This window comes from Ruditapes philippinarum, unplaced genomic scaffold, assembly GCF_026571515.1.
Source record: "Ruditapes philippinarum isolate M1 unplaced genomic scaffold, ASM2657151v2 ctg3332_1_1_1_1, whole genome shotgun sequence".
NCBI lineage: Eukaryota > Metazoa > Mollusca > Bivalvia > Venerida > Veneridae > Ruditapes > Ruditapes philippinarum.
This window is the reverse complement of record NW_026855933.1, coordinates 7026-79114: the sequence shown is the minus strand read 5'-3', so window position 1 is coordinate 79114 and position 72089 is coordinate 7026. Positions and strand designations below refer to the sequence as shown.

At 30.6% G+C, this 72089-nt stretch overlaps 1 protein-coding gene across 1 annotated transcript; it reads right to left on the bottom strand.

Moving 5' to 3' along the window:
- Positions 1-28368: 28368 nt before the first annotated feature.
- LOC132744902 (cardioacceleratory peptide receptor-like) lies at positions 28369-40400 on the bottom strand. The gene is made up of 9 exons (XM_060733695.1): positions 39752-40400; positions 37868-38006; positions 37289-37392; positions 35822-35915; positions 35231-35376; positions 34691-34829; positions 32355-32444; positions 31048-31228; positions 28369-29230 (listed from the first exon to the last, which is right to left on the bottom strand). Exons 1-9 carry the CDS (start codon positions 39875-39877, stop codon positions 28666-28668), a joined length of 1584 nt encoding a protein of 527 aa, XP_060589678.1. The 5' UTR covers positions 39878-40400; the 3' UTR covers positions 28369-28665.
- Positions 40401-72089: the final 31689 nt, after the last annotated feature.

The following is a 72089-nucleotide window of genomic DNA, read 5'->3' as shown; positions in this document are numbered from 1 at the left end:
GAAAAAAATATCTGATTAAACTTTGAACACGTTTTTTTAAGATTTAAATTTGGGGATTGGGATTTTGGCTTTTTTTTGGGGGACTTCTATTTACAAAATACCAAAAATTAACATTACTGTACTTTAAGTTCGAAAAAGCAAATATAATTTAGGTAAAATGCCGATGGGAATAATTTTCCGGAACTTTTAGAAAAATGTAACAAGAAAAAAAAACTTTGGTAAAATAAATATTTAAAAGCATTTTGGGGAATAAAAGCCCCCCTCTAAAGCATTAATCTCCGTAAAGCAATTTTTAACACAAAAAACCTATACTAAATATATCACATTTATGGGAAAACCTAACATTTACATAGCCAGGGGAACATATTCTCATTGCCATAAAAAACCATTTAAACCATGACATTGCTTTGTTATACTTACAAATGAAAATAAAGTCGCTAGACAATTGCCTACTTCCAGACGAGTTTATTTTAATATTAAAGAAACATACTTACATAATAAATCGGTTAAATTATCTGAAAAATCGTTTCTGCAGGATTCTACAATTATATTGATGCTTTTCTTTTCTCAGCAATAATTATATATCAGCTTCCATAATAAAGAAATTTTATGACTTATTCTCCATGACCATTTATTACTATACTCATAATTGAAGATCGTTTACATATTTTGTATTATTATTAGGTGATCTATGATTATAAATGTAAGCATATTGGCTAAATCAAAAGATTAAATAAACAAGCAAACGGAAAGCTGCTCATTGCTCAATCGTCCTTGGAATAATGGTTTCGGAAACGATAATAAAATAGTTTAACACTTTTTTAATGAATACAAAACAAACAAAATGGCCGAGGACATTTTTTTAATGAAGACACAAGATTTAATACTAAATACTGATTATCTTGAAATATAGTCGAATATGACGGAAGTGAACAAATCATTTGAAGAAGCGACTAAGAAGAATATACAAACATAAAAATATAATAACAAATACTAGCATACATAGAACGTAACCATTTTTGTATTACAATTTTATCAAACTACATTGTGATACCATCTCATCTTCTCGGGTTTTCAATGGTTGACGCGTCTTGCTCGTAATCTAAAGATTGCTTGTCACGTGAGTTGAAGTTTTACTATCATTTCTCTGTACTTGTTGGTTCTAGGAATGGTTTTGAGCGAGTATATACTTGTTTATCACTTCCTGGTTAATCAAATTTAAAAATTAAAAACAAAACCGCAAATTGCACGCCTATGTCAGTTAGAATTGCATACATTTAATTTTTGGCAACATAGTCAAAACTGTTATAAAATTTGTATGGTATCACAATTGAAAACTTAAAGAACGTGACTTGAAGGCGGTAGTAAATGCAATCTACCGTTCGAGCACAACTTAAGGAATAACCATCCTAACCAGCACTATAAGGAATTGAAAAATGGACTAGATAGGTCAGTCAAAAGCCTTAGAGGACACCTGTATGCAAATTTAAACAAACTTTCAATCAATTTATGGGCACTTTTCTGAATTTCATGTTGCATGCTAAAAAAGGCCCCTTTTTCAGAAAAAGGGACTTTAAATAATCTTCAAATATTTCATCGTGACGACAAATGCTTTCCCATTACTTTTGGTAAGAAACAAAATATGACATTCAGCTAACAATCCACAAAAGCAAAATGTTTCTATTGTAAATTTACGAAAGTTTTCCTTGAATTTCCTTGACGAACAATGCTTATGAGTCGTCTTGGGTAATAATTTTTTTAATTATTTACTTTGTTACATGTATCGACATTTCTTTAACTATTTTATCAGATTATTTTACTTTATTAGCATTGTAGTAACATTTTGCAGTTTAACATACCTCTTGAATTATATGGATTATGATATTTCTAGTTTAAAGCTGTTTTTTTTTTTAAATAAAAATGTAAATTAAGATGTCAAAATAAAATCTCATTGCACAAGCAGACACTTAAGAATGTCTGAAAACAATCAAGCAAAATATGCAAATAATATACAGAAATCATCTTTGAATATATCTGTCTTCAATTGAGCTGATACGTAAGAATAACTATTTTCTGATAATCAAATGCCGAGTAAAAAAATGATCGCGCATGTCACAAAATATATGCAAACAAGGAGAGGTAGTAAAATGAACTATGATTTCCGTTTGATATTTTTGTAGGGAAAAATAACCATTTAACGCTCTGTCTTATCAACAGTCGATAAAACAACATAATGCGTTTTTTTCTGAGGTTATTCATGTCTATTTCTTTTTTCTTTGATATATATATCGTTTTATGTGAGGTAAACTGACATGTAATGACTGAAAACAAAAGTTTGAAAAAAAAAACAAAAAACTTTTTTTTTCAAATCCATGATGACAAAATGCTCAACTTTGATGTTTATGGCAGAGTCCACATAAAATGTGTTGGCATTAAGAACATTGGCTCTTAGGACAGTTTGTTACTGAATATTTACGTCTTGCAGACCATTCAAAACAAAATTATTCAGCAATGGGGAAACAAATGACATTTCGAGCCGTACGTATCTCATCAACAGCATGAATAATCAAAATTATAATAACGTAATTATATTTGAGCTATAAATTTAATTTAGCATTACCTTACATATAAACGTCAAGAGACAATCTCATTCGAATACTATCAAAGTATATCAAAGAAAAATGTATTTTCACAACACAACATGTTATATTATTTATATGTCCTCAAAACTTTAGTAACGGAAATCTATTCCATCATTTCCCCTAAATCATGTCATGGCTATGTGGATTTGATAACTAATACCATGATACATGTAATATATAAACAGTAATATTTAGACAAAAGAAAAGTTAAGCTAACTTCTCAACAAACTAAAATTTGCTTTGAATAGAGAAAAAAAACTTACTTTTGTAGTTTTACTATAAAATCGGATATGAAAGCGTTATTTGTTTTGTTTTTATTTCATTGAACTTATATTTTGTGCTGACAAGCGTAATAAATCATTTTAGCGATAATAAATGATTCGCAATATTGGCAAATATTAAGTTGGGGGTTTTAGAGAGACAAAATTTGTCAAGTCGAACTAGTAAATTAATACATGTAATTGGATGTCTTTAAAGAAAAACGTATATGAATAAAATTGCATGGTTGTGCTCTCTTATATTCCTAGATATTACCTTAAACGATAACAGAGTGGGATGGACGTTGATAAATTATCAAAAATGCCACTAAATAAGGGAACAAAATGATACCCTAGAATTTCTGTGCCACATAGTGCTGTAAGAACACGCTTCAGTGTTGAAGCCTTTGAGTATTGTTTTTCCCCTTTAAGTAATCGATCTCTTAATAAATTGCCTAAAACGGTGCTAAATACACAATTATTGCTCAACTTGGCGATATAACACGGTAGTATCTAAATTATATTTAATAAAAAAGGAACTAGTTTAAGATATCATGGACAATACAGTTCGAATTACCTTTACAAAAACAAATAATATATAATACTATATAGTATCATACTGTTATACAACAAACTTTCATTCAATGATTTTAAGGATTGAATCATAGCTATGATACTATTAGGATAAATGTATTATTTGATTATATGCTCGAATCATTATTATATTTGCGCGAAGAACGTTATATCATAAGGGTCATCTTACAGTTAGTCGCTTCTGTTTATGGATAATAATCTATTTTCGACGAGCGTCCATTCTCAAATTTATTGCTTAAGTGATTAACATTTGTTCAATAATTGGAACATAGCCCAGTTTCATAGCACACATTTTTCTATAAATCATCATTTTCAAGACGTTGCTGTCTCCTCATGATGTACCAGGATTATAATGTAAATGGACATATTAATATTTGATGGTGCCTATTAGTCTGTACAAAATCGGACGGAAGATAAAAACAATTATTGTTTCAAACAATAAATTGTTGACTTTAAAGCATGTTTATATGATACCTACAATACACGATCTAACTAATGAATTTATTTCCTGCAATAGGATGTTATCATCGGGAATTTAGAAATGTTGGTTTCATTAAATCAGCATTTGTCTCAACAATCGAAATACTTCTAACATAATGGGATAGGAAATTTGACGCAAGATTGAATAGTAATAAATTAGGTTCTTTTCACACAGACAAAACTTGTCATGTTAAACGGATAAGTTTATAATAAGATTTATTTAGGAGAAAACATTATATGGTTAGCATTGCATAATTGTGCGCTCGTATTTCATGTCAAAATACTCTCGGAACAACATTAAACTGGCATGAATAAGGACAGATTGTCAAAAGTGTTACCATATCGAAAATGTTGTCGTACCTAAGAACCTTTGTGCCACCTACTTGAAAGTTTTTTATTTAAATATTAATCATAGGATGAAATCCGATGAATACATGTTTGTGATCATGTCATATTAAAGTACGATAATCATGATAAATCATAGGGTTTATTGACGCTTCTAACAGAAAGAATAGGTTTAAGATATTTTTTGTCTGATTTACTTGGCGAAATAATTTTTTGTTTATACAGAATTTATTATAGTTTGATTGTGGAAGTTGATCACTTTGTTTCTAGTTTTTATAGACACCTTTCGATTCCGTTCCTGGAACAAACTAGTACTGAGCAATAAGTGTAAAAATTCGTGCTGAAGGAAACAACGATCTATTAAACAGACCCTGCAACATTTTCAATTTTGTTGTTTTGGGCGTTCGTTAGGAATTCTTATTGTCTCTATCTATTTTATCGCCATATCAGCGTTGTTTGTGCCGTATAGAGGCTGTAAAAAGTCGCCCCGGACATTCAATCAGGGATGTTATATATCCGATCCTTAAAGATCGTTCAACACGACAATTTTGTTGCACTTGTGGTATTTTTAGTTTTAACTTCGGCATTTTCTAGTTGGGTGGTTCCAATATTCCTACTTGAATAATGTTGAATCACCCTTAGGATATCGTGCTTGCTTTTTAGCTCACCTGAGCTAGCTCAGGGTGGGCTTTTATGATCGTTGAATGTCCGTCGTCCGTCGTCTGTAGTCCGTCGTCAGTCCACACTTGTTCGTTAATACTCTAGCGGTCACATGTTTGCCTCAATCATAGGTAATAGCTCAAACGAGTTCGAACATGAGTAATCTCGGATGAATAACTAAGTCACAGGAGTTAAAAATAGAAAAACCTTGTTAACACTCTACTGGCTACTATTTTGATCCAAATATCCTGGAAACTGGTCAGAAAGTTTGTTTTGATGATTTCTAAGTCAAGTTTGAATATGGGTCACCTGGGCTCAAAAACTGGGTCACACTGATCAAATATGAATAATCCTTGTTAACACACTAGTGGTCACATTTGTGACTCACCTGTCATGAAACTTGGTCAGAATGCTTGTCTAGGTAATTGTTGGGATAAGTTCGATTGGTCAGGTTGAGCGATCTAGGGCCAACTTTGCCCTCTTGTTAACTTTGTCTTTTGACGTCTTATCTGTGATATGTAGGCTTCATAACCCCTGATCCCCTTTCAACATTCCATTTAATTTCGTTCCGCCCATTGTTTTTCATGTTTAGGGCAAACGCTTTCTATTGGGAACCATATGCCGCTTTTCATGGAATGACATGGAAGTGCACATTGATAGTTCAATGATAATCGCCGTATGAACACATCTGCGGATGTTTTTAAATTCAAAATTTTACCATTTTATATTTAAACGTTGAATTCTGCTTAAGCCTGTGCTAGGGGTCGTGGACGGCAGTTTACACTTTACAGTACCGTCCATGAACAGGTTTAATCAAACCGAGCCTGCAACAGTTTCAATTTTATCATTTTAGGTTTTCTTAAGGGATTCTTATTTTCTCTATTATGCCACAGATGGGGTTTGAACCCATGCGATTAATGATCATAAGATAACTAGCCCGAAGCGTTAACCACTCGGACATGCCGCCACTTCGAATAAAATTAATACAATATTGCCAACAACTTCCATCTTAATGTATTTCGTGATTTGCTGTTTAATTTACGGAGCCCTTAAGGTGACATTTTCCACACCTTTTCCCCCGGAACTTAATTCGTTTAAACGGATTAATAATAAGTAATTACGAAATATTAATTCGTTTCTACGAAATATTAATTCGTTTTTACGAAATATTAATTCGTAATTACAAATATTAACTCGTTTTTACGAAATATTATTTCTTAATTACGAAATTTTATTTCGTAATAACGAAATATTTATTCGTTTTTACGAAATATTAATTCGTAATTACGAAATATGTATTCGCAGTGACGAAATATCAATTCGTTTTTACGAAAAATTAATTCGTTATAACGAAATTTTAATTCGTTTTTTAATATTTCGTAAAAAGTTTTGGTAAGTTCCTGACCTATAAGGCATGTAAATGCAATATAAATAGTGATTTTTTTTCTCTCCAAGTTTAATAACTCAACACTTATGTATATAAATTAAAAATAATCGCCTGTCAATAGCATTGTCACCACAGACGTGGTAGTACAGCGCTAGGAAATCTTTGTTACATTGGGGGTCCTGTGCTTCAAATCCATCGTTTTGTCGCTGATATTGAGTTTTGAAATAAAATATTATGTTTTTTATGATCGCACGGTGCACATACATAAATTATAAGGAAATATACTTTTTTAAAAATTGATTAGATTAGTGAAAATCTGGAGCCCCCTTTTAGTTTTTCTAATGTATATGATAAAAGAAAGTAATAATATAGCATGTTTCTTTTTTAAAGAAACATGTCAAAAAAGATTAACAGCCTCAAAATTAAAACATTGTTGATAGGAACATGTATTTAAAATTGGGGAAAAAAGAGAATATTTTTGATTGAGAATGTCTTCTCACTCAAAAACCCTTTTCACTTAAATGTAATAACTTGAGAATCATTCGGCTGATAATCACAAGGTTAACCCAGGCTTGTAAATAAAAACGAATTTATATTTCGTAAAAACGAACTACTATTTCGTAATGACGAAATAATATTTCGTTTCTGGAATTATTATTTCGTAAAAACGAATAAATATTTCGTAAAAACGAATTAATATTTCATAATTATGAATTAATATTACGTAATTACGAAATAATATTCCGTAATGATCACGAAATAATATTGCGTAATTACGAATTAAATGCCGGAAAAAAGTGTCGAAAATGTCACCTTAGGGGCTCCGTATTAATTTGATACAAGTTACTTTCAGCTTAAGTATTTCTTGTTTTTCAGGCCTTCTATCGTTAAATGATGTTCCTGAATTATGTTCTTTATACGGACATAAACTGTACATCCTTGTTGGTTTCTGTACACTATACACACATTCACCATTGAACGTGTTCCACGATTGTTGTTAGAATGGGAACAACTCTGAGATAATTTGTAAACGAATATCTTTTACACCGTCATCGGTACATCACGGACACGCTTACCATGAATGCTTGTCTAACTGTTCAATCAGCCCATCAACATTAAAGTCTGGTTAATGCAAAAAAGATGCTGTTGTTCTGTTTGTCCTGTCTTTTACATTTAACTTTAATTTACAAAAAAAAATATACACAGTTTTTCCTTAAATTTTGAGTCCTATTCTACCAGATGACACCATATAACGATGAGTGCGTTTATATTTTAAGTTATTGATACGAATTTTAAAATATATTCGAAACAATCATTATCGTGTTTGCATGATACATGCAATTTCACGAGGGAATATTAAAGCCAGTCGTTCCTTTATAAATTTCCCCTTTCAATCGTCATTGATTCTCAGACGCATTGTGAAAGTAATAAATAGTTATGATTAATTGAAATATCTGTTCTTTTTCAGTGACAATGCGATCTTAAAGGATAAGTTATGTCATTTGCATTCATGCTTCTGTTCAATTGCTAATATTTATTGGCCAAAAATTGAAGGCTTTCCTAAGCCTTATCAAATTGAATACATAGTGGAATATGTGAATAATGTTGAGACAAATACATATCATTTTTAAATTAGCCAACGTTGTATTTGTGGATGCATGGTTAACTTAGAGTGAAGTTTAAAAACAACAACAGGCGAATACACTTACAAGTATGTTCTCAGCTCCTACTACCTTCCATCACGAGCTTTGAACTACACTTTTTACTGATATATCATAATCAAGAGCGCTGGCGTATATATTTTGTGTTTTTCGAACATTTGTGACACAATTATAGCCGTTTTATTGCTTCACATAATATATCAATTGTAGAAAGTATGTTGACATCTTTGATTTTAAACAATGCAGCTATTCATTGCTTATTAAAGAAATCAAAAGTCCATAATTTTCCAATAAATGCTCGGATGGAAAAGTGATGACAATATGCACAAGGACACATGGTTACAAAGCTTCTTTGAAACATGTGAGGAAAATCTTGGTTTCGTTGTATTGCGGGGTTTCGTTTTATTGAAAAAAAAATGTATTAGTTGAAAACGCATTGAGTATATTAAATTTATTAGATACCTCAAATAATTGATATCATTATTCGAGAGAGATCTGCCATCAGTGTATTATGTCAGGCTACTGATGTGTTACTAACGGAAGCAAAAATACTAACATGCAATTATTATACACATTATACAATCATTGATGATGCACTGAATATCCGAGTCTATGGACCTGGCTCATGTAACATTCGAAATTGTCGTAAAATTACTGTCATATTATTTGACTAAAATAAAATTGTTTTTAAAAGTAGTGTTGATTTTTCTTTAATTTCATGTTTTGATACAGTTTTTGGCTCGACTTTTATTCAAGCACAATTTTGTATCATTTTAAATATTCGTTAATTATAACGCTTAACACCACCATTTTGTTCATTTTCACCGTTGAATTTGACAGAATAAAAACTCTATATGAAGTCGCTGTTACATTATCTTGTTTATTATCTTTGTGCTGAAAATGTAACTATTTACGGATTTAATTTGAAAAGATTTCTCATCTAAGTACATGCGATACGTTATCTTCAGTAGATAGTCTGCATAACATGTTTTTCATTTTAGTTTACCATTTTATTTCGTGAAATATTCCAACATAATACTCATTTATTTTCTTTCTTGTCTTATCAAATGTCACATAAAAACATTAAGTACTGTTCAGCTGCGATTTAGCACCGCTCATCCTGTGATATACGTGTTTCCAATGAAGTGATTCCATCTATGGCGGATGAAAACCGATTGGCATAAACTGTATGGTGCTAATGTACAATGTAATGTACTTGTACTATTAAGATTAGAATTTAGCGAACATTTTGCAGATGCAATTTAAAAGCTTAGTTATGCAACAACAAAAACAAGTTAAGTTGGCACTTTTTTCATAAGTAGTTTAACTATTGTCAAAAACAGAACGAGTGTACAATTTGGATATTTTATGATCAATTTTAGCGTCATCAAATACTAGATCTTACACTATTTATGAAAGATAACTACGCTAATCGAAACAATCACTAGCAGTACAAGGTGTGCTCGCAATAATCCTGACGAGTCAGATAAAAATTAAGTACCTGTCATTCTAAATGATGTTTTGTCATTTAATGACAGTAGAGCTTTCTCTCTAACAAATAACTTAAATTTTATAGATAAACATCTGAGGCATCGCCGTTTTATTAACTGCATTATAATAGTAGTGTAAAAGTTGGGGGGGTGGAATCTTACCTTTTGGTAGGATTTGCCCTTTGGGTAACTGCGCATGCGTGGAATGGCACCAAAATTATTACTACTTATAATGCAAGGATTATATGTGGATAACGACTAAGTGATTAGTTGTAATTGTATGGCAGCTTTCCTAGGCTGTGTGACAATGCATTACATCATGCAAAAATGCGTTATTCAAACGTCAAACATCATGTTTTATGTATTGAACATACAGTTATTGTCTATCTGCATATTGCATTTACAATTGTTTCGTTATAATTGTAGACTTTAAGCCTGATCACATATTTCTAGCAAACATGCGGCTTCTATTATCTAAAAATATTTTAATTTTCTAAAATATTATGATTGATTTATACACTAATCAGTGCATAAGTGATTTGCATCTATCGAACGTCATTTTAATGATAGATGTGATATTTTATGAGGCGTACAGACATGTTAAATGAATTATATATTCAAGATGCGTTTGATCAAACTGATGTTTAAAACAAAATCAATGTTATGATAATTTTATTCGACGGATTCAGCATTTAATTTGATGTGCAAGATATCGTTTTGATATCTTATGCAATGCTTAGTTAAAACATTATTTTTGTATACATTTGTATGAAGATTACTTACGTATATTAGTTTCACAGATAGTGTACGCATTTTATAATTCCCTCCGGGAATACACTTCCGTTGACGTTGTACCAAAGATATCAATATACATTTGTGCACAAAATGACAATACCAGATATATTTTTATAGAAAAGTAACAATGCCGGTAATCAAAATCAGATTAGATGTAAAAATAATGTTGTAGAATAAATTAAGAATATGTGCGATGCATATTACCTGAAGAAATAGCTTTACATGTGCACTATTTTGTGATATTTAAAAAAGGTATTTTTACTTCCATTCAAAATACTTATTAACTTTATCAGTACTGATTGTCAATGTGCACAATACGCAAAATATGCCTCAGTTATATTGCCAATGTGTTGCTCTTTAGAAATTGCAATTCGATATCAAATAATGTTATTGGCTTAAAATTATAGAAATCATAGCATTCTTAGGCTTAATGGGCCTATAAAATTGTAGTTACAAATCCTAACGACTCAATCGCATCGGATGTAAAGTCGATAAAATTATTACGTATCGTGCTTAGAGTTCTATCAAGGGACAATTACTGTTGTAAAATATATAGTACCATCCTACTTCGACGTCCCTTGACATATCATTAGGTAAAGAAACTAATTTGTACATAACCTTTTTCTAGTATAAACGACAAGACAAACAGAACGTTCTTACATAAAATCCTAGTGAGACGCACTTGATGGATTCCTTGAGAAGATCAATCTAAAAAAGATTCCTCAATTGCAATAGCTTATAGAAATATATTCAATTATTTCAAAAGCAACTATCATCAATTTATCAATTTATCGTGCAAATCTAAAAAAAAAAAGCAACAACAACATCAACAACAAAAAACACAGTTAACATGTTGTTTTACACGAGAAATAATAAATGGTGTATTTTAATGCCTTTGCTTTGTTAAGAAAACCGTTCTAATTTAAATATGAAATGAATAACGAGGTAAAAAGTAAAACAAGCAGAAACTATCGAATAGAAAAAAAAGTGTGAAAAGGCAAGCTATTTACTGATATGTAATCTTTTAGGTCCAAGATCGATTCTTTTTAGAAAGTTGTTAACATTATGGTCTGAAAGTAATTGTGGTTTGATCCCGTACGCCTAGAAGAATATAACTTTTAAGACAGAGAATACTTTCCTAAAGACACAAACACACGCAATATACGTTTACATATATTATACACGATTGTTTTTTGGGAAAAAATAATATTATAACAATAAAATCATTTGGACAGTCCTGACAAATATAAACTAGATACAATTCTGAAATCCCTTAATACTGTTAGGAATTTTATTCAATCCATTGTTTGGAAAACAAATTTAGAGTTTTTCCTTTCCATGTATCATTGTGTGTGTTTTGTTCCATTTGCGTAAAAGCAGATGTAGATGTGTACATTCATATTCCAGAGTGGTTTTTCTTTATTCGTTTAAGTCCTCAAATTTCCGAAAAACTTTGGGTATGTCTAAATTGTTTTAAAGATAAATTTTATACAATCAATCAAATGAAGACTTCCGTAAATTGACATAGGAGAAGGACGTGTATATATGATCGCTGGTGAATAATAAATTTTACACTTTAGTCCTTATTAATGTTACGCGCTGTGTGACAAGATTCTCTATCTTTGACGAATCGATGCATTTAATTATCTAACAAATTAAAAACACTTTTTATATGTTTGCTTTTATTAATGCGTTGTTGCACGTTGTTTTAGTTAACCTTTTGAAACGGTAAAATCTGCTTTCGTAATGAACATACAAACGTCAACTTGCAAACAAGCACTTTAAATAAATTTGAGGTTCTTTTATTTATTTTACAAAGTCAATGATGATCTGGTGATTAAGATACAATATTTTTGTGATTTACATGAGGTTTACAAAATATTCACTTCACACTGTTTTGTATCAAAGTAAGGCCATGTTTATCTTATAGTATATAAATAACACATGGGTTTGTGGGTAACATTAAAAATATCATTCTGATGGAAATACTGTTACCCGAGTGATAGTATTTGTACTGTTACTCACAAAACCCATGCGTTTTTTTTATTTTAATACCCCGAACAAAAATACTGTGATGATCTGAAATTGTCAACTAAATCTAACTGTAACATCTAACAACAACTTAACTGTCGTTACCTTTTAAGTTTTAAGTGTACTTGAGAAGTTTTTCATTTCTTTTATTCTTTAAGCAAGTGATGACATCTACTTGTCATATGTGTCTTATTCATTAAACAAAACACTAACCCATTTATACGGTTATGATCTGTGAAATATGATCCTTCTGTTTTCAGAATATTCTTTTTTTATTATTTAAGTATATTTCTTTTTTGACAAAATAACGATGCTATCCTATGTCTGTCCACTATATCTGTAACGTTTAACTGATTAAAATTGTTATATAATCCTTTGTTGCATGCTTAAATCGTCTGTATGTTCCAGTTTGACACATAATTATTTACATTGCAATTACTTCCGTTGAAAACGGATGTTTACTTTTTGACTATTCAACAAAAAGATATTTTATATGCGAAAAGCACTCCAGGGTGCAAACAACTATTTTATGGGTGTCATGGTTACTCCAGAGAAGATGGTGAAGTCCTATCGTGGTGAACATTATTTATTCACTTTATCAGTATAATGGATTCGTAAAGGGAAAATATAATTTAACCTTTTTTAATGAATGCGAAACAAATAAAATGACCTAGAACTTTCTCTTTTTTAAAGAGGACACAAGCTTTAATACTAAATACTGATTATCTGGCAATCTAACGTTCAAGCTTCACATTTAATGTATGACCATCCAAACGGGCACTATAAGGAAGTAAACAATTGGCAACATAGGTCAGATAAATAGCTTAAAGGACACCTTCAAAATTGCAACATACTTTACAGTACAAAATCAAGTTATGGCCACTTTTTTAATTGAATTTTAATCTTGTATGTTAGAAGGGCCTTTTTCAGATGAAAGGGACCTTTAAATAATCTTTAATTATATCACCGTTATGTCAAATGTTTTCCAATTAATTTTGGAAAGAAACAAAATGTAACATTCATATAACAATCCACATATGCACAATGAGTGTTTCTACTCATTTTTTTTGAAAGTTTTCCTTTCATTTCCTTGACGACATTGTATCAACATTTCGTAAAGTATTTCATCAGTTTGTTTTACTTCAATAACATTTCAGTAAGTTAACATTTTTCAGTTCAACACACATCTTGAATTATATGGATTATGATATTCTAGTTTAAAACTGTTGATACTTTTAAATTAATGAAAATGTTAATTAAGATATCAAAAGAAAAGCTCATTGCACAAACACACACTAGCTTTAGAATGTCTGAAAACAATCAAGCAAAATATGCAAATAAAATACACAAACCATTTTTTAATATATTTGTATTATTATTTAAGAGTAACTACTTTCTAATAAAATGCCGGATAAACATTTATCGATCATAACACAAAAGTAAACACGTTTTTAGGAGGAGGTAGTAATGGGACTATGATTGTCTTTTGATTTAACCATTTGGTTTTAAAAACTAATCATAAAACTCTTCTATTTATTTTCTTATCTTAACGGTTGTCAACTTAAAGCATAACGCATTGATCTAAGGTCATTCATTTCTTTTTCGTTGATGTATTTATTTCTCTGATGTACACTGATATGTAATAACGGAAAACAAGAATTTGAAATAAGTATCATTATGACAATCCATGATGACAATGTCCTCAGTTTTGATGTTTATGGTAGAACGCACATAAAGGTTGTTGGCACAAAAAACATAAACTAGAATTGTACAGTTTAATACTGATTCAAAATTTAAGCGCCTTGCATAACATTCCAAACATAATAATGTCGTGACAATCCCATCTGTACCTATCTCCTCAACAACAAGCTATACTTTCGTCATGTAAAACTAAAATTCTGAATTAGACATTTTTTAGATGCTTTCTCGCGCATGATTATTTCATAGGCAATACGTGATGTCTTCACGTGTCTACTTGTTACACGATTGAAACCAAATATTATTTTTGTCTTATATTGGAATTACATATTTAGTAATACATTACCTTAAAAATAAACTTCGAGAAAAGAATAATCTCATAAAATGTATCAAAGATGTATTCACATCACCATTTTTATATAACTTATATGTGCAAAGGTACTCTCTCAAAACTATAGTAATGCAACTATATTCTTGCCCTAAATACTGTCATAACTTTTTGAATCTGATAAGTCATCATGAAACATGTAATTATTTAAACAGATGGAAAAGTTAAGCTACTTTCTCAACAAATTTGAATTTGCTTTTTAGAAAATAAATATATAAATGTCACAAATAATGAAATGCATGACATTTTCCCGTCTAAAATAATTTTACAAGACAAATGATACTGGTATCTGTGAGAATGATCAGTTCCCATCAGACCATTATTACTTGATATTGACATACATTGTCATCTTGAAAATGAATGGAGAGTTATTGATTTCGAAAGCTTTTCAAGAAACGCATTTTTGCATGCTGTATTCCGTTATCATACAGCCTAGGAAAGCAGCCATACAATTACAACTAATCACTCAGTCGTTATCCAAATATAATCATAAGTAGTAATAATCTTGGTGCCATTCCACGCATGCGCAGTTACCCAAAGGGCAAATCCTACCAAAATGTATGATCCCCCCCCCACACACACACTTTTATACTACTATTATAATTCAGTTAATAAAACTGCGATGCTCCAGATGTGTATGTATAAAATTTAAGTTATTTGTTAGAGAGAAAGCTCTACTGTCATTTATTTTGACACCATGTGCCTACATCAGAAATTTTAATCAAACGTCAAACATCATGTTATAAGTACTGTACATACAGTTATTGTCTACCTACATATTGCATTTAGAATTGTTTCGTTATAATTGTAGACTTTAAGTCTGATCACATATTTCTAGCAAACATGCGGCTTCTATGATCTAAAACTATTCTAATTTTCTAAAATATTATGATTGATTTATACACTTACCAGTGCATAAGTGTTGTGCAATACACAGATGTACATCTATTGAACGTCATTTTAAAGACAGATGTAATATTTTATGAGGCGTAACAGACATGTTAAATGAATTATATATTCAAGATGCGTTTGATCAAACTGATGTTTAAAACACAATCAATGTTATGATAATTTTCTTCGACAGATTCAGCATTTAATTTGTTGTGCAAGATATCGTTTTGATATCTTATTCAATGCTTAGTTAAAAATATTATTTTTGGATACATTTATATGAAAATTACTTACGTATATTAGTTTGACAGATAGTGTACGCATTTTATAATTTCCTCCGGGAATACACTTCCGTTGACGTTGTACACATAAATATCAATATACATTAGCGCACAAAATGACAAGACAGCGGTACAGCGGCTCATGGTAATAAAAAAAAACAATGCATGTAATCAATATCATATTAGATGTAAAAATATATATTGTATTCTTGTAGAATTGGTTTTGATGTTAAAGCTTCTCGAAGTTCTTTTCCACATTGTTTAACAACTGGTTGTGCATACATATGTGATAAAAGAAACAAGAACAAACTATGTGTTTCTCTTTGAGTCATGCGTACCACGTAATAATATTAATATAGTAACAAATATATTTATATAACATTACATTCAATAATGCTGTAGAATGGATTTAGAATATGTGAGATGCATTTTACCTGAAGAAATAGTTTTACATGTGCACTATTTTGTGATATTTAAATATATGTAGTTTTACTTCCATTCAAAATACTTATTCACTTTATCAGTACTGATTGTCAATGTGCAAAAGACGCAAAATATGCCTCAGCTATATGACCAACGTGTTACTTTTTAGAAATTGTAAGACGATATCAAATTATTTTATAAGCTTAAAATTATAGAAATCATAGCATTCGTAGGCTTAATGGCCCTATAAAATTGTAGATACAAATCCTTACGACTCAATAGCCTCGGATGTAAAGTCGACAAAATTATTACCTAGAGTGGTGCTTGGAATTCTATCAAGGGACAATTAATGTTGTAAAATATATAGTACCATCCTATTTCGACGTCCCTTGACATATCATTAGGTAAGGAAAATAATTTGTACATAACCCTTTCCTAGTATAAACTTCTCTGTATTTGAACGACAAGACAAATAGAACTTTCATACATAAAATCCTAGTGAGGCGCATTTGATGGATTCCTTGAGATCAATCTAAAAAAGGTTTCTTAATTGCAATAGCTTTTAGAAATATATTCAAACATTTCAAAAGCAAACTATCATAAATTTCTCGTGCAAGTCTAAAAGAAAGAAGAAAAAAACAATTAAAAATTAAATTAAATTAAAATTAACAAAAACGCAAAAGTAACCGAAACGAAAAGAATGTGAAAAGGCAAGCAATTTTATTAGGGTGTTTCATGCACTAGTCGCTGTTACGACTCGGTAAATTGACTTTGAACTTTGACATCACGTCATTTCCTATTATACAATTATTGCATTAAAGCGTGCTTAATGTTAGCTTTACAATATAGGCGTTTCAAGGCACAAGTCTCGGACCAGAAAAGAAAAAAAATATGACAGATTGATGACGATTCCAGTATTAATCTTAATTGTTTAAATAGTGACTATAATAACAGAACAGTTTTGTTTGAAACGCAATCCAATCCATATCCAATTCAAATATAATTTTGTTTTGTCAGGGATTCTTGTCATATTTTAAACTAAAAAAAATTCTTGAGGGTTTCTGTTTCACACTTCATGAGGAAAATACAAATATTCCAATAGTGCTAGCGTCGTTATGGTATGTGAGGTATATCATTTATTAACAGGTAACCAAAAACAACAATCAAAAACTGTATATTTTAGAACTATGGATTAAAAGTGCATTAAGGTTGCATTAAGGTTCGTATAACTATATAGGCTCTCAAGTTAAAACATTATTGCAAATCTATAATTTTGGTTTTGTTTCTAAAGAATAAAAATACTACAACATGTGGAAATATGTTTACAACTTCTGGCGGTCTTCAGCCATTTATGTGTCCTGAATAATGTTAAGGACGCACTGCATTTGACTAGGAGAACGACTGGTTTATTATATATAATTTCGTAACATATACAAAGATATTTCTCATTTGAATAATGCAAGACAGTTATCTGGTACATTTTGTAATACTGTTCGTGATTTTTTATTTTCTTCTTTATGTTATATCAAATGTACATATAACTCGATTGTTATAATTTGTTAAACAGCAACAAAAGCACAAGGTTACATCCAATGGAATTTGTCAAATTGTATTAAAGTAATTTGTCTGCCGAGAAAAGTGAAAAAAAGCCGTATTATCTCCAGGGAAAATCTGTCTATGTGCTGCTCATAATTATATCTTTATTCATTCAAGTATCGTGGGCCCTACTATTAATATATTTGAAGACCGAATGCAATAAACCATTGATACAGAAATGTCGTTAAAATGACAGTACTCTATTACATCCTTTATAAACTTACACACTTAAATTTCCTCTTGATATGAAAATCCTGTCATTAAACATTAAATAGCATAATATCATAATTATAAAAAAAAATAACAAAAAGGCAACGGATTATCCGTTAAATTTTCGTTATTTTTTTTTAATTTGCAGATTGGCAAAAATCAAAGCGCTGATTCCTTTCACAGTTACCCATAAAGCACCAATAATGATAATCATACGTCTGATTGTAAGTTGGTTTGTTCGTTCATTCTGCAATTTCTTTTTTCGTTTGTTCGTTTGTTCACAAAAAAATGTTTTTTGAAAACAATAGCCAGTCCTTCAATATTAGTATCACAAATGATATAAAATCGAAATATGTCGTGTCTTACGGAACATAAAATACGATATAATAATGACGTAATAATTTGCAATGAGAAATGGCTGTGTAACATACCAAATTAGTAGTGTTGCTGCGTTACATATTCATATCTTGAGACACCAAACAAATATGTACAATGTAGTTTAAATTACATGACAATATAATTATAAAATTTCATACGATTGAGAAGTTGAAACATATTGTTTATTCGTTGTTTATAATACCTCTTCCTTTTGATATATGTTTCTAACTGTTGGTCATTAGATAATGACATAAAATTTACATAAAATGTTTCGTTTTTAACTTACAATATTGATAAATCTTTATGTAATTATCATATTTATGATGTAAAACCAAAATATGAGTTACAGGATCTTTAAGCATATTGGCTAAATCAATACACGGAACAATGCTCATTGTTTAATCGTCCCTGGAATAATGGATTGGAAATGAAAAAAAAATGGTTTAACTTTTTTTTTGATGACTACGAAACAAATAAAATTGCCGAGTATTTTTTTGAAAGAGGACACAAGCTGTAATTATAAATACTGATTATCTGACAATACAGTCGTATATGACTAAAGTGAACAAATCATTTGAGAAGCGACCAAGACAAAAAAACTTAACATGAAAAAAGATAATACATAATACCATACATAGAACGTTACCATTTTTTGTAAAACTTGTAATGAAATTCATACGGTGACCTCAAGAACGTTAATGGACGGCGGTAGTAATTGCAATATATCGTTCGCTTCACACTTAAGGTATGACCATCCAAACGTGCAGTTTATGGAATTATAAAAATGACAACATAGATCAGATATATATCTTAAATGATACCTGTATGGAAAATTAAAAAAAAACCGAACGGGAATCAAGTTAAGACCACTTTTCTTAATTTAATCTTGTATGTTAGTAGAGCTCTTTTTTCAAAAATAAGGAACCTTGTAATAGTCGGCAATGTTATCGTGATAACAAATGTTTTTTGGTAATTTTGGTAAGAAAGAAAATTAAACATTCAGCTAACAATCCACATAAGCACAATGATTGTTTCTACCCTAAACTTTTGAAATATGTACAAAAATGTTACCCTACCTCACCTATTTTGAAACAAAATAATGTTTAAACAATTTCCTTCTTAAAGAGCCTAATTTAAATAAATATTCCCTTGAAACAAGTAACATGAGTGCCTGTTGTGAAAAAAAAAAAATCCCTTTTTTTCAAAAGTATATTGATTGATCTTAATTGAATATATCTTCTTCAAATGGAGACGTTATTTGTTTATTTATTTCGTTGAACTAATATTTTGTGCTGATAAGCGTAATAAATTATTTAAGCGATAATTAATGATTCACAGGATTGGCAGATAATAAGTGTGAAATTTAACAGAGGTAAAACTTGTCAAGTAGAACAAATAAGTGTATAATAAGATGTCATGAAAGGAAAACGTATCTAGTTAAAACTGCATTGTTGTGCTCTCGTAAAATCCTAAAAAAAATGATTATACTATCAAACAACAAATTGTTGACTCTTAAAGCATGTTTATATGTGTCACTCACATTAAACGCGCGGATGGATGAATTTATTTTCTGCAGTTGGATGTTGTCATCGGGAATTGAGAAATGCTGATTTTATTAAATCAGCATTTGTCTCGAGATCGAAATACTTCTAACATAATGGGATAGAACATCTGACGCAAGATTGACAAGTAATAAATTGGGTTCTTTTCACACAGACAAACTTGTCATGTTGAACTGATAAGTTTATAATAACATTTATTTAGGAGAAAACATATATGGTTAAAATTGCATAATTGTGCGCTCATATTTCATTCAATATTATTACCGTATAGAAAATGTTGTCGTACCCAAATTCCTCTGTCCCACCTACTTGAAAGCTTTATATTTAAATATTAATCATAGCTTGAAAACATGTTTTTTGATCATGTCATATTACAATAAGATTATAATGATAAATCATAGGGTTTTATTGACGTTTCTAACAGAAGGATTAAGTTATAGGTTTTTTCCTGATTTTATTAGCGAAATAAAATATTGCAAACAACTTCCATATAAAATTATTTCGTGATGTGCAGTTTAATTTGATACTACATCTAGTTACTATCACCGTAGTTATTTCTTGTATTCCAGTCTTTCCATTATAGACCAATTCAGTTCTTCCTGTAAAACGCGCTCCATAAGTACATTCATCGCACACCGTTGTTGGTTTTTGTACAACTTGCACACATTCACCCTTCAATATGTTCTACAATTATTGTAAAAATGTAAACAACTCTTATATCATTTGTATACTTATATTTGTTACACCGTCATAGGTACATCACGCACACGCCTACTATGAATGCTAGTCTTACTGATCGATCAGCCCATCAACATTATAATCTTGGTAACTGAAGGAAAAAGATGTTGTTGGTCTGTTTGTTTGTTCTTTTACATTAATCTTAAATGTACCAATGTTTTTATTTACATTATTTCCTTTAAATTTTGAGGCATATCACACAAGATGATATCATATCACGATGTGTGTTTAAATTTAAAGTTATTGATACCAATTTGAAAATAAATTCGAAACAATCATTATCGTGTTTGCATGATAAATGCAATTTCCTAGAGAGAATATTAAACCTCAATCGTTCTTGATTCTCAGATGTATTGTGAACGTAATAAATATTAGTGATTAATTGCGACTTCAAATATTTGTCTGTCAGTGACAATGTCATCTTAAAGGATAAGTTATGTCATTTGCATTCATGCTTCTGTTCAATTGCTAATATTTTTGGGCTTAAAGTTGAAGGCTATGCTAATCCATGTCAAATTGAGGATAAAAATATAGTGGATTACATGAATCAATGTTGAGACAAATACATATTTTTTATTTAATTATCAAACGTTGTAACTTAGAGTTAAGTTAAAAAACGACAAATCGAGAAATCAAAAGTCTATAATTTTCCCATAATGCTCGTATGGCAAAATATGCATTGGTATACATGATGAAACATGATCTAGAAAAAAAACTTGGTTTCGTCGCATTGTGTGGGTTTCGTTTTATTGAAAATAATTGTATGAAATGAAAAAACATTGAGTATATTAAATTAAGTAGATAACTCAAATAATTATGGAATTTTATTCAGACTATGTAGCAAAAGAACGAGATATCATTATTCGAGAAGAGATCTGCCATCAGTTTATTATGTCTGTTACTAAACGGACGCAGAAAATGCTTTAAAATGCAATTATTATACAAATTATACAATCATTGATGATGCACTGAAATATCCGAGTCTATGGACCTCGTGGTCATGTAACATTCAAAAATTTTCGTTTAAAAATTTCTCTCTTATTATTTGACTAAAAATAAAATTGTTTTACAAAAGTAGTGTGTTGATTTTTCTTTATCATGTTTTGAGTTTTTACAGTTTTTTTGGCTCGACATTTATTCAAGCACACAAGTTTGTATCCACTTTTAAACAGTCGTTTTAATTATTAACGCTAAACTCCATATGTTTCTCATTTTCACACGTATCATTGAACGGTCGGCTTGTATCTCGATCTCCTGTAAACGATAATTTTAAGTTGAACGCAACAATTTATGGACGTTTTTTAATATGAGTCGAGGTCAATGTCACTAACATTGAGTGCTTTGTTTCCGTGACCAATTGCAAGAATGGGGCATTGTTAATTTGGTCATTCGTATGAGCAAATGTTTTGAATGACGGCAATATCCCAAACAGAACGATAACAATAAATACAAGCAGGCTCGTTCGAAGTTACGTAATCTTTTTTATCTTTGTGCTGAAAATGTAACTATTAACGATATAATTTGAAAATATTTCTCATCTAAGTACATGCGATACGTTATCTTCAGAAGATAGTCTGCATAACATGTTTTTCATTTTAGTTTACCATTTTATTTCGTGAAATATTCCAACATAATACTCATTTATTTTCTTTCTTGTCTTATCAAATGTCACATTAAAACATAAAGTACTGTTCAGCTGCGATTAAGCACCGCTCATCCTTTGATCAGTGTGTTTCCAATGAAGTGATTCAATCTATGGCGGATGAAAACAGATTGGCATAAACTGTATGGTGTTAATGTACAATGTAATGTACTTGTACAATTAAGATTAGAATTTAGCGGAAATTTTGCAGATGCAACTTAAAAGCTTAGTTATGCAACAACAAAAACAAGTTAAGTGGGCACTTTTTTCATAAGTGGTTTAACTATTGTCAAAAACAAAAAGAGTGTATAATTTGGATATTTTATGATCAATTTTAGCGTCATCAAATACTAGATCCTTACACTATTCATGACTGATAACTGCACTTACCGACTGTGCTCGCAATAATCCTGACGGGTCAGATAAAAATTGAGTACCTGTCATTCTAAATGATGTTTTGTCAAAGAGCCACGGAGGTTATCTCGAAAAGTGCAATGGTAAAATGTAATCAACACGAATGTGTCGTGCGGACAAATGCAACCAATTCATACCACGCTCCAAAGAAAAAGTTGATTCGTGTCATTTGTGTATTATTAAAAAACGAAACAAATAGCAACATTGATTTTTGTTTTAAACACATTTTGCAACCTTAATCAAAACATATAAAATGTTTTATCTTTTGATAGCAAATTGCAAAGAGCTCGATCTCAACAGTCTATGTTTGGTTTGCTTGGTTACCTCAGAATCGAGCCCTTAAAATTGCATAAGGGTTCCGAGGAATCACTTTGTTTCCAGATTTTTTTTACTTCAGAATTTAGCCCATACAACTCCATTAATATCCGTTTTATTTTTAATCGATCATGTCATATTGTTTGTTTTATTGTGTCCTGTTGATTATCATTTAAACTGAAAGTGCATTTATGGCTTGGTTATGAAAATACGATGTATATTTTACTAAAAAGCCCAATTAAATATACGCGTGACAAAAAGATGTTATATTTCATAGGCTGTTCATAGGCTTTTTTATATATACATGTCAACAAATCCATTAGTGGTTCATTGCATGTTTTCATTATATCCTTTAAAGACAATGTAATGGCGTTACTCCCTCCCTCCAACCCTTAGCAATTAATTAAAATATTAATTAAAAATGACAATAAATAAAGGAATGGCACATATAATGAAATACGTAACATTTCATCTGTCTTAAATAATTATACAAAACAGATGATACTGGATAGTGACAGAATAGAACATTATAACTTGATATAATCATACAGTGTCATCTTTAAAATGAATGGAGAGTAATTGATTTCGGAAGCTTTTCAATGAACCCATTTTTTGCATGCTGTATTGCATTATTATAAAGCCTAGGAAAGCAGACATGCAATTACAACTAATCACTCAGTCGTTATCCACATATAATCATTGCATTATAAACAAGAAAAGCATTGATGCAAAGCATCAAATGGCGTCCAAGCAAGAAATGCAGCAAGTGAAAACGAACTAGTAGACATATGATGACAAGATATTCTTATAAACTACCAGAAATGTAGATGACTTATGAATGAGCGGACGAAAGACATTGTTCATTATGAACTTTGATTGGCATGCTAGAGATTAGAATATTACTTGTTATTTCTTTATGATCGTGGTTATTAATAGCAACGAATATACATGTATACAATCATTTATAATCCATATGTGTAACGCATGATCAACACGTACCACACCTTTGTAATTGTCCCTTATTATGTTATCGCTATTAGCGAAGACCCCCTCTTAAGGTATCTGTTCACACTTAGTAAAAATATGACACTGGTTATATTACCATGTTGATCATGTTGAGCATAATTGTTTATTATACAATAATTGTAATATCTATTAATTTTAATAAATAAAATACAAATTTTATGAATATTGTTTTCTTTTCTTTTTTGTGTTTTATGTGCTATTTTAATACTTAGTTTTTACTACTCTTTTTTTATTAAAATTGTAAAATAAATTTTAAGAATTCAATTGACATATTGACCGATGATTATAAGTCAAAACTTAACTGGAAAAACTCGGTGAATTATGGTTTATCTTTCAATATATAATATTGTTTATTCTTAAACCATGTACATATACATTTGTATTTTTCTTTATCATTTTTTAAATTATCAATCAATTGAATAATTCATAAAATCTAATTTGTAACTTTGAATAATTCCTCGGCATCTTTACTAAACACGGATAACAAATTAAATAAAATGTTTCAAAGTTGATAATGTCATATTAATACCAAAAAAATGTACGTTTTTCTCAATTATTGTACATATTTATTGGTAGATAAAATGAAACATGCTATTGTTGTTGTTTTTTTTTTAATTGTAACGATATCAAACATCTACTCCAAAACCGGGAGAGACCGGACAATAAACGTGTGGTACTATTCGCCGGTCACTAGTAAATCCCGGTCAAAATAGGCCGGGAGAGACCGGGAATTACCGATAGGAGTGGTAAATAGATATATCTAAAAATAGATTTTCGGAATATTTAGGCCATCAACTGACATGTACAACAATAACATACCATGATAACCCACTGTGTGCTACAAAATGATAAATAAAAAAACCCGAAGAGCGCGATTTATTGACGGAAAAGGTTATTTCATTTGAAAATGTTTGCATTGCGAAATTCTCCAGTTCGCTATTCATCGTAACATATCGCGACATTTCATTCTTAATTAATAATCAAGCACCCTCATACCGATCGGAATGATCGGCTTTTATTATGACCGACTAAAAGGCTCGAGAAGTTGCTGTCGCCCTTTCACAAAATCTGATTTCATTCCATAAGGGCGCCGCGCTTCTGCGCGGACGCCAATATCTTGGTGCCATTCCACGCATGCGCAGTTACCAAAAAGGCAAATCCTACCAACAGGTATAATTCCCCCCCCCCCCCCACTTTTACACTACTATTATAATTCAGTTAATAAAACTGCGATGCTTCAGATGTTTATGTATAAAATTTCAGTTATTTGTTAGAGAGAAAGCTCTACTGTCATTTTTTTTGACACCATGTGCCTACATTAGAATTTTAATCAAACGTCAAACATCATGTTGTATGTATTGTACATACAGTTATTATCTATCTACATATTGCATTTACAATTGTTTTGTTATAATTGTAGATTTTAAGCCTGATCACATATTTCTAGCAAACATGCGGCTTCTTTGATCTAAAACAGTTACTATTCTAATTTTCTAAAATCTTATGATTGATTTATACACTAACCAGTGCATAAGTGTTGTGCAATTCAAAGATTTACATCTATTGAACGTCATTTTAAAGACAGATGTAATATTTTATGAGGCGTAACAGACATGTTAAATGAATTATATATTCAAGATGCGTTTGATCAAACTGATATTTAAAACACAATCAATGTTATGATAATTTTCTTCGACAGATTCAGCATTTAATTTGTTGTGCAAGATATCGTTTTGATATCTTTTTCAATGCTTAGTTAAAAATATTATTTTTGGATACATTTATATGAAAATTACTTACGTATATTAGTTTGACAGATAGTGTACGCATTTTATAATTTCCTCCGGGAATACACTTCCGTTGACGATGTACACATAAATATCAATATACTTTAGCGCACAAAATGACAAGACAGCGGTACAGCGGCTCATGGTAATAAAAAAAACAATGCAGGTAATCAATATCAGATTAGATGTAAAAATATATATTGTATTCTTGTAGAATTGGTTTTGATGTTAAAGCTTCTCGAAGTTCTTTTCCACATTGTTTAACAACTGGTTGTGCATACATATGTGTTAAAGAAACAAGAACAAACTACGTGTTTCTCTTTGAGTCATGCGTACCACGTAATAATCTTAATATAGTAACAAATATATTTATATAACATTACATTCAATAATGTTGTATAATGGATTTAGAATATGTGAGATGCATTTTACCTGAAGAAATAGTTTTACATGTGCACTATTTTGTGATATTTAAAAATATGTAGTTTTACTTCCATTCAAAATACTTATTCACTTTATCAGTACTGATTGTCAATGTGCAAAAGACGCAAAATATGCCTCAGCTATATGACCAACGTGTTACTTTTTAGAAATTGTAAGACGATATCAAATTATTTTATAAGCTTAAAATTATAGAAATCATAGCATTCGTAGGCTTAATGGCCCTATAAAATTGTAGATACAAATGCTTACGACTCAATAGCATCGGATGTTAAAGTCGACAAAATTATTACCTATAGTGGTTGGAATTCTATCAAGGGACAATTAATGTTGTAAAATATATAGTACCATCCTATTTCGACGTCCCTTGACATATCATTAGGTAAAGAAAATAATTTGTACATAACCCTTTCCTAGTATAAACTTCTCTGTATTTGACTGACAAGACAAATAGAACTTTCTTACATAAAATCCTAGTGAGACGCATTTGATGGATTCCTTGAGAAGATCAATCTAAAAAAGTTTTCTCAATTGCAATAGCTTATAGAAATATATTCAATTATTTCAAAATCAACTATCATCAAGTTATCAATTTATCGTGTAAATCAAAAAAAAAGCAACAACAAAAAACACATTTAACATGTTGTTTTACACGAGAAATAATAAATGGTGTATTTTAATGCCTTTGCTTTGTTAAGAAAACCGTTGTAATATAAAAATGAAATGAATAACGAGGTATAAAGTAAAAAAAAGCAAACACTATCGAATACGTAAAAGTGTGAAAAGGCAAGCTATTTACTGATATGTTATCTTTTAGGTCAAATATCAATTCTTTTTAGACAGTTGTTAACATTAGGGTCTGAAAGTACTCGTGGTTTGATCCCGTATGCCTAGAAGAATATAACTTTTAAGACAGTAAATAACTTGCTACACGAGAAGCAGACACACACACGCGCAATACACATTTACATATATTATACACGTTTTGGAGAAAAAAGAGTTTTATTATAACAATAAAATCATTTGGACAGTCATGTTAAATATAAATTATATACAATTCTGAAATCCCTTAATACTGTAAGGAATTTTATTCAATCCATTCTTTGGAAAAACAAACTTTTACTTTGAGTTTTGCCTTTCCATGTATCATTGTGTGTTTTTTTTCCATTTGTAAAAAAGCAGATGTAGATGTGTACATTTATATTCCAGTGTGGTTTTACTTCATTTGTTTAAGTCCTTAAATTTCCGTAAAACTTTAGGTATATCTAAATTGTTTTAAAGATAAATTTTATACAATCAATCAAATGAAGACTTCCGTAAATTGATATAGTCGAAGGACGTGTATATATGATCGCTGGTGAATAATAAGATAGGAAATGTAACACTCGACTCCTTATATGTGTTACGCTTTGTGTGACAAGGCACTTTATCTTTGACAAATCTACGCATTAAATTATTTAACAAATTGAATCAAACACCATTTATTTTAACATGATGCGCTCTATAAAAAACAGATGCTAATAACAAATTTTAAAAGCCTTTGTATTAAAGACCCTGTGTGTTGTGATCACAGTGGTTAACCACACTAAGTGAACTTATACATATGTACATAATTATGCAAATGAACAATTTTCAAAGAATATGTAAAATATGTACTACAAATATTTGTGCATATTATATATAATCATTAAAATATATGCATTCATTTCTTATTGTAAAATTTGACTTTATAGAATTTTTTTTTTATTAACTCCTTTTATTTACATGAATGTTAAATTCGGCTATTTCTTTATAAATAATGCTTTTTGGAACCTACAATATTGAGCATCATATTTATGATTTAAAACCATAAAAATTGTGTGACAGGATCTTTAAAAAAGACAGTTAAAAGCTTTTTATTTGTTTGCTTTTATTAATGCGTTGATGTTTGTTGTTCTTGGTTTGTGTTTAGTTAACTGTTTGAAATGGCGAAAGTCTTTATAAAATATGCTTTTGTTCATAGTGTTCAAACAATTTAAACTTACAAACATCTGTGTTAAATAAGATATGTTTTTTTTTTTACAAAGTTAACGGTGGTCCGGTATTTAAGATACAAGATTTCCGTGTACATTCGGTTTTCAAAATATTTATTCACTTCATACTGTTTTGTATCAAATGTAAGACCATAATTATCTATAGAACTTGTTGTATAATTGAAATCATTTGATCATAGTAAAGATCATTATGACAATGAAAAGAAGCAAACAAAAAATTTGCACATATATAACTTATAACTTGGTTTGTCAAATACCCGTGTCACTTTCGAGACTCCTTTAAATGGTTTTGAACGGTCATAAACATTGTTTGACCTATTGATATATATATTTTTTGCAAGGTCTTTAGGATTATTTTTCAATCAAAATGCAAACACATGTATTTTATCGTCCATTCATTCATGCAATTTTTATTTTAAAGTAAAATGATAAAATTATGATAGAATAACATAACTATGGAAACATCTTATGTTCACATTAAGACTTTCCAAATCTATTTTTCAAAGTTGAACATACACCATTTCTGCAGAGTTGTCTCTGTTTTCATTATTTGTTTCACAGGCACGTTGGTTACTTCTTTCAATTTCAGTTGGGCGACCTATATTGATGTTTTGATTCATTTCTGCAAGCGTAAAATCACCATTAGATGGCGCATTCAATCCTTTCGCTCTATATGTTTCTAACATAATTGTTTCTTGATCAGTTATTTTTCTATTAACTAACGGTAGACCAGAGTGCCTACGGGGTAAAAACGGCTTTGCCTCATCACCTGAATTAACATTGGAAGTATTTACGGCTTGAGCTGTAGTCACTTCCTCTCTAACATTTCCTTCTATGAAGTTGGTTTCATTGCCTGTTTCAACAGTGCGGCGGCGAGAATTTCCACCGTTTGTTGCATTTACACTCACAAGACAATTATAGCCCCGTCTTGAACTTGTAAACGTTTTTCCAGATGTTACATCGAGATTTGTCTGTTCAGATGAGAGTTGCGAATTTTTAACTTTGCTGGTCATCGTAAAGCATTGGCAACATCGAGTGTATACATAATCAACACAATTAATTCGTCTGAAATGAGCAATAATTGAAAATTTTAATCATTATAGAGTTCTTTTTTTTCGTTGTAGTAATCTACACAGCAACATATATATTCGAAATAACAATTAAATATGTAGTGTAACAAACTTAGTTACCTGTAATAAAGTTTAATATCTAATGCCCCGGTCACATATTCACGGATAATGCCACGGAAGAGCTACGGTCCAATTGTTTACGGATTACTACGGAAATGTGAAATTCCGTAGTCCGCTACAGTTCCAGTACGGACACACAACGGTATGAGTACGGAGTTCGACGGATTTACCACCAAAAGCCCCGGGAGAGACACGGATTGTTACGGACCGACACGGTTTGATACGGAGCGACACGAATCAGGACGGACACACTACGGATACACTACGGTCTGCTACGGTATAAGCACGGGTTAGTACGAATAAGTACGGTCTGATACGGAGAAGGACGAATTGATACGGAGAAGAACGAATTGCCACGGATCTATACGGACCTATTATATCCGTCCACAACCTCTTGCATGCTCAATGTCTCACAAGAAAAGAACACCTGGAAAACAAATAGCAGAGTTCAATGATTTTGGCGGAAATGATTCGGCCTCATCGCGTCCGACCCCCGAGACATATCAGGTCTGATTATAGTGAATTTCTTGAAGGACGCCGGATCCTCAACAAGTTCGGCCATGAGAGCCTCATACTAAACATGAAGGGGTCTTCGTAAAAGCCCATCTCTAGTCAACCATCACTTCTGTCTTCTCTTACCTGATTAGATATGGACCAGTAATCATTAATGAAAAATGTTGATCAATACTGCTTCTCTTTTGATTTTAAAATGTGCTGTTCATTTACAATTACATTAATTATCGTGAATGTTTATGTTTTAAGAATATGTAAAATGCTTGTTAATTAATCTAAGTATCATTCAAGGGCCAGCGTCCGAGGCTTATGAGACACTTCGTTTTATGTACATATTTACTCCAATTTCACAATTCAATGGTTTGTAAAATATACTTATGCATTGTTGTACGATATTAACATATTTTTTTTACCTCTATGCATGTCATGAAGCAGCTTGACCACTGCCTCCGTATTCTGAGCCATATCAATATACAGTTGCAGCCAGTTAATGGCAATTATCATTTATTGAATGTTCACACAAATATCTGTTTTGAACAAGCAGGCGGTATTTGTACCTTTGAAAAAGTACATGATACTTAATTTATCCGTACTAAACAGTGGTGGACCGTACCATTCCGTACCGTTTCGTGATGCAACGCAATAAACCGTAAAAGACCGTGCTAATCCTTGCCTCTCCGTAGTACAGCGTATTACGATCGTGGCTTTCCGTGATAATGCCGTATTAATCCGTATTAAAACCGTAGCTTATACGTAGGGTAACCGTACACATACGTAGTTCTCCGTACCAAACCGTGGACAAGTTGGGGCCTACGAATCAGTACGGACTAGAACGGTTTACGTACGGACAAGTACGTATCAGTACGGTTTAATACGGACTAATAGGGATACGCTACGGTTGGTTTTTCCGTAGCAAATTTTTGTGCATGTTCAAAAATTGTCAAGGATCGCTACGGATATACAAGGACTACTACGATTGATTACGGTTACAATACGGAGAGCTACAGACCAGTACGGGTAACTACGGACGATGCTGGAATTAATCCGTGGCTCTTCCGTAGGCGTTTTCCGTGAATATGTGACCGGGGTATGACGTAAACTAAAAATAATGAACAGTGGTTATTAAGTTACCTGAAAATAAGAAAAAGTTAGATATCTAAGATTAGTCAATATACTGACCTTAAATTTTGACATATCCTCGTACTAAAAAATCCATATATCATAGGGTTTGCTGCAGAATTTAACGGAGCAAGACTTTGAACCAAGGATGTAATACTTCGCTCTGTGGCAGACTTTTGTCTTTGCCTGAACACATCGGTCAAGTTGAACACAAAATAAGGGCACCAACATAGAATAAACACTGAAATAATACGTCTAGATTTCAAAATCAAACTCTTTCTTATTAATTTAACATTTAAATTAGCCCAAATCAAATTAAAGAAACTCAAATAAATTATCTTAAAAACGTTGTTTTTGTGATGAGTTCTTAGGTGGGACAAAAAGTTCACTTATTTCTGGGTCAATACAAGAACAAACATATCTCGAAAAATGATCCCTCAGAAGCATTAAAAACAGCAAAATGACATGAACATTGAAGACTCGGTTTGATTGAGTCTGTACATGAGAGATAATGAAAATGTGCAACATCCATCACGCCCCCTAGCACCGGCTTGAGCGATACTCTATTCTAAACACTCAAAAGTGCTGAAACCTCTTTAAAACCTCACATTATTTTAAATACATAAATCTAATATGCTTTCTAAAATTATTTCATTATCAGCATCAACTTATGATGTGCGATGATATTTCAATCATGGTGCCTATTTAAATGAAATGTATTGGCATTTAAAGATATAGTTTATTGAGATGATTTTATTTCATGAAATAAATAAAATGCATTTGCAATACAATCATTTAAAGAAAATGTCAGAGTTTTGAATACAATTGTATTTAACGTCGAATGGTTAAAGCAACATTTGAAGAAATATTTTTTTACAATTATAGCGTATTCAAATCCTGCAAGTCCATTTGTAAATTTTCAAAATAATATTTAACTTCAGGCGACTTCACGTCTGAAGACAAAACAAATGTGTACAGTGATTATATGTTTGCTCAAATTATGTTTTCACTTGTCTATTCCTTTACATAACTCGAATAACCATTAATGTCTAAATATGAACAAATATATGAGCCGCGTCACGACAAAACCAACATAATGGTTTTGCGACCAGCATGGATCCAGACCAGCCTGCGCATCCGCGCAGTCTGATCAGGATCCATGCTGTTCGCTATCAGTATCTCTACGTGGTATAGGGTTTGTAAGGGAACATCATGGATCCTGATCAGACTGCGCGGATGCGCAGGCAGGTCTGGATCCATGCTGCTCGCAAACCCATTATGTTGGTTTTGTCGTGACGCGGCTCATATCACGATGCAGATTTTTAACGAGAACCTGTCTGATTGCTAACTAAGAGTATGAAACCTACCACAAACAATAACCATGGTCATTTTAATTGTTTTGACTTTTGCCTGGGGGATTATTCCTTTACTGCCATATGGTTTAGCAACATCAGATTCTGTAAGCATATCAAGATTAGAATTGGAATCATTAAAGGATAATATTTCTGTTTTTCATTTAAATTTCTCAAAATTTACCACTATGAAATATAAAAATATTATACAACTCATTTTATCACACAATTTTACTACAATAACAACAAACAGAAATAAAAATCATGCATAATGATAAACATAATAATAATAATAATAATAATAATTAGAAGAAGAAGAAGAAGAAGAGGAGGAAGAAGAAGAAGAAGTATAAAAACATTATGGAGAAAAAGAAGTATAGAATAGAATATAGAAAACCAAATTCGTTCGAAACACAACAAACATACAAACTAACAAACAATAGTGCAATATGCCGAGACAGTCATCATTTCTTCACCTTAACGTAGGCGCTAAAACGTCAAAATATATGGAGTTGAACATTTAACCAATTACTTCATGAGCATTTTGTAAAAAATGGCTGTTTTCATTGAAAAGTCTCCCGTTACAAGTTCAAATTGCTATAGAACTATAAAACTGTTTCAATACTAATCAAACTTGGCACAAATGTTGACTTGACCATTGCCTTTGTAACAACACGCTCAGTCTTAAATTTCCTGTTACCATGGCAACGAGGGGACATCCAAAAATCACTATTTTGAGTTGATTTTTTCCATCAAAATTGATTTCAAAGAGCTGCAACTTCTCAAAGGATTGAGATAGACTCAAATGCTTTTCAGCGTTGGTTACACGTTACCTAATGATCAATCTGGGGTCATTTTGAGCCTCTCACAAGTCCAAAATTTTCTTGGCGATGAGGGGGACAGCCGCCCCCTTCAACCCCCCCCCCCAAAAAAGCAGAAAGGGGCACATCCCCCTTCTGGCAACCCCCTGATGTACCTTTGGTTTGGGGCCGCGCCGAAAAATAGTCACTTTTTTATCAACATTTCTCAAACGAAAACAATGTGTTTGAGGCCCAAAAAGGACATTTTTTCACTATTTGAGGCCTTAAAGAGGGGGTGGTCGAAAGTGCGTTGTTTCGCGTATATATGAGGTAAAGGGTTAACAAAAAATGATGAAAATACCTGAAATTACCCAAAATCGCGTTTTTCCATGTTTAAACATGGCCTAACATATAAATTTGAAGAAAAATTGTTGTTTTGTAGAATTTTTTATTTTTTTCATTAACAAAAAATGATGAAAATACCTGAAATTACCCAAAATCGCGTTTTTCCATGTTTAAACATGGCCTTACATATAAATTTGAAGAAAAATTGTTGTTTTGTAGAATTTTTTTATTTTTTTCATTAACCCATTACTTCATGAGCATTTTGTGAAAAATGACTGTTTTCATTGAAAAGTCTCCCGTTACAAGTTCAAATTGCTATAAAACTATAAAAACTGCTTCAATAATAATCAAACTTGGCACAAATGTTGACTGGACCATTGCCTTTGTAACAACATGCTCAGGCTTAAATTTCCTGTTACCATGGCAACGAGGGGACATCTCAAAATTGCCAAAAATCACTTATTTGAGTTAATTTTTTCCATCAAAATTGCTTTCAAAGAGCTGCAACTTCTCAAAGGATTGAGATAGACTCAAATGCTTTTCAGCGTTGGTTACACGTTACCTAATGATCGATCTGGGGTCATTTTGAGCCTCTCACATGTCCAAAATTTTCTTGGCGATAAGGGGGACTGCCGCCCCCTTCAAACCCCCCAAACAGAAAGGGGCACACACCCTTCAGGCAACCCCCTGGTGTATCGTTTGGTTGGGGGAGGGGCGCCGAAAAAGTGGTCACTTTTTTATCAACATTTCTCAAACGAAAACATGTGTTTCAGGCCCAAAAAGGACATTTTTTTCACTATATGAGACCTAAAAGAGGGGGGCGGGTCGAAAGTGCGTTGTTTCGCGTATATATGAGGTAAAGGGTTAAACTCATTTTTTTACAAGTATAACGTTTTCTCAAAATAATTAGTAAACACATGCGATTAAGCAAAATTTACCAACAACAATAAGTGTTATATTAAGGGTATTTTACTATTATAGGACATTTTCCTAACAAAACAACTGTCAGTTCGTTAAAACATACATTAAACCAATTGCGCATGAGCACTGAATTGACACAATTAATGTAAACGATTAAACACCGATCTTTGGAAATAATTCAATTAAGAAAACCTCTTAAACGAGGTTATAAATGTACTTTCATGTGCAAATCAAGGTTAAAACATATGTCCCACAGGTTAAAACATATGTCCCACGTATACTTACTGTTTCGATATGGAGACTGCAGAGATTTATTAAAGCCACGACCTTTATCCCATATAACAAAAATGATTATTCCATAACATATGATTATGATTAATGCAGGTATGATAAAAGCCGTCATTGCAACCAGAACTATATATACCTGAAATATATCAAAAATGAAACATGTGTTTTGTTTTTACATTGCTTTTATAACACACGTTTTATATGAAAGAAAAATCCACTTCTACTCCTTTTTTAAATATAACTAATTATAATGAATTTGTTTAATATCAAAATTTTGCTAATTCAAAGAACAAGTTATTAAACAATATTATTCTGTATGTATATATAATCATGACTTAATTTGTAAATTTTGAATAAATAACATAGAAACATGTATTAGAAAGGAATTGCTTAAGAAAGCCTAAAATCTCGAAATTAAAAAAAAATGCTGATTCAGGACATTGTAAAGATTCTTTCACAATAAATTTCTTTTTTAACATTTCCTTCAATCGTATTATAAGACTGAGTTTGTATAATTTGACAGTAAACTATGCTTACCTGCCAATGCCATAACTGATGCAGTTGGGTTATTATGCACATATCCCCGTCTGTATGATGTAAAATATCCCACAGAAATAATGATGGGATGGAGAATACACCGCCAATAATCCATGCAGCATATACCAAAATTCTTACAGTTGTGGCTGAAATTACAGATACATAAAACAGGATATAATTTTCACAGGAAAAGATAAACAAATGTTATCAATTAACTGGGTGCAAACTAAGTAAGACGGTACAGACGATGAGTCACTCAGATTCAATGTAAGTATGAATGCATCTTTATAAAACTAAAGTTATTATCAACCGCTTTAAATGCTTAAAGGAACTTCACTAAGGTTTTCATTTTTGACATGACAGGAATAAAAATAGTGTTTCTACATGTACTTTCCAATTGAAGAACATCTAGACCAATAACATGCGTGGAAAATGGAAGATCAATTGCTCACTCCGTTCTTTGTTGCAGAATAATTATTCTAATTGTGAAAATTGACCCTAGATTGAAAAGCGTTACAAGGCTTTTAGTTTGTTAGACTTTAGTGGAGTCAATGAAAAGTACTTGAAATGATACTGACAAAAATTACTGACCCTTCCTTGTGAAGTTCATTGGTCGAGCAATGGCGTCTACTCTGTCTATACTTAATGCCACAACCATAAATGTGGAGGCATACATAACCATAACCTGAAAATTATATAAATAACTATGGAAAATTAGAAGCACAATTACATTGTTGTCCAATTTATATTTGTTTATGTTTTGAAATTAAGTTAATCTACCAGAAATGGGCACTTATCGAAACAAGCAACTGTTGAATGGAAGACTTTAGTATTCAATGTAAACTATAAGATCATAATTAACATGTATTGCATTACAAAAGTTGATACGAACGTTACAGCAGTAATTTATTTTTTCCATGAATAGAAAAAAAACGTGATTTCAAATGTCTTTGTGTTTCATCTCCAAAAATGACAATAAACAATTAAATAGACAATAAACCATTGCTCTGGTAATGACGTATAGATATCGTTCATACAACGTTGTCGATCTACATGTCAGTGATATATGTATACACATTTCATACAAAATAACAGGACCAAATGTGAGCTGTGTGTTTTGTATTGCAAAAAAGGAAACATTATTGCTAAGATATGTATTGATCATTTTAAGTACAAGTCCTGAAAAAGTTTATGCATAAATGTAATGGTAAATTACTATTATTATTGTCTTTGTTTTTAGAATGTTTTATTTTTAAAGTAAGTTATGTTTGCTATTTTGAAAACATAATCATTTTATAAATGACAATTGCCGTTTAAAAGGTTTATATTGTTTTAACATTTTAACTGTAATCATTTATGTTGCGTGAAAACTTAGGGAGTCGTATTAAAAGAAAAAGATGTTTGCAGTAGCTTTACCACTTGATTTTCAGAGACTGATCTTTGCGTCCTTCTTGTCATAAAACACAATTATCTCTCGTGAATACGGACATGTCAATTGTTTAATTCTGAAATATTTGACAGCTGTTCAAATTATTATCCGCAGGAGAATTATAATGAAGCGCTATGGAAATGACATGACTCTAACGCTATAAAGTATAGTAATGTTTACTATTTTATGTTACAAAATGAAACAAATCTACAATGTAAGGACACTCAGCAGGAGTGAAAGTGTCCTTTTTTTACAAGACATATTGAAAGGTTTGGATGTTTTTTTCTTGCATATCAGACTGCCGTTTCCGTGAGTTTTACCCATGCCGGAAATTTCATCTGGCATGGGGGGTGCCAGATGAGTCGCGTGCTGTACAATGGCGCGCTCAGGATGACGTCATTTTACCGTGATGAATGTAATTCATACGCTGTTGTAAGAAAGTAGTTACGGTTGTAATTATATAAATTTCCGTGGAATTAAAGATACAGAATTTAAAATATAATGGACTATGGTAGAATATGCAAGAAAAAATATCTGACATATGTTTGCGGTTCTGATCGGAATATCCGTTTCGAGGTGACCCGCCCATTGGGCGGTAACGAGGCTTGCAATAACAATTGTAAAATTACCTGTAGGAATTTTACAACCTTGCAGAGAATTACCCCTCCATGCCAAGTCACTAGGATGTGTTGTGCGATATCTCCTGTAACATGAAACAAACCCACAGTCAAGTCTGAAATAAAATAAAGGTGATTTACATAAAGCAAGTGGAATAAGACAATTTATTTTTTAGAAGATTTGTTTTGATCTTAAAGATGTCAAACTTTCATATTTTACCGTTATAAGTCAAATATTTGGTCATAAAGAAACAAGTAACTAAAAAAAATATTAAGTCCATAATAAAAAAGCAAACATTTCGGACAACAAAATGATAATATGATGAAACATTAACTAGAAATAACCAGAAAAAGCAGTCGTTAGAATTATGTTTTGTGCTATAGAATTCTGATTTAGTAATAGATTAAGCTATTCAATGGCAAAAATTGCAAGATAAGCAACACATCTATTAAAATATTTACCAAAAGTTACTGACTTATTACTGACACATGCACATACTAGTTAACTCATAAACAAAAAGTGATTAACTCAACCAAACTACTTAATTTTAGAAATATAAACGAAATACAATTGAATAAAGAAATACTCACCAGAAATAGCTAAATTGGCAATGAAAACATTCATTCGAGTTTTCCGTCCTTTATTTGACAACCCAATGGCAACAAGTACGGTCACGTTCCCAAATACGATGAAGATAAAAAGGACGACCAGAAGTACGACTTGAGGTTCCTGTAAATATAATTAAATGCAAGTATTAACATTTTATTTGGACTTATAAAACGTTATTAAAGGACGTCAGAAAACAATATACGTAAGGAAATTGAAAAATAGTCAGAAATTATGATGGCTTCTTACAGAAAGCGTTGTTACAATGGATTTGGCTACTCATTGTAAATTCAGATTTTCATAAACCAGGATCGCAAAAATGTTCACGATTCCATAATTGTGTTGCAATTTCTTTTCAGTCACTTTAGTAATACTTTTTATAATGGAATGAAATAACCGACAAGCTCGTTTTGTTGCGCATAACTTCTTGTAAAAAGACAAACAAAAATACTTTGTACTGTTGCTGTATTTTATTATTTTTTTTGCAGAAAAGAAAATTACAAAACTGCTTTTAGCGCTTTTGTCAAAATGATTATAATGCAAATTCAGCATGGTGAACATTCTTTATGTTTTGCACAAATGTTAAGAATAGTTTTAAGTTTATCATTATTAAAAATAGTTTGATGTTCCGATTACATTTGACAAAATCTGACGGGTTTTCTTACCCCACCCTCTATCTATTTGATTATAAATGACATGCATCTGTCTCAATAAAGCAAAAAAATATTTTCATATACATTGTAAATTGATTGAGTTGTCGTTATTTAAACATACTTTTTTATTATAACTTTTCAAGTAAGGAAGATATTAGATAAGTGAATCTGTTCTACAGATAATGAAAACAATTGTTGCTGTTGTATAAAACCGATACAAAATTTGATCTATAATTGTCAATATTTTTCAAACAAGATGGTAAACTTTAGTATTTTTTGTATTTATGTTCAGAATATTGTAATTCAAATTTTCATATTATAAAGTTTTAAACGTCTTTTGAATAAGTGTTTATTATACATCTAATAACTTAGATAATACCCAGTAAGAAATCAGTTAACAGTATCATAATTGTTCAAATTTCAAATTTATTTCATTTCCGAAGCCTTTGTCTATTTAACGTAATATACTGTTTGTAGTAAAGGTCATATGTACATTAAAAATTCAACATTATAGTATAAATGACACATTTTTGAAATCGTCGCTGTAAAGTTAACATCCTACTTGAAATAATAGCATAGTATTTCCATCCGGAACAAAGTTTTATGTTAACCTACGATAACAATGTGTTTTATATGTTTAAACAGGCAGTCTTTGTTAAAATTCTTTTGAGAATCAACCATTTTAATTAAGATTATTTAAAAAAGCATAGTTTTACTTTTTGTCAAACAAAAAATCATTATATATAGCTTTTTATCCTTTTAGTAACATACTAATAAACAGATAAAACTATAAAATACGATATTTAGATTTAAATTGTATGTAACATATCGAAAACTAGTAACAGCATTACAATTACTTTGATTAAAAGTAAGATTTCTACAACAAGGAGTATATAATTCAAGACAGAATAAAGGGTTGTAAATTGGAATTCTGGAAGCAAATTAAGAGAGGCAAAAGGAAATGTATGAGATAAAATGAAACAGAGTACATGTACCGAAAATGTGTTCAATTTGACGGAAGTGTTTGAAAATATTTATGTAAAGTTTGCTTATGATGCAAATAATAGGCCTTGGATATTTTCTTTCTATCATTATTATTCTTATGTTTGCTGATAGCGTTTTGAAATCATGCCTCTGAATAATGTTAAAACCCATTTAAAATGTTCGATACTTCCTTGCGCTACTTTTGTTTCTAAAATAATAAATCATACAAACCTGCCAGAAAGTGACATCATCATAAACGTAATAGTAGTCAAAATATGACTCATTGTAGTCAAAGCTCGTATTGTTATCACTCGAAATATTCGGTTGATTTGTACTAATAAACTGTGAATCTCCCATGTTTAAAAACCTCTTTTAATTGAATAACAATTGATAATTATTCCTATATTCATGACACGAGTCCACGCACTTTCAAATGAATTATGTCATTTTGAGAAATTATCTCAAGTCATGGGATTTTATTGCCAATTTTCTGTTCCTAGTACACTTAAATTTTGCAATCCTTTTCTATATTAGAAAATAATCTCAGAAAATTCGCACTGTTTTAAACTAAACTGTTTCAACAAGGTGATAAATAATGTAAGATATTTCATACAAAACAAAGAAATTTAATTTATTCATTTTCAAGTTTGCCAATTTGTTTTCAAGGCAGTTATTAACGAGATAAAAACTCTTCTGTTAGTTTGATTAATGTGTGAGGTATACAATCTATTTTGTTTAAAGTTCAGACAAAATAATTCCTATCCATCTATTATGCTAAGCTCAATTTATTACAAATCCACCGTGGTATTTACTAATCATTTATCAGTCAACACAGCTGCCCTGACACGTAGCGTATTTATTCACCATTTGAAAGAATTGATTTCTCCATTCATCGCTTTTATAAGAAACGCTTGGTACGTCACTTGACGATACACCACAAATTTTCCAATAATTCTAATTAATAAACATACGTTTTGTTACCAATTTATATATATATCTCTTTTGATAAATATCGATGTTTCTAGGAAACACTCATTTTTCTTCGTTTATTACTTTCAGTATAAGAAAAAAAAGAGAAGTAAATGCATTTATTCCGAGTTTGATAATTATCAAAACATGCACAATTGTTCAATTACAATTATAAATATACATAAAAATAAGATAATAAACACACAAAAGTGACTAGCCCTGTTTGATCAAAGTAACTGTACATTCACCAATCTCGAGTAATAAGGAACAATCAAAGCAAAAAGCACAATCAATAATTTAAAAAATGAACACTTTTCTGGGCAATCATGATCATTATTCTCGTACAAATATTAAATTTGTAACAACATATTAAGTTAATCAACTTCTTTTCAAATCAATTTCAGTTCATTTCCGCGTGCAGTATTACAAATGTCAATCCTGATGGAGTTTGTTTCGGGCACATGTCAACATGTTCTGGAAACGGGAAATGACATTTTTGTGCAAAAGTATTAACATGATAAGATTTCAAAAAAAACTTTTTATCTCTTTTTTCAGTATTTTGTCAATATTGGACAATATTTTTTCATTATTTTGCGTTGCTTTTACTACATGGACACATCTGCGGATGTAATTGATTAGATACAAATGTTGACAGTGTCATGCTTTAGCAATTAACCCTCTTAAGCACATGTCATTTGGGGCATTTACCATTTTCTCTATGAACAAGCTCAAACTAACCGAGTCGGTAACATTTTGAAAGTTTCCGGTTGTTGATACATTTTTGACACGATAAACACAATTATATATGCACTTATACTGCGATTTTTTTACATTGTGTTAGACTTGATAAATTCGTGTCATACATGTTTTGCACACTTAACACAATTCGTGTTTGGGAAAAAAAATTGCAAACGTCACCATTTGATAATTGAAAACGAATATGTAAAGTGCCCTATTAGAGTGGAAATCTGTATGACCGACATGTCATATATACTTCACTTTAGTATTGCTATATTTTTCTGCTCCTTGGGGATAACTGATTCCAATATTTTTATTGTCCCGAAGATGATCTATCCGGTGCTAGAGGTTGTGATATATATGACTTTTGTGAAAAGATTTTTTTTCCTATTTCATTGATACTCACATCCCGCCTTATGCGAATAAAAGTTTATGATTATCACATATTACAATTTACATTGCGTGATTGTAACGTGCAACATTATTTTGTAATCACACATGGATACCACTTAATGATTTTGTCCGTTAAACTCCCGCTTGTCATTTATTTTTGAAATCAAGAAAATAAAATGGTTTTATAGATAGAGAAAATGGTTTCTGATACAATTTTATCCATGATCAAATGTAATGATATTTCAGATTGTATGCACTTATTGAAGAATTCAAATGCATTGCAAATTTATTCTGTTGTACAACTATACTGAGTATATACATTGTTTACAGTCCAGGAAGTATGCAATATGAAATATTTTCATTCATTAGAAAACAAACTATTCGCATCTTCTCGGCCCTTTCCGTCAAACTCCGTATAAAGCCTGGAACACAATTATAGTAATAATACACAGAACAGATAAGTTATCCAGTTTAGCCAACACTACAAAACTATATAATCATGCAAAGAAATAGTAAATAAAAATTACTTGTTGATGATTTAGTATATTCCGACCTATCGAGTAACAGGCCATCTAATATAAGGTAAAGCTGATTTTGATTGCCATCGACGTTTGCAATCATATTGTAACCGAAATATTCTTTATTTTCCTTTGGATGTCAAATTAATAAAGTCGATTTACATTATCAAGAATTACACACTCTGTATTTTATTACATCTAAAACCACGTAGTAGAACTACTTTCAAATCGTTTTACGTCCGAGACTATTATGATTGATAGACAAGGTGTTTTGATTGTGAAAGTACTTCCCTTAATTCGCTTTTAAAGATAGACGAAGTATATGTTGTATAACGCTTGATATCATAGAATACATAAAATACCAAATTATGTTACTATTGACATGATAAATATTAAAAGGTCTATAATAGTCTAGAAGTATATAACAGTATGCATATTTCACGATGATATATATGTTTATTAAGTAACAGGTGTGATCGAATTAAGCGATACAAATTATTTTGGTAAATTAATAAATGGTATATGTATCTATACTGGCATGCTTGATTCGCCTTTATCTGTAAATCAGTTTTTCTTTGTGCATATATAACGTTTCATTGTCATCTTGTGTGATTTAGGAGTGTTTTGAAATGTGGTTGTGTAAATCATTTCCGCCGTGTTTCCATTTAGCCTGTCCCTTGGCGTAGTAAATCATTTCTAATACAACATAAAGCTGTTTTTTTTAAATTCATCTTAACAAACAGAGAAATATGGTGTAACTTCATGCATTACAAATTAATTGTCACATTTTACAAAACGTGTTTCATTTTCAATGTTTAATCAATTTTTGATAAAATTGGAATCATTGTTTGCTTGGTTTTGCAATATTAAATGTTTTCACTGAACAATCCTGTCTTTGTTTCAATAATTCGGTATTAGTTGTTTAGCGTCTTAAAGACAATAGTACATTTGTAGAAACATGTGAATTTTAAAGATTTCTTTCTAATAACTTTTCGTTATATTACTGCGATAAAATTCTTGTTGAGCCGCTAAAATAAGTGTCGTGTAAAATGTTAAAGTTTTCATGTTTACTGGTATTATATCACGGAAGCCTAAAACATTTAAACGTAGATTTAAAGTGATTCTTTATAATAATATTATCTTGCATTTACTGTAGAAAATGCCAATAGCTGGGTGCAATAAAAGTGACGCTTAATCAGCAGTAAAACGGTCTAAGTGTCCATTAAATGTAGACATTGAAGATCATTTAACATTCTTCAATTGAAGCACTCTTCAAAAGCATCATACTGTGATCGTTTCGGTAAATAATGCGCCATATACATAACATATCTTAAATTAAAGTTAAGACACTGCAGCAGGCGTCTTCATCCAAAGTGCTTTTCATATAAAATGGAAGTCCATAACAAAACAAGCTGGCCAAATATTAATATATTAATATAATATTCTATTACGATCTACTTTGTTACTTTAAAAATCATTTAATTATATATGCCAAACTACAAAATCTCCAAGTAAATAACACTATTTCTCCTGAGCTTGGCTGTAAATAATTGAAAATTGAAACTACTTGCAAAACGGTTGTGTGCTATTCATGATATATTATTGATAAACCATTAATGCAACAGATTGGGATTCAAACAAATTTTGTGCAATAAACAAATTAACGAATAGTACCATAAACAGCTTCACCAAATAAATTTGACTGAATAGCGTTAACTGTACAAAATCCGTAACAATTAAAAATATACTATGCTCAAATTTAATATCAGGAATTATTGTCAATTGCTATCAGTCTCTTTGTAAATATAAAATAAACATGTTTTGACTTCACAAAAAGAAGATATTTCATGTTTAAAACTCTACACACTATAGGTGGTCACAATATGAATATATAGTGTTGTTAAGAAATGGCAGTTTTTAAAAGAAAAGATCAACTTTAGTTGTGGTAAAAGGCAACGCGACTTCCAATACATAGTTAATTCATTTTTTTATTCAAATAACACATATTCAGTATTCATATGTTTAATAAATTTCTTTGATTAAAATATTTTACTCAAAGATTGGCATAGTATATCTTTCAAATATAGAGGAAGAATGTTTTTGCTATTTAATTGGATGATTTCCAAAGATTCTCCAACTAAAAACATGCATTCTTGTCGTTATAATTAAACACATGCTTTTATTTGTTGTTTTTGTTCTCTAGTGTTTCTTAACTGAAGAGCACGAAACGACAATTACAAATGAATAATAATTTTTCCGTTGTCATTTCCTTGAATGCTTTATTTGTAAAGTCTCGATTTTCAGCACATCTGCCTTTTAGGTACGTCAATTTTCTGTCTTAAAGAAGATGTTTTTGAATTGTGTTACTTTTTGCTAATGCTTTGGCAAAAGACGACGTCATGCACTAATTAATTTAGTACAAACGCGATCAAACACATTAAAAGAGCACCATGTTGTATGGTATGGGACACACCCATTTTCTTTGTTCGGTATATTGAATCGCAATAGAGTATACACAGCATTGCATCAATATGAAAAATGCCCCCTTACACTTTAAAAAGGGCAAAACCATGAAAATAGTCCATATTTGTTGTATTTCTCTCATCCTTAAAATAGCCTTGTGCTACATGTAGTATAAATGCATTAGCTTTGTAATTGTTTGTTTATACATATTTTCTTTAAGTAAATAGGCTCTAAACATCCTTTATACAATCGTAACCTTTTGAATCCAATTAGGTGTAACTTGACAATTTATGTTATATAAAACAGATATTTTTTTTAAAAATAACAGTTAGAATAACCTTAATTCAGAAAATTCTATGAATTAATATTCGCCAACAGTAAGCTTAAATACATTATTTAATAATAAAACGTCATTTAATGTGAGGAACTCACAAATATTGCAAATGAAAAACCAACATATGTGTTAAAAACGGGAATATGCTAACTTATGACTAACGGTATATCCAAACAAATATGTATACGTTTATATAAAGGATGACGAATTACATGTAATACTTTACCGGTTCAAGACGTTATAGTTTGCTTTTTATCAATACCGATACAAACACATGTTTTCACATGTACAACAGCAGGTGTCAAGTGCCGTTTCGCAGCTGTAAAAAGTTGTCCCGTACTTCACTTCAGTGTTGTTATATTTTCCTGGTCCTTCGGGATCATTGATGCCAACACTTTTATGTGTTGAGAATTGAGTATCGCTTATTTCGATGCTAGGGGCGTGGGGGTTGTTGCAAATATTCAATTTCCCTCATGTACAGACTCAGTGAAACTGATCATGTAATGTTCATGTAATTTTGTTGTAATCAATGCTTATCATAGACATATTGAAAGATATTGCATTTAAACCAAGAGATCACTTCAAGTAATTTCTTGTATGTGTTCAATGTCAGACAACTAATCATTAACTTTAAAATGAATAAATCTTAAAGCAAAAACTCACGAAATTGTCTTGATGAGTTAAATAAAACTAAATCTATATCATTGATTGAGCTTACACGTTAAATAAGTGGCAAACGCACACGCGTATAGGATTGTTCTCAATTACCAGACTAAATCGACGCTAAGGTACCCGACTAATCTGAAGCTAAGAAGTATTTATGAATTAGAACAATGAAAGTCCCTTTTTTAAACAACAATATTTTGAAGAGCACATCAGCATTTATGTATGTGTTATGTAATAAATTACTTTAATGAGTAAGTTATCAAATAATGCATATGACTGCTTTTTCAGGAGCCTCAACAAAAGTCATAATTCAATGATGAGGATTATCATTATTAAAATCAAAATTATCTTTTACATGATTTCACAATCATAATAATTATGATAATCATTATATCGTTTATTATCATTTCACCTACCGCTGCGTAATATGTCTCGAGTAAGGGTCTTCCCCTTTGAGTACAGCTGGTAATATGATTGTCCAGTTTATGTTGGAAAACAATAAGAAAATGACCGTATTTTTCTCCAAGATCACAAAAATGTACCTCCGTTTGTGTTCGTGTTTCCAATGGCTAAATTGTTCCCTCCTCTCGAGTGATGCATGTAACAATAACGACATGTTCTGTATTTGTTCTTTATGTTTTTGACGCCAAGATACTTATAACAGAGACCACTGTGACCCTTTATGTAGTGTTAAAATATTAAAAACAGACATTAACGTAAATAAGCTAACTTTAAAAGTATAATTGCTTGTCGGTGTTCAATAGAAATTCACAAGTTACGGAATCACATATGTATCTTTATTCGGCTTTCATTGGTTCAAGTAATTGTTTATTATCAACCTTAAATGCTTTCCCGAACAAAGTACAACCTATTATTTTAGATATTAGATGCTTTTAGTAATTAATGTGTCTGTAAAATTCATCAAATAGTCCGGCGTTTTATTTAAAGTATACCGTATAGTGATAAAAAAAGTCATAAAATTAATAAAGAAAAGGAAAATAATTTTTATTTGCTTTTTGTCTGGAAAAGAAAACAATATGTGATTGTTCTAGCATTAAACTAAATAATTTTAAACAAATATTACAACCTTTCAGAATGAATTGCTATATCATTTGATCTCAAAAATGGTTTAAAAAAATTGAACTCGGGATTTGTCTGGGAAAGGAAACAAAAAAGACTGAATGGCCTGTCATAGACAAAATGCTTTAATTCAGAACAAAACCAGAGTTAGGAATAAATGTTCCATATAATTGGTTGCTTAAAATTGTTACATTAAGTATCATCAACTAATACAACCCAATTATGTTATCAGTACGCAAATTTCGTTTTCAACATCAGGTGCTACTCTCATTTTTTGAAAATAATCAATCACATTAAAAAACAAGTTTTGGAGAACTTTTTATTATATAAATTATTTCTGCTTTTCCGAATTTCAGAAACCACCAACAAATCCTATTTCAGAGACTGTTGATTTAATCTTTATGAACATGAACGTCTTTTTGCCCTTTAATTTAATGTTATTGCTAATCATATTATCAATCATAATTTTACTATGTCAATAACTTTATTTCCGTCTCGTCTGCATATCAGTTTCCGTCAGTGTCTTTGGATACAGTGTGCGAATTATGCAGTTGATGTCAAAATCAACATAAAGCATTGCTGTAAATTTCCATCGATCGCAAAACTGTTCCTTTTTGTGCGGTGGATAACTGCTGCATTTTCAAAGCCTTTATGCGGTCCTTTCTTCTCTAAAATTATAATAAAAAACTACTTTTCGTAACTAAAGATATTTAAATTGTATCAAGTTATGATATAACCTAGGGAAAATAGCTGTCTCTAATATATAACACAGTCTGTCTTTTCCATTGCAATGTCACAAACATAAGGTCGACAAAATGTTTCATGTACTGCCTTAGCAAATTAAGGTACACTTCTTAAAATCAAAGCAATCAGCTTTTATCAACTGTCAATATGAAATACGTTATCGAATCACGTTTTGCTTAATTATGAAGTTATTTTAAGCTTGTGGTAATTAGTGTGTCTGTAAAATTCATCAATGGGTCCAGCGTTTTATATTTAAAGTATACCATGTTGACAAACAATTGCAATAAATAAGAATACAAATTAATTGTAATTTGCAGCTATTTGTCTTGAAAGGAACACAAAGAAGCACTGAGTGGCCTGTCACAGACATACTCCTTTTAACATACATTGCAAGCGTTAAGAATAAGTGCTCCATAACATTAAGTATCAAAAAGGTTATTATATTAAACCAAAATCAGCATCAACTTATACAAACAATTACAATAACATAAATCACTTTCTTTTCCCACAACATATTTAACTGCCACTTTCTTTTCAATTTGAAAGTAAGCAATCACAAAAACTTAGTGAAACTGAATATAAACGTTATATGTATCAAATTGTTCACTTTATATACAGAAAGTTATAAAGAGCTTCCATTTTTATGTTCACGTCATCGTAGAGACGAATTTTTTCTATTGCCTGTGATTAATGTTCTTTGGAGAACATGCAGACATTGCCATGTGTACCAAAATAAGTTGAAGTGAAAATTTTCTGGAATAATAATTGTGTAAAAGTAAAACTTTGATGAACATTTGTATATATTGATATATGATATGAATAATAATGAATAAATATAATCACATAAGGAATCAATTCTTTATTGAGCGTCCATTAAGTCTTACTGCATTGATTATGGAAATAACAGTCGAAATCATCATTATCACTTTGACATTTTTGGTGTTGCTATTGCTATTTATATACATAATATTTTATCACCATTATTATTATTTCTATCACCTCTGCGTCATAGTTTCCAGTAGAGTTTTTCTCAGGGTACTGCGTCCAATAGGATTGTTCAATTGATGTCAAAATCAAAATAAAACATAACAGTTACTGTGAATTTCTATCGACCGCAAAAGTTCGCATTCTGGTTCGGAGAGGAATCGCTATGTTTCCATTGACAAACTTGTTCTTTTCTTCTATTTCGTTATAATACAAAAATACCTATTTTATGGTGAGATATTAAATTATTTTTACAGCATATACCACTGTGTCTATTTTCATATTATTATTTGTGAAGGTGTTACATAGCAGAAGGAGCTTTATTTAATTTATAGCACACGGAATCGATTAGATGTGTTATATTGCCTAGAAAATTAAATACACTTCATTGTATCAAAGCAATTATAAGTCTTATAAAACTGTCAATATAAAATACATTATCGAATCCTGTATTGCTTAATCATTAAGTTATTTAAAACTATGAGTAATTAATGTGTCTGTGAAATCCATTAATGAACCCCGGTGTTATACCATAATTATACAAATGAAAAAACATAGCAATATATACAGGAAAAAAAACGTTAATGTCATGCTATTTGTCTGGGAAAAAAAGAAATATAGACTGAGACGCCTGTCTTAGATATACTGCTTACAAATAACGAGAGTACAGAATAAATGTTCTATAAAATTGGGTTTCGAAACAGGTAAATTTCATTGGGTATCCTGTTTCATTGAAAATATTTATTCTTAAACGAATATAAATGCCATCACATCTGTGAATTTATTAATCGAGGTTTGTAAGAAATAACAATTATCCACTCCTTTATTCAGACCATTTTCAAATGAACTGCTTCCATAATACCAAGCTGTTAGATATATTCATAAACTTTTATTAGAAACATTTGCTGATCAAATAGAATTTAATTATCTTCCCAATTTATTTTACCATTAGACGCTATATTCATTTGCAAGCAATATCGTCCACTACAAAAATATATCCTGTAAGTTTTAATGTACGCCAATCTATTTCTAATACTTTAATTTTATATGTTTAGACTAATCTAACCTACAGAGTGATTAATTAAAAGATTACAAGAAACAAACACATAAATAGAGAGAAATTACAACATAAGCATAAGAAGAAAATTAAAATAACTTATTACATTACAAAATCCGGCACTTTGTGAACGTGCCTTTAGCTATAGAGATATTAATGTGATATTTTTTTCTTTCTGTAAATTAAGTGTCTTGTTGTTCAGGATTTTCTACTATAATGCTGTAAAATCACTTTAAGGATACTTATGAATATTGCCTTTTTAATTTTTCTTTTGGCAAGTGTCTGATATAGGATCGGCTTAGAAACATTTGGATACAATTCATATGGCTTATTCCATGTCATTTACTTCTTAACCATACACAGATTTCATCGAATGACTCAATGTATTACATAGACTGGCGTTTCTTAAATCTCAATAAGGAACAATTGTGAAATCTTTTGTGAAGAATATAAGCCTTTCATTTCAAAACAATCCCTATGAAAAGCGACGATTAATTGCATTTGTCAAGCTTCAATATGACATTTACTAGGAAAAAGATAATTTACATCGGAAGCATGTTTAGGTTTTTAGAATATATCAAAAGGTAACACAGTACACTTTATAGTTCTTGAAGTGTGTCTTTTAAAATGCAAAAAATAAATAAATATTAAATAAAATAATAAAAAAAGAAGAAAAAAGGAAAAAAGATAGAAAAATAAAGATTTTTACAAGCAACATCGTTTTTTGAAATACGACAACTATACATTGAATGATTAAACGTAACAGATTCTCTTGTTCATATTTTAGATTACATTCTGCGTGAAGTTTCGTTTGTATCTATTTGCAATGATAATGATAACTTCATGCATGTATAGCAAACTGTTTTATGATTATATTACTATTAAATATAGAGAGTCGTAGCTAGGGGACGTTCGTGACGCGGTCGTTGATTTTACGGTATTAGATGTATCATAAACACTTTTTCAAAAGGCATTTACAATTTAATATTATTTTTATAAACTGTACTCTATTCGGGACAAAAACACCAAAAATTATAAAAAGTTAAACAAGTTGTTTGAAAAATTATGACAATTAAAAAATAATGTTTGTATCAGTTTTATACAGCAACAACAACAAATAATATATTTTCATTATTTGAAGACAAGTTGTGCTAGTTTCCTATTTTTCTTAGTTAAAAAGGTACTAATGAAGAATGATATTTTTAATAGTACAACTAAAACTAATGAAAAATGTCTATGAAAATATCTGTGTGGTTATTTAAGACAGATAATAGTTATTTTACATTAAATAAGTAATAGAAAGAGAACCGAAACACGAGGCTATCTGATTTGTACGAGGGGGCGTAGCCCCCGAGTATAAATCAGACTGCCGAGTGTTTTGGTGTTCTTTCTCTTTTGTATCATAGTCAAAATGACAGCACGTTCCCTGTTGTCATAATATGAAACCCCAGAAAAAATTATCCAATGAACGAGCATTTGAATATGATATTTCTGCCCCTTTCCCTTTCTCTGCCGTCACAATATGTAAACTCCAGCAAAAATGAACCAATCAACGGGCATTATCTGGAGTGCGGGTAACTGATACCTGCACTCCAGTTACCGCACTGTGCATGTATATGTATATACGATTTAACTCTGACACTTTTTCAACAGAAAGGTCCCCAAACTATGATACAAGAATAGAGTAGAGTAAGAAAACCGGTAAGATTTTGTGATATAATATAGGGTCATCAAAATATTGTTAAATAATAATTATCTTGATACAAATCTAAACATTTGTAAAGGACATAAAGAAAGTTTACCATACCGATTTCAAATTATGATTATTTTAAGTTGTTACTCTATCTTATTTCACACAACTCACAGTAAAAATGTATAGAACTTTAATTTCAGATTTTATATAAAATAATAAGAACAAAAATCAAAATCTGGCCAAACAAAAAGAAGAAAAAAGCCTATTCCAGGGTTTGAACCCACGCCCTATCGACACTATGTGTTGTCACTGAAAATGAATACTCGGCATGCAATACCTTAAATAACTAGCCCTCAACGCTATGGGTAGGACGCCTTAGAACTTCGGAATATTTTATGCGATGAAGCTATCCAGCTTGCTTTCGGGACGCCGGTGGTTCTACTTTGGTGCCCTTTTGTGCCTGAAATATCCAGGATGTGATTTTTTTAATCTTTTCCTACCAGTAAAGCCTTGTGACTTTGTTGGTGTACGTAAAATTTAACCAATATGTTGTCAAGAGAATGACTGCCTTGATGTTATTTAATCTCAGGAAATATTTAGTTATAAAATCTAGCCAAGATATGGAGGCTGGGCTGTACCGCCTGTCTTAAAATTGAAACATAATTAGTTGGAAAACTAGCTTGTAATTGTTTAGTTTACACTATTTATTTAGTAGTTTTATCGTTTTCTATCTCGAATCCATATATATATTTAAACAACAAACTCTGGTAATTATTTACACTCTAAACAAACACACATCATTTATCAGCCACTTATACGAACTATCTTTTCAAGTATATATGTCTTTTATACGAAACAATACTAAACACCTGGCGAGCCCAAGCTCTAAACAACTTTTGATTAAACAAAACAATAAAATATTCGAAAAATGAAGTACACAAAATGAATATTTCTGCAACTCTACGATATGGTATAAACCAGAAACATTCAACCAACAATATTAAATTCACAAAATCTAATCAGCATCAGAAAATAACTTAAACTAAAGCACCCAATATTTACAAATATCTTCAAGAACATAGCATCAACTAATATAATCTTGACAATACAAAATTACTCCAAACATTCAACCAATGTCAACCAAGTATATCTTACCAAACAGCTATAATTCAACAACCAAATAAAATGCAACAACCAAATGAACCCTGCACATTTAAGACCACTACTGTAACAATCAAATTCAACCAACTTCAACAAGTCAACAAAACTCCCTTCTAAACAACAAATTCTCTTCTGAACAAAAAAAAATAAATAAACGCTGCACACGATAAGTGTGCCTTTCCTTAAATGATCTGTAATCTCTCCCATATTTGCTACTTGACCTTTACATGCAGATAAATTTTATACGCACAGCAACTGGTTTAAACATAGTATTTATACTCCATCTAAAACAAAGTATCACCGTAAGGAAATATTAACACGTTGTCTCATCTAAAACAATATTTCACTGTAGGTAGGGAAATATTAAGTCGTTGTAAAATATACATATATATAAACTGCATGATTATTCTGACAATATAAGAAACCATAAAATCTCGCATGTTACTGTTTAATGTCTTCTCAGTACTCTGAGGGAAATGCAAATGTCTGTAAGTGATCTAAGACGCATTTTATTAGCGATACTTTAAAACCTCTTTAAACATTTCATTTCCATTTAAACTTTAATTTGGGCTTTATCTTATTATAAAACGATTAGCGAAAAGCCTTCTTTGAAGGATTTGTAAACTAAATCCTTTAAGTAAATACACATTCATCTTAAATTTTGTAAAATAATCGCATTGGAAAATGATCATATTCAAAATGATTCATTTAATAAAACACACAGAGTCTTTTGAATTTAGGAAATTTAGGTGTTTTTGAAAAAAATCATCCTTGTCGGCCTAATCTAAACAAATAGTGCCGAATGGTGCCAAGCAGGTCTCGTTTTCCACTTGCATAAAACTCGTTTGCATTCTGTGTAATTTATGTATATTAATTTCATGTCTCCATTGCAAATTTTATTATTATACAATACACAGAAGAAAACCTACACCAAAAGTTGTAACGTATAAGAAAGTATTATGGCATCAAGCATTACATTTAATATGACAATTCAGGCTCATAAGTTGCCAAACATATTGAATCATTTCCTTACTGGATAATCAGTTATTTTCAAGCTTTCTACTTGTCAGCAATAAAATTTATATTGCCCTCTTTTTGCATTGCATAACTAGTGAATAAACGTATGAACATGCGTATTGTATATTGATTAACTAACATGTATACTGCATACTAATAGTATGATAAGTAAAAGAACATTATCATTATACAATATCTATATTCATATGCGACTTTCTAGTACCGACAGTATAATTATAAAGCATATACTGATAAAAGACGTGTTGCAAAGTTGACGGAGGACTTAAATAGGCTTGCTGTTTAATTTAGACTCATTAACAGTTAAATGAACTTCTTCCATTAAATTGTCAATTAGAACATCTTCATTTTTTCAATAAAGTATTTTTCTTAATTGTCATTTTCGACCATTATGGTATTGTTGTGTTCTATATGAAATACTTAGTGAAAAGGTCAATGGCCCAGTTCCCTAAGACCTTAATTATTTATAACTAATTTCAGCATTATAATATTCAGTTATATGATAAAACTAGTTAATCCTATTTCAAAGGTTTATTACTTATAATGGTAAAATCATTGCTAATCTGTAAACCCCGGTCAGAACAAATTATCAATGGAATATTGTACCGAGGAATTTAGTAAATCCAATTGAATGAAGATAAGGATTTTAAAGTTTTATATGTCAACATTTAGGTGGTGTTTAACGGCATTGATCTTTTTATCGTATAATTCATTCATGAACGAACAATGTCAGGAAAAACGACAGTTATATTTTGTACACATTATGTTTGCATTTGCAGCTGCTTAGTTTAAGGCAAACCAGCTAATTATGTTTCTAAGTATTTCGGCCGAAAGTAGAACTTTTTGTAAACCATTTAATTTCTGACCTGTCAGTCGAAAAAAGTTCATAAATTTCTTTTGGCAAAACTTGATAAAAAATACCAAGTGTGTGTGCTTTGTTAATTCTCCAATGATAGAAATTGTGCAATACAAAGTTAAATGTTACAGTAATAATTGTGATTGCATTTTGAAACTGTCTAATGTGTCCACAATACACCCATAACAAGCTGAGTGTACATGTATATTAATTCATCACAGCATGTTAATGTTTCTTATTTTCTTAAATGGGAAAAAAAGTTAAGCAAAAATTCAGACAAGTTTAACAAATTTAAGAATATAAAAACCAACGCTCTCATTTGACTTCATTCACTCGTTTTAGGAATATGTCGTGATACATTTGTATATTGTTAAAATTGAATAAAAAAAACGTCTAGACCGACAATAACAAACTTGAAAATGAAATTTCTGTTGAATCCAAACAAGGTAGTACATTTTGTAAAATAAAATCTGTGCTAGCTATACAGCTGTGAATTTTAACCCATGTCCGAGAATAATAATAGTTATGATATTAAAACAAATATTTTTTTTATTTAATAGGATAGGAATTAAGGCCATTTTTAATTCGACTGCAAAGTCTTATATGACTTTGATAAAGTCGCATGATTTACTGCGGAATACTACCAGCCAGTTTTATAGTATATTTATGGTAATCTAGTATTAGAATGAAAGCAAAAACACTTATTCTACATGTTTTATCACACACATTTTGTTACTTATATGACAAATCGTTTCACGTTGATCACAACTTTCTCCAGGCAACATTTGACTTATTCCTGTCCATTTAACCAATTCCTTCGCAGCTATTTTACGCTTTCGTAAATCTTGTTTTCACGTTTTAGACGATACAAATTGTTTTGTGTAGGACAGCTGCCTGGGAAGAATGCAGTGGAACTTGCTAAAATCGAGAGAAGTACCTTTGAATAGATTTATCACACTAGTTCTTTGCGAATCTGAACACAGCTTGATAAGACCCAAACATTTTAGTTTAGTTTAATAATATTTTATTGCAGCTATATAATACATGTAAGATATGAATAACACACAAACAAACAAAAAACAAATATACATATAAGTATAGTGCAAATGGGTTGGGCTACAAGTTATTACAACATTAGCAACAGCCCTTCCCACAAAGTCAAACTTTATAATACATATATTCCGGATAGTAAACATTTTAAAGATAACTTTTTATTTCTATCTTTACCCGGATAATGGCTTACTTGAAAAACTATATAAGGTTATGTTTTTATATCTTTACCTTATTCCCGTTACAAATTCAATTCAATAAATAATTGTTTGTTTTGCAAAATTAATTGTGTCATGATCAATGTAGAAATAACGAAAAATATGTATTGGACGTCTCTTTCACTATCAATGCGGTTTTGATATCCCGTTACAGTGTCCTTTCATTACGTCTGTAACTACAGACGCGGAGTATCGTTATAATTATAAATCTTATTGTTATTAATCTTCTGTGAATTTGTTTTGTCGTTCTTAATTTGTGGTAATTAGTGGTATTTTAGTTAATTAACAGAGGAATGAAGTAAACGCTGGGTTATTGCTAAATAAGTAACAAAATTAAACAGTCATCAAATAACCTTATCCTTATTTAGATAATTTGATTGATAGTTATATTGTATGGTAACAAAAGAAAAAATTCTAAATTAAGGCATCATTAAATATAAGACGTGTATATGCTATACAAACACATCGAATGAAATAAAATGAAAATGATATGGTCACGGAATTCAATTTTAAACCAACTTGCAATGATGTTTATGATGTTTATGGAGACACTGAATTTTGAAAAGGAAATGGCGGCTTAAGTTTACGACAGAAATATGTCTGCCTTTTCAAATTTAAAGGCAAAACATAACTCATGAAGTGTTATTGTATTTTACACGAGTAAATAAGTGCCTCTGTAAAAAAAATTGAGGAAATTTCAATCCCTTTAATGAAGAAAATAAGTATATTTTAAAAACGTTTTTGAGCATTTTGCTCATACTTGCTTTGAAAAACAAAATAAAAAATGATGAACTAAACTAGATAAATTGATGAAGTGAGTCAATTTGCCGTCGATATTGTTTAAGTCATATTCAGTTGCATGGAGTTTTGTGCTATACATTATGCGTTTATGTATCACTTTTTGCCTTTTTAGTTTAACGAATCTTTTCCCACTTACCAGAGCATTGATGATATAAATTTTGATAATGTTACAAAAAGAAATTGATATCGAACGAAACTCATAAAATGGTAATATAAAGTATGCGCTATGCCATTCCTTTTTGTAGCTTTTTTGCAGTAAATGACATTAGTTGAATAATTGTGAAATGTGTAGAAAATCATAACTACTAATTACTTCATCTTTAAGTAATTGTTCAAAATTATTTAATCTTTAATTTTCAGAAGTTACTTGACATTGCAAAATTATACTGATGTTTACGTATTAAGAAAATTAACGGCATATCTATACTGTGAAAACCCTTGTGAAAAATGACTTATTTGTGCTTTCCCAAGAGAAAAAATGATGTTCATTGCGAACAGATGAAAGTAAATTAAAAATCTTGAACTTAGCCTAAAATATATATTTATTCAAGCCTCATCAAAGCCATTTTTACAAAATGGCGACACATTAATTTAATGGAACGACTTTGAAGTATGAAACAATTGATAAGAAAGCACTAACAGTGTGCTGATACATGTTTATTACATCACTGCAGGTTTTGACAAGAAATTTCAAAAGATATTATGATAGTTTTAGTATGTTAAATTTAGAAATGTACTTGAAGTTTTAACTTAGCACGCAGAGGCAAGAAAATGAACTAAGATAATTATATAACATACTAAAGATAGATATATTTTTATAATGTTTTTGAAAGGACAATAAACCTTTTATCACGCATATCTGCTATAATGTTAAAATATGCTTATTTGTGATTCTCATCCGAGTGGAGCTCAACATTTTTTTGTTGTTTTATTTGTTTTCTTCTTGTTATAATTCATTGCATATTTTTGCAGAATATACTCAAACAATAAATCAGAATTTTATATCATCCACGTGAATTAAAAGGCAAAATAGTGTAGGCATTGCTTTTTATCTTTATTGTGAGAAAACAAAATGTAATAAAAATAAAAATAAATGTAATTGATGTTTGCTAATCACGTCTTTGTGATAAGTTATATTTTTCACACATAAGATTGCAAGAAACCTTATCTTAACCAGGCTGCTATAAGCATCGTTTTATGTGATATGTAATAATTTGTTGTTGTTTGCTAATTAATATAAAGAGCAATGTACAGAAATACCTGTAGATCAATAATTACCCTGTTTTATCTGGACAATCTGGACAAAACATTTTTTTCAAGTTTAGGCGAAATCTATAAACAAATACACTGAGTTAACCAAGCTGTGTAGATTATGGTCTTTCAGAACGGATGGTATTCTTTTTTTTCTGGCCAACGCGATATAGTATTGCACCTATTTAAAAGATTTTCTATGGTTAGATTTTATATTTCTTATACTCAGATAAGTCAAATTCGTAAGAATTTCATAGATTTCAATACATTTCTGTGATAATTCTATACTTTCTCAATGATTAATTTAGTATATTTTTATATTTAAATTACGGATGTTCGGTGCAAAACACAAACATAACTCACATAAAACATTAAGTTTTTGATATTCCTTCATGACATTATGAATAGTATTAAATTAAGATGTACCGTAAATATTGAAATACATAATTACATCCGCTTGTCTAAATTCTCCATATTTCAGTCAATGATTAAGGGTACATATTTTGACAAATATGCAGACTTATACAACAGTTACTGTAAAATAACCTTATGCAAACAATTCTTGCGTTTAATTTAAAGCAACTTTATCGCAGGTAGACAATTCAGGTTAAGTATAAATTCACACATACCTCGATTGCAATTGTCGCTTGTGCTAAGTCAGGTTTTCTTTACGTAATATAAATGCAATGCTATAGATGAATTAAATGAATTGACACTTATTGCTCACACTTACCTATTATTTGAAAAGTTGCAAAAATATGACTAATAAGATATAACGTGTTTATTTTTTCAACTTATTGTCATTAAATGACAAACAAGTTCCCTTTGCTGCGATTTGTCGAGGCGTCTACACTGGAGTACTGGAGATGTGATTTTTACATATGAATAGCAATTTTTGTTATAAATGAAATGTTTAATTTGTTCTAGTTGAAAACAACTGACAAAGTCCGCATTTTGGTGTTACGACCGTTTTGCAATGGACAATATTTCATACTCGTTTTATTGGGATCTGTAGGTAACAATTGTATGTTGCGCAGTCTTGATTTTCTTTTTCATTCACGTTTTGTGTCGTAACATATTTTTGACGTACATGCAAGTAAACAGTTCTATTTTTTTAATCAGCTGAATGATTTAAACTTTATTTAATACATACATTTTCACAATTGAATCAAAGGTCTAACTGTATTTTTGTTTCTACGTATCTCAAATTTTTATCATATAATTCTATATAATTTAAACCTGTTTTCAGCACGTTATAAACATAATTTACAGATGCAGGTATGCATGTTGAATGTGAAGTTTTAGTTTGTATCGTATATAATTCATCTAATAAGCTTTGGTCTTCAATTATCCATTGTGCTTGCTTATTTTGAATTTGAATCCGTGCTTTTAATTATTATTGCTGCAAATGAGTTTATACGTGATTCAATTTGATGATTCGGTGTCTCTTGGTGGTCCCAGTGCATTCTATCATTACATTGTACACTATTAAGATTAATATTATTATTATATCAATATTGGCTCTTGATTTAATTATCAAGGTTGTAGCAATAAAAACGCCCGCATTTCATTCCGTTATGTTCTAATAAAAAGAAAGAAAAAATGTCGGATTTGTTGATATTTCAATTTGGAGTTTATTGAATTGAATATACATGTAATCAAATACATTTTCTATCTAAAGAAGAGTAGAACATCAACACGGTTGAAAGGGCTGCTACTTTAGCCACACGAAATACCACATAATTGAGTTACATAAAACCTACGCGGAAGTTCGAAAGCACAAATATTGCAAAATGACTTTTATCCTAACAATTAGGGGAAATAACTGAAATTGGCCAGAAAGCCATATCATTATACTAAGATTTGTTAATGTCTACATTTGGATAGTTGTGACACATATAGAGCTGCATTTATTTCTTTCCGATACCGCATGAAAAATATAATGATTTTTAATTAAGGTGCAGAACTAATGGTAACAGATTGCTATGAAAAAAGCATTACAGAGTACTTCACTTGTAAGAAATTCAATTTTTTGTTATTGAAACTGGAAATAATAGATAACATTATTGTTTTTTAACATAAATAAAGCGCTTTTAACATTTTATTGAAGTTTATTTATGATTGCATTAAAACCTAACGTTACAGTCCATTACAGTATTGTTTTAAACAACATAATAAAAGGTTTAAAGACGGATTGACCACTTTTACTGTTTGAATTTATCTTTTCTGAATTATGAAACTAACCCTTATTTGATTTTTGCTATGACGCTTGTGCAAAATTATTATATTTTTACAGTGTCTGTTTTCATAAACCTTTAAATGACTAGCGAATAATAGCCTTTCGGATCAAATCCAATTTATCCAAACTCAAATGCGGAGTAGAATGACCGACAAAAATCGCTCAACACAACAAATTTTCATTCAAAAGCAGAACACATATATACATTTATTATAGAAGAAATTATGATTTATCTAACTGAAACAAAAAAAATCATTCTTAATGTACATGACTCAAAGTTTTGATTGTATAGCAGCTACTGTTTAAAGTAGATAAATGGGTGCGTAATGTAAATGGTTGATTTCAACGATTCTTTGAGTCTTAAAGATATGTTTGATGTATTGCAGTGTTAACACATTTATAAATATTGTGTTCCCTTTGGCACGACCCGGAAATGGAAAGTGATTATATTTCATCTTTTGAATGTCGCATTGGTGAATACATTATTTGTAAGTTGTTAAACACTGAGCTTCCTTTTATTTCAAGCTAAAATGACATTAATTTTAACTTACTTCTTTTTTGCTAAATAAATGCACGGGCAAAGAACGCCGTGAAAAAAGAACAGTAGCCGATACGAGCTGAAACACGTTTGAATGTCATTATTGTTGTAATAAAGCCGGTGCTTGCATAGATCGTAACCGTCTATGAACTGGCATCCAAAGTAAATCGTGTTTGAAGATTTATAATGTTGCCACTTGCCAAATATATAACTATACATCTGCGTCGCCATAATAATAATTGTAGCAATATTTTATGTAGAAAATAAGCAGTTTGTTTAAATCAATTCATACTCTATGAACAGAGACGATTAATGGCACTTTTTATGTTTCAAGGTGATATCCAATTAGACAGCAGTCGAAATAATTTGGAATCCTTATAAGGTTTTGAATAATTTAATAGATAAAATAGTACTTCTTATATATTATAAAGTGAGTTGATTAAAACGCAAAAACGATATAGAAATAAAGTGTCCGTAAAAGGGACACCGCTTGGTTGCAATGCAAACTAAACTAATGTTATATATAAATTGTCATTATAATGAAAAAATAAATTTCTTATTCAACATTTATACATCTTCATTTACATACATTCCTCTTTTTATTTGTACGGAATAAAATTTAAATTGCCGCCTGTTTTCATTGCAAAATCGTGAAATTACGTACTAGTAAAACCCTTATATCCTAATATATTAGGGGACTTCTTTGAGTTCGTAAAGTTATGATTGAGATCGAATAAATCGAATCTGAGATAGCTTTCAAATGACATCAAAATCTTAATATAAATTAGGTGAACATAAGATTGATATTATGATGTAATCGAGTACGCAGAACAAAACAAAAACAAACTGTCTATGAAAAAGGTTTTGATAGTTTAAAACATACATTTATTCTTTAAACACTCGATATGTTTTTTTTTCTTAAACACAATTTAAAACTATGTATTATTTTTTATAATTGTCCTTAACACTTATAAATCATTTCACATGATAGATTTGATATGAATGAGAAATAATTGACATCATTAAAAAAAAGCCTTTGTAGACAAGAGCATGCCATACATTTCGCAGTTAGAATATGTTTTAAAATCTGTTGTTATTATTATTCCGATGGAACTTCAAACGACGATACCGGATTATTTCATATAGTTTATTTTCATTTTTACGCTTCCACGTCCTTACCAGACTGCTAGTAATTACTGTTTTTATGAATTTATTTGACACGTACTTTTAGCGAAAACTTGACGTAGCAGCTTTAAATGTCATTTACTTCTGTAAATACCAGACCATTTTCGGACAACAATAAATAGAAACAATGAACAAATCATTGATTGAAAGAAACGTCTCGTAAACATGTCATATAATAGTTACCACTGCACCCAAAACTATTTGATTTCAATCCGGTTTGCCCTTTTGCCCTACTAATTTAAAAAAAAAAACATTTCTTGATAATTTTCCGTCGTGATCGGAACATCAGCGACAAATTAATCGACGAACTGATTAATCAGCCAACCAATGGATAGATATGAGAGGAGTTTGGCCGTAGATTAGATAACTGAAACAATACGACAAAAAGGTACACACATCCCGAGTTTCTAAACAAAAGATAAAAAAACCAACAACATTTGGTTAGTCTTCAAACAAGGTCGCTTGCAATTTCTATCTTTATCGTTATAGAAAGCTACGACATATTGGTGAAAACAAAACATTCTTACAAGTTATTCTTCTTTACTGATCGATGCTTTCTAAGTAAGCATGTAAGGTTTGCTGTCTTTCTAATCTGATGAATGCAAATGTTTCAGACTAAAAAACTCAAAGTCACATTTAATACGAGTATATACCACTCTAGCTTTTCAATTCGAAGTTAAAATCGATAATAAATTTGAAGATACTATTAGACATGTATTATTCAAATGTAAGAACATTTTACAATCCATTTTTATTATTTTCTTATTAGTTCCACGCCATTATATATTATGAAAGATATTTTTGCATGTGAAATAAGAAATTTTGTAGAAATCATTTATGTTTTTGTTTTCATTCTGGATCGATACAATTTTTAAGTGATTTTGAGCAACAGGTGTTTATTGTTTTTATTTCTGTTTAATCTTGAATAACTGCAGGCATGTAAAATAGACTCTCCTTTTAACAGTCTTAAAATGACAGATCTCTTTCATGTGTAAGATGTCTGAAACTTAGGTTTAAAACCTCTACGAAATATTTAAACAAGTTCTAAAATGCAAAACAATTTTACCATCCAGATTTCTCTTTCTTTTAATTTAACAGTTTTAATTTGGTACATACGTGATTTTGCTTGACCATAATTGATAACTAGCATTTTAAGACATCTTTTAGGTACATTTTTCTATTTTTTAAAACGCCACAGTATTTTATCTATGTATATTTTGGCTTATTTCTTTAGAGAAAAAATGTTACCATCACTAAAATCAAACATTAACAAAAAATCAAGTTACCTTCGCAAGATTCAAACCCCGGACCTCTCACATACTAAGCGAGCATGTTAGCCCTGGACCACGGACTTCCAGTTAATGTATAAGGATTGGGAAAAAGAACTTTCTAATCCTTAACACGTTGTTTCATTGCTGTTTTTGTATGTAATTATTACCATGTTCATCGTGTTCTTCGATATATGTTATATTTATCTTTCCTCTCGGTTTCCGATCACAGCAGCGTGCTTCTAGATTTATGTTCGAAATCAATTGATAGAACAGGGGGATAAATGCTTTATAACATGTTGTGAAATGTTTATGTGTTTCCGATATTGGTGAAAGTGCATGCAGAGTATCTGATTTAATTGTATATGTTACTTAACTCTTTCACGTAACAATCATTTTTTTAAAAGCAATATTAGTGACAGAATTGCAAAAAAGAATTGTATGCCATTGTATTTACAAATCAGGGTCCCGTCTCTCAGAGTGCTGTAACAGTCCCTAAATGCGAAATTTTATAAAAACGATTGAAGTTCTTTAAAACTTGAACATTTGAAAGCGAAAACACGCAACAGGTTTGTCCAAAGTCAGATTTGTGCATGACAACGCGTCATCAAACAAGATGTCTTTAATGCAAAACTGTCTGAAGCAGGAACAAATCGTTGTGCTCCCCCATCCCTCCCATTTACCCGACCTTGATCTTTGTGAGTTCCTTGTGTTTCACCAGCTAAAAGGACACCTAGGTTCTGCAATATTCCATAGTCTTCATAGTATACCTAAAATGACTATGGGATGCCTTCAGACAATGGATCTTGTGTGATACTGTTTATGTATACTTTGAGAGGACAAAAACAATCAGTGGCATGCATTCATACACTCCTTGTATTAGCCTTAGGTTTTATAAAAAAATATATGATTTATATTTTACTATGAAGGCACTTTACGTGGTAAGCAGAATCTTAATGAGTCTAGTACTCCATATTTCTCATTAAACGCATCCACTAAATAAATGATGTTGGTCGATTTATATTTTTACCTATTTTTTAACTGTTTAGCTGATGTATTTAAGTTACAAAATGAGTATTCGTGTTATAAAAGAACACGCACTATTTTACTTTGCGACCATATGCCGCTTTTCATGGAATGGCACTAACGTGTCTTATTGAAGGTTCCATGATAACTGCCATCTACGGATGTTTCAAAATTCCATATTTTACCAGTTCATGTTAAATGTTGAAAACTGCTAAAGCCGGTGCTATGGGGCGTGGACGGTAACTTGCACTTTTCATTACTGTCCATGAACAGGCTGAATCAAACCAAGCCTGCAACATTTTCAATTATGTCATTTTGTGCGTTCTTAAGGGATTCGTTTTTACTCTCAATTTTTGTTACTATCTGTGCAGGTCTGGCAAGTCCATCCTTAAATGAAATCAACTTTATGTTCATGATTCTCTTCAGAAATAAAGCATTTGATAGGCTACCAAATTTGTATCAATTGAATTAGTTTTTCCTGAATAATAAATAATAGTGAAATTGATACTGTTGAAGTAACATATTGCACGGTTGAATGTGAAATTCTATTTATGTTATTTCAAATTACAAGCTTATGTAATCAGCTATGTAACTGTTTAAGTATCACAATATTGTTAAGTGATTTCTATCCACGATGTGGCAGTTTAAAAGCTATATTTTCAAACAAAACTATACATCAACACAGGATACATAGTTTTTTTATAGCATTTCAGCGTGTTAAATTGATAGTACAGTTGGGAAAAAGACGTGTATCGAGTTTTGTATTTTAGCACAGCCAAAAGGTTACTTGAGGTAGATTAAATGATATAGATATTATCAGCTTATGACAATGGCACCCGATTTTATTTGCCACGTCAAATATCAAGGTTTTCCCGAAAAAAAAATAATACTGATTTTAATAAAAAAAATGTTACATGTATCAAGCGTTAACCATTATGTTTTTAGGATAAAACAATTAAAGCTGAAACACAGAAAATTTCTTACAGGCATTTTGGACACAGCTGAGGTGAGTGCAGAAAAGATAACTAATAAATAGATGTATATTCAAACGGACTCCTTAGATGTCTATGTTGTTTCATACTGTTTTGGTGACACTTTTGCTTATGTCCCTTGTTGTTTTCTCGTCTACGGTAAGTATCTTCCCCCTTCACCCCTAGTTTTTATTTCTTGATTAACCCCCCCCTCCCCTTGACCCTGTCTCCTTCCCCTGTACCCATTGACTTTGTGGGCCTTTTATTCAATCACTTATTTGTTTTCTTTGAATTCCTAATCAGTTACAAATTATTTATCATTTAGTGGCTGACTTGGGGTCCGCCTGGGCTCCTTGCCACTAGTTCTTGTTGCTAGGTCATATGGGGGTTGCGTTCATTGAACGCCGCCTTTCCTTGTTGATCTTGTTTATCATATTTCAATCATTTATGTTGAAATACATTACATAGAGGATATTTGTTAAGTTCAGTGTAAGATCGGAATATATTTCACCGAGTGAGCACCAAAAGGTATATTTCACGAGTGGCGCAGCCACGAGTGAAATATGAAGTTTTTGTGTTCACAAGGTGAAATATATTTCGATCTTACACTAAACTAACCAAATTTTCTTTTTATTATATGCAAAGAAACGTTTTAAAAAGACATAAAATCTAATACTGAATGAAAAACGCGCCAAATAATAATACAACGTGACGTCATTTACGACGTCACGTCATTAAGTTGGTACCCTGTACTGTGGACGCTGGTATATCACTGAAACAACGTAAGGGGCTTAAATCCAAAACAGTGAAATTATCAAAGTGGTAATTTCACTGTTTCAAACAGTGAAATTACCAGTTTTATATCACTGATATATTTCTATAAACCACCGAAAAGCATGTGATAAAAACATCATACCACATTACAAGTAAACTTACGCCACGCATCTCCACTTTTTATTATTTTTAACTAGCGAAATTAAGCTCCGAACATCTCATGTCAAATATTATTTAAATTTGTTTTCACTGTAAGGTTGTTGTAACTATAACTCATTGCATTCCACAAAGTTTTTTTAACGTTACATTAAACTAGTTTAAAAATTGGTTAGCGTTACTAATAGCGGGTCATTTGACTAGTTAAAATAAAGATCAGCGGATACATTTATGCCAGCATTTTTTTATTTCATTACATCACATGCAAGTAAGATGCGGGTTCATTGATTAAATTAAATGTAAAACAGTTTTGGATTGATATAATGCTATACTGTAGTGTTCAGTCTTCATAGCATTTATGGAAAACGTTATCGTTGATTGTTATGTCTCAGCAAATCACTTTTTAAATGAACTGTCAATGTGTTCACGATATGACATCGTATGCTATACGTTTGTCAAGGGAAGCAAAGAACTTTCTTTAAATAAACAGTCTAGACGGTTGAATATTTATGGTGCATTTTCATTTTAGCATGATCGACATTTAGTCAAATTAGAGTCAGTCACCAATGTTTATCAAAAAATTATGTTTCTGTAACTACTTCCTCTTCCGTGATCATCGTAAGTCAGTGTTTAAAATGTGACATAATAAGAAAAAAATCAAATTGATATAAATCGTATATTTATGATAGCAAATAAAATACATGAATATTGCTTTTGTTTTCAATGAAAACCTATTACAGTGTAATATCCACAAGGTTTCTAATCATTCCTTTTTTGATATACAATGTAGGTGTATGCAAATTATTGTACTATTTAAATATTTAATCAAATTAACATATTCATACTTTTTTACATTGCAAAGCATATAATGATTATGTAGGAATCATTTATTTAATATATTTTTCATGTGCGAAGGACAATAATATAATTGTCGCTTGGTTTGTTCTTTAAATCTCAGATAGTATACTATGATCATATTAAATATACAGAAATACATCTATAATTGTTTGTTTAGAACGGACCTAAGCGTAAAAAGTATTGTTGGTTAATTTATATTTTCGTTGTAAAGTATCAAAGCTAATTATAATTTAATGCAGTTAATAAAAAGTGAGTTCTTTATTACAATGTAATTTAATGTAATTTTGGCTCCCAATCCAATTGAATATTACTGAATTGAATGTTAAATATAAATGTTGCTTCATCAACTACTTATTCTAGACATTTTGTTTTAAACTGTGCATAAGGCCGGTTAAACATAATTTTTAAAGCAATTACTTTGAATGTACAAATTAAATATATAAATATCCCAGTTTTAATGCATGTGTCAATTGATAAGACAATAGGGGAATGAAACAGGTTTATAGTTTTGGTATTCTTATCATCAGAATTAATCTTCAAGCGAAACAGATGCCATGGGAGTTATCAGTTTTACAACTTTACGCTTATCAAGTCGTCATTATGTTTTAGTCATTAGTGTTAATACTTTTTGAAAAATGAAACCATTTTTACTCGTGAACCGTATACTCACAAAATTGTATTTGATATTAATCATTTTAAATACTATACCATATAACATATGTTCAAAGATCAAGTTTCATATCTGAAAAATAAAGATATCACTACCATATCATACACAGCCGATGCCAATTTATGAAACTATGACACAGGAGATTGGCATAGGAGTAATTCATTTATAATCGAATTACTAGTACATCAAATAAAAAAAGCAATGCAATATTCTTTCGCCCATTTGCGTCCTATACTTCAGAAAGATCATCCTATAACTGAACATGATTTATTAAAGAGCGGTGACCCGTACTTAAGCATTTAACATACCTGGTTAACAGATAAGACAATCCATATTTAGCTAGGAATAATGAATGTGTATAAAATGTACATTTCTATAATATTATAATATTTACATGATCTTGTTTTCAAGCTTACATTTTACTTAAATTAATGCTATCGTATACCATTATGTCACAACAAAACTGTGTACAAGCTCTTGGAAATTTGAATGAGTTTATAGTTTTATAGTATGATTATGAATACACAGTTTTATAAAAACTATTGTTTTGTAAGGACAAGGGACAAATAATCATTTCATAATATATCCAACCTAGATTAATTTAAATGAAGCTTTTATATTATTATACACCTTGTTAATTTTCATTTTTAAACAATGTAATGTAAGCCAAAGATTCCGAAAAATCCGCAGCATAATCATCACCTTGAATGATGTAAAAGCTCTTCAGTATGTCTCTGTTACCTATAACCTACAGCCTGCAACAAGAATATCATTGATCCGTGCTTAAACTATGATCAAAGTAGCTTTAGGTCATACCTATCTGATAGTCAATTATATGTTTACTACATTCTCTTTGACAAAAACGTTGTGTCCCCTAGGGTTCTATGAATTTCTTTGACATGCACATTTATGCATTTAATAATACTTTGAACATCTGTAAAAACTGATATTTGTTTAAAAAACGTATCAACACTTATCAAAATTGTTTATTTTGTATAGCAGGTCTATGTGCGCGGCGGATCAGGCCTAATGTACGTCATTGCAATAACCATTTGATTACGCGGTGTCTATTAATTTGATATATTTTACAAGTGCGGAAGGGCATAACTATTTACAAGCAGTTAGAAATAAATTATATTAGCTCATTATTTATTAAAATGCACTGTTCATTGTATTTCTATAAATAGTTTGCATGTGAGAAAATTACATGGACAAAATATTTTTTTTGTTTTTTTTAGTGTATGCTTTAAAATTACGATTTCCTTATATTCTTTAAAATATACTTTTGCATTATAATGATAATGTTACTGCGTGTAGCCCCTATGAGGTTGCGATATAGTTTATTTTTATTACGTAAACGCTTTTCTAGTCTACAAACAAGTGCAGAAAAAACTGCAAATTCCCCACAGTACAAAGTTAACGTTTCCTAGGATTCTCAAACATCGACTTTAAAATGCATGTGTCAATGTAACACGACTCTACTATCAGGCACATTATTGAATATCGTTGTAATTATCTCAATTGTGTTTATAATGATAATTATAAAAATATTTGTTTCATATTATTATCAGCAAATATGCAAATAAAGGAAGCGATTGTTTATGAAACATTTAAATAATAACACAAATTCAGAATTAATACAATTTGATAGTTTATGTATCATACATGAGTTCCTTGATAATTGTCATATTCATCTTTTCTCTCTCTGCTTTCTGTTACTGCAGCGGCGTATTTCTAGATTTATTGTAGAAATAAATCAAAATAATAGGGAAATAAACGATTTATAACATGCTGTTAAATAATAACATAATAAACGATATTCCCGTGTCTCCGATACTGACGTAGTTACATGTAGTGAACCTGAATTTATTGTAAACAATACTGTTCTTTACAATACACACCAACAACTTCATCTTTATTTCCATTTGCGGTCATTACATAATGAATTAATATTTTAATTATAATATACGTGGTCTTAAAATTGGCAGATATGTTTCTTTTTTCATTATGAGAATTAAATATATTGTTAATTAAAAATATAACCTTATGCTAAGTAATTGCTCTTTTTTCTTTTCACACAAGGACCGTCACTATTATGTTTTGCAAACCAATAGCTTTTAATCTTTAAATAATGCACATTTTCTTTCATTCAACATGTAATCAATTTCATCCAGAGTTTATAGTAATTGTAAATGGATTTCTCTGGTTTATACGAATAAAGCGTCGTGTCGTGTTTTCAGGAATAAAGCTAACAAAGTCTTTATTATAATGTTGTTTTACTACCCAAGGGAGGAAACAACATTTCCGCCCATTTAGACGACAATTTGCTGTTTTTCGTCCTCAATGTACTAAATTATTAAGTTTTATAAAACAATTCTAATTGTTTTATTTTATTGTGCTACTGATCTTATGAAAATCATGCCATAAGGCAAATAATATTGAAGAAATAAAATGACTGGAAGAACTTACTGGTGAGAATTAATCAGAAAATGTCACAAGAAAACTAACAATTTCAAGACGCGCACTTATTTTGTAAGAACACATAACCATGAAATTCAATGTTACAAGTGAGTGTCTTAAAATATCACGCCCTAGTCATCTTGTTGCTAGTGTGTAAAAATATAAGATAATGTAAAATGTAAAGAAATGTAAAAATCAATATTGTCGGTCTGATAATTTTAATTGAAACCCATAGTCGACACCAACGTTACATTTGAAAGATCAACGTAAACGTTTCCAATCGGGCTAGTCATCAGTCTATTTGAATTACTTATATACAAAACCGGACAACTTATATTATCTTTACCTAATATTTATATGTGGTTAATTCGCATATATTAGTAGCACAATAAAAGAACATAACACTTAAATGCCAGTCCTTTAAAATTATTTTTAGTGTTTATATTATAATAGTTGCAGGTATGCAACCGTAAAAACAACTTTGTCGTCATAATGTTCTTCAGCAACAAAACATTTTTATAGGCTGTTTAAATGTTTATCAATTGAACTCATTGTTCGTAAACAATAATGTAATAATGTCGTGAAGAATTCGTACAATTGACGTAACATATTATATGACTGAATGTGAAATTAAATCATTGTTACTTCAAATTACAAGCGTATGTAATCAGCTATGTAATTGTTAGTGTGTCACAATATTGTTAAGTGATTTCTATCCACGAGAGGACAATAAAAGCATTATGTCAAACAAAATTATTGATAAACACAGAAAACTGAGTTTTTAGTGTTAAAGTGTGTCAAATAGATAAGACTATAGGGAAAAAAGAAGTGTATTGAGTTTTGTACTTTCACTCAATCAAAAGGTAACTTGAGATAGATTAAATGCCACAGAGATTACCAGCATAAGATAATGCAATTCTTTATGTTTGTTGCACGGTTGAGGTGTCTTAATAGATAATAATATTGATATTTTCAAACGGACACATTTATCTATGGTGACATTTAATTTACAAACATTTTTGTTTGTTTGTTTGTTTCATTTTACGCCTTTTCCAAACAGTATTTCAGTCATATAGGCGGGCAGTTTCCTAACCATCGTATTAGGAGAGTTACACCAGTACTAGAATACCTTCCTTTGTGCTAAACTACCAAAGCATCTCCCGGGCATCCAACCCACGCAAGAGAGGTAACTGGATTAGAAGTCATCGACTCTAACCCCTCGACCACGGAGGCGATAAATTAAACTAAAGTCCCTCTTCTGGTCGAACTCACAATGGCATTCAACCCTGTCAATTTTAGCAATATTGTCTTAGACTTGTGATGCAATTATACATGTCCTATACATGTTCTTTTCTCTGTATTCTTTCCTTACAGAAGTATCTATGGTCTGTACTTTGTATTTTCGTGCAGTTGAAAATGGTATTTTTTTTACTTTCCAGCAGTCTCATTTCCCTCAAAGTGGTGTCGATTCCTGAAAAATAAAAGACTATTACCGACTCCAGACAACAGTGGCAAATCATTACTTGAATTGACTCATTGTAACTGTCATTTCCGTTACAAACTGCACTTTGTATAACGCTGAGACAGATACGTATGTCTTAATTATTTGTAACGGAAGAACACCCAGACATTATATAGGACTGTTAGCTTGATTATGCTATACACAATCATTAAAATGCTACATTAGGACGATTTCTTTAGCTTATATGACAGTTTTTATTCAGCACATGTTACAAAATGCTTTCAGTTTTTTTCGGATTCCGTTTTAATGACAGAGCTGGGTACATTAAACAGCCTGTTCATTGCAATTAAATTTGACATCATCTAGCAAGAAAATATGTTTAAAAAATAATCTGTTTCATTTGATTTATATATTTTCATCTGCACGTTTTTGCTTCTGTTTTGTCACCTTATTGATTGTAATTATTCTGGCATGTTCTTGTTTTCTTGTCAACTGCCCTTTCCGTCCTATGATTGCTAGACACAAAACTGAATTATGTACTAGACTAACCACAGTATAAAGTGAGTCTAATAACAATATACGTAGCATAACAAACATGTGTTTCTTTCATCAGGTTTCATAGCTAATTATGTGGGGCGTTTGTAGTTTTAAAATTAACAAAAGTGAACAAAAGCATTGTAAAAACTCTGAAAGCCGGAACCTCTGAAAACTAGACGACTTCAAAGCCTTAAGTATTTTCTCCAAATAAGTTCAGTAAAAATCCTCTAAATATCGGAACCTCTGAATTCCGAAAACAAAACAGATGATTTCCTAAGGCTACTAATGCAATACATAGAAAATCCTCTTAAAACAGGACAGCAATTTAAGTGTCAGCTTTCTGTGTATTTAATGTGCACTTAGATATACTCCGAACAGTTGACATGCAAATTAAACGATTATATTTCAGACAAT

Bases quoted from the DNA above. Each gene is read 5' to 3' on its own strand.
- LOC132744902 (XM_060733695.1), bottom strand. From the start codon at position 39,877: ATGGGAGATTCACAGTTTATTAGTACAAATCAACCGAATATTTCGAGT. The intron at 35,377-35,821 runs GTCAGTAATTTT...CTGTAATTTCAG, and splicing joins AATGAACTTCACAAGGAAGG to CCACAACTGTAAGAATTTTG. The intron at 29,231-31,047 runs GTCAGTATATTG...TGCTCATTTCAG, and splicing joins AGGATATGTCAAAATTTAAG to ACGAATTAATTGTGTTGATT.